Here is a 72,089-nt window from a genome sequence, read left to right as displayed (position 1 = left end):
GGGCAGAGAAAGGTATATAGGCATGAGGAAACAGGAACTCACTCTCTTTAGGCTGAGGATTTCATAGAAATAAGAACTAGTGGATGGATGTTCTGCTTCTCTGATCTTTCAGCTTTCACCCTGATATCTGTTTTTTTTTTTAATTAAAAGACCATCTAAGATTCAAACAACATGTGTGTACTTCCCAAATACTGGTAGCAAAGGCACAAGATCTCAAGTGCTGGGATTAAAAGTTTGTCACTCCCAAATAATGGAAACAAAAGTGTGTGCCACCACTGCTTGGCTCTGTTTCTTTCCTAGACTGAATCAATCTCATGTAGTCCAGGGTGACTTTGAATTCACAGAGATCCAGATGGATCTCTGCCTCCTAAGTGCTAGGATTAAAAGTGTATGCCACCACTGCCTGGCCTCTATGTTTAATCTAGTGGCTGGCTCTATCCTATGATCCTCAGGCAAGCTTTATTTGATAAATATATCACCACATTTCCCCCATTTTTGTCTAAAATACTAAAAGGTTATAACTAACATAAGAAAAACTATATACAATAAGTACAATAAGTATATACAATATATACAGTCAAGAGTTACATTAACCATGTCCAGTCCATTAACATTTGACAGATTCACTGAAAATACTCCATTATTTATCCTATTTTGGTGAGTACAAATCATGTACCTAATTTACATTTGATCCTAACTTGTATTACCAATCCCAAATTATCTTTTGATGTCTTTCAAACTTATACACTTTACACCTCTTTAGTGAGTTTTTTTTCTAAATTTGTTAACAAGGAAAACTATAACTATCTAGTCTTCTGTCATGGACTGGCCCATTGAGGGTACCACGGCCGTAGGAGAACCAGGGCTTGGGTAGTCAGGAAGGCAAGGATTCGGCGAATGACAGACAGACAACACACTCAGAAGTGGTTTGAATCTGTTGCAATTTTAGTTCTGCAAATTGGTAGTTTATATACAGAAAAGAAAACTATCAAGTCATACAAGGAACAACAAGAGCTTGGCAATAATTCAATTACATCATCTTTAAAAAACAGCAAGCACACAATTATTAATCGGCGCTAGACATATCCCTTCACCCACAAGAACTTTATAACCCAAAGAGCAGTCTGTGTTTTTTAAACTTAGTACAGTCCCTAGACTTGTGTAGACTTTTTGTGGTTGCAGCTGTGTCCCTTATCTTCTTCCAGCAGTTTTCTAGTTTATTATACATTTTTACTTTTTTGGTTCCCATGGCCCATTTAGCCAATTTGGATGTTGCAGACCCTCTCTAAGTCTTTTCTTAGTTCTTTCACCACATATCTCTTTTAATATAAAACCTTTTTACCTGTTGGAATATGGACTCTTGTACTTTTACACCTGTAAGGGTAAGGGGTTCTGTTGTAATCCTTAAGTTTCCCATGATGAACTTCCTCAATAGAGAGGCCCACCATCTGCTTCCTATGAGATAACGTCTTCTGCCATAAGTCACTTTAGTTGGGATTCCTAAAGGATTAGTAGTGGGTGAGTGTTCATTCCCTAGAAGTGCTTGAACCTTTATACTTTCTTTATCTAGTGGCTTGGGGTCTTTAAGAAATAGCTCATTCTGCTATATCTGAATAAGATCCATGTCCAGCTTCCCCTTTCCTCCACAGTTCACAACCCAAGCACTCCTTAATTTTGACTGTGCTTCATAGATTAATTAGGACATTATCAGAAAAGCAGTTATGCAGAACCCATAGCCCAGGGAGCTCATGATCTGTGAAGTACATCTTCTTTGAGAAGGAAACATAACGTGGGCACTCTGCCAGGGACTTCCGCATCTCCCGTCCGCTATTATTGACAGAATTGTGCGTGTCACATGGACGACACTGGAGTTGGTGTGGCAGTTTTCAACTCCCTCAGAGACTATAGAAGGAGATAATATTATCTAAGTAAGCAGGAAGTGCAAACAAGTGACTTCCAAAAATAGTTAGAAATGACAGAAACAGCTGGCTGCCTGGACAGTCACCCAAGGTTCCTCTGCAACATTGAGACATCCATCTTTGGCCCATAGGCCTAGCATATCTGACAGACTTATCTGTGAAGCAGGCTTTTCTGAAGGGCTGTCCTATTTTGTCATGGCAAAGTTTGGCAGTCCTTTATTTTGTGTCTTGCTTGCCTATTTTAGACATCATAGTGTCAGCAGTCAAGGTAAGGGCACTTTATTGCTCAGTGGCTAACTTTTGTCACAATGAAAGTTAACTCAATATGGAGTTTCTTTGATGTCCATCATCTTCTCTGAAGTAGATTAGTGCCTCCAGGAGCAGACATGTCTCATAGTCATAAAAAAAGTAAAAAAAAAAAAAAAAAAAGAACCTATGTTATTAGAACATTTAAATGCCATATTCGGTAGATCTCTGAAGTGTTTGAAGATGATCTGTTTATCTAAAATATATCTCTGCTAGACCGTGAAAACATACCTAATATGACTACAAGTTTGATTGTAATGTCTAACTACTAACTTTCATTTCTTTATATCCTAATAGTTGGTAATAATAGCATTCAAGGGTTAGCTAATTGCATTACATTTTTAAATGAACTATATAAGTACAATATCTTGAGCAAGATTAGAAATATATGTACAGCATTTTCTAACAACATCAATCTCAGTATATATAATTTGTATACAAGATATAAAAATCCAATCCAATGTAAAGTATTTAAAACTAGTAATTGTCTTTTAAAAGTAGTTTCAATAATCTACCTTATTATCTATATCATATCTATATCCTCTTTACTTTTCAGAGTAGATTAGATAATCTACTCTCTATTTTATCTTTTCTACTTATCTTTTTTTTCAAACAATCTAATCTCCTTTGTTTAGCCCTTTTCCTGACCATTAACAACAACAACTTATAACCAACCTCCTAAACAATGAAAATTATCCCAAACCCAAAACCCATTGAAAGACCAAACACCACCTTCCACACCGCACCTCTTGGGAATGTGGGTGTCGTGTTCTTAAAATTGTTTTCTGCTGGTTGTGGGTGAAAGCATCTTTAGGGAATTCTGAAAAGAAAAATTTTGGGTTAATTGTCAAGTTCTAGGAAAGGTAGGTATATCATTTGTTGTCTAGTTTCTGCATAATGCCAAAGTGCAGGGCTTATCTCAAGTACTTGTTTGAGTAGCCTGTGAAACTGGATCATCTCAGCTAGCCATCTCGAAATTGTTCTGAGCAGTTTGTAGTCCAAAGTTGATCTGTGGGGGATGTTTGTAGTTTAGTGGTATTATTATTGTCCATGTGGAATTGTTGTTGTGGGGATGCATCATCTTTCTGGAGACTTAAAGTTCGATTTTAGGCTTGATCGTGATTCCCTGCAGAAAATTGATAGAGACTCCAACACCAAAACATGTATAGGCAGCTAACTGAAGCCTTTTTTTTAGAATTAATTATTACTCTATATGACCATTAATATTATAACAAAAGCTTAATATATATATAAATCTTATAAATTTTGATATAAAATTCATACCTTAAGAAAAGTTTAAAGAATCAAAATAGAATCAAAGAATTGAGATGAGTAGCAATAGAATAGTCCTTTAATTTTTTCTTTTTCTTCTGTCCCATATCAGAAGATGGCTCTTTCTTCTGGCATGATACAGAGATTTTGCATTTTCCTTATAACAACATGCTTGGGTTTAGAGAAGGAGAGAGCCAGTCTCCAACTCCAAAGCCAGCTTTAATTTTTAATTGAAATGAGACTACAAAAAGATGATTTGTGTTAAGTGTCTGTAGAGAAGAGCAGAAACACATTTAGGAAGACTTATGAAATTTTGTAGGTGATATACCAATATGCCAATTTATTCTTTTTCTTGGGACATTTTTTTTTCTAGATGATTTGTCCTTTTTCTTCAGATGTACCATTTGTCCAGTGTTCTTCAGATTCCTTAGCCTTCATTCTCCCAAAAGATGAAAACAAAAACCTTTCCCCAAGAATAACTTTGGGGAGGTTCCCTTTTGGTAAGTTATACCTGATTAAATGAAGAGCATTTGTTAGTGGTATAAGTTAGTTTAAATTGGATGGTCATATTTGTCTCTCTTCTTTAAATTGAACCTTTATCAATTTTGATGGTATCCACAGCTAATCTTCTCCTGTAGAAGCAAAAGCAAAACCTCATCCCCAACATAACACATATCCTGGTTTCCATTCTGAGGTAAGCACATCCTTAAAGTATATTAGCTGTTTTAATTCTATATTTTTTTCTGTTGTACAATGTCTCTCTGCAGCTGTTGTTCCTTTCTCATTAGCACTGAGAAAATTCAAAGTTAATAGAGCATTTTGTAATCTATTACTGTTTTTTTTTGTTACCCCTTTCTCTTTATTTAGCATATCCTTTAGAGTTTGATTTGATCTTTCTATAACTGCTTTGCCTGAAGGATTATGTGGTGTACCTGTAATACGTTTTATATTGTAATAAGCAAAAAACTGTTTCATTTTACCAGAGACATATGCTGGAGCATTGTCAGTTTTAATTTGTTCAGGTATACCCATGATGGCCATAACTTCTAGCAAATGTATGATTACATAATTAGCTTTTTCAGAACTCAAAGCAGTTGCCCAATGAAATTCTGAATGAGTGTCAATGGTATGGTGTACATATTTCAGTTTTGCAAATTCTGCAAAGTGAAACACATCCATCTGCCAGATTTCATTCCTCTGAGTACACTTTGGGTTACATCCTGCTGGTAATGGCATTTGATTGAAAAAAGGAACAAGTAGGACATTTCCTTATAATTTCCTTGTTACCAGGTTATGGAAAAATCCTTTTTTAAACCTTTACTATTGACATGATGTTTTTTTTATGAAATTCTGAGGCCTCCAGCACATTTCCTATCAATAATTTATCAATCTCCTCATTACCTTGTGCTAGAGGGCCTAGCAGACCAGTATGGGATCAGATGTGAGTTATATATAAAGGATGACTCCTTTTCCTGATAGTATCTTGTAACTGGATAAAGAGTGAAGTTAATTCTGACTCATCAGGGATAAATTCTGCAGTCTCAATATGTAATACTACTCTTTCAGCATACTGAGAGTCAGTAACTACGTTGAAAGGTTCTGAAAAATCCATTAATACCAACAGAATAGCATACAATTCTGATTTTTGAAGTGAATTATAAGGATTTTAAACCACTTTACTTAAATTTTCGGATTTGTAACCTGACTTTCCTTTTTGTTGACATCTGTATAAAATGTATGAACTCCAGATATGGGTTTTTCCCATACAATTCAAGGCAAGATCCAATCAGCTCTCTTTATAAGATCAATTCTATCGCTTTTGGGATATTTGCTGTTAATCTCTCCCAAATAATTACTGCAAGCTCTTTGCCAAGGTTCACTTTCTGTCCATAATTTTTCAATGTCCTCCTTAGTTAAAGATATGACAATTTTTTGCTGGGTCTATTCCTGCTAATTGACGAAGTCTCAATTTTCCTTTCCAAATCAAGTCAGAGATTTTTTTTCCACATAAGTTTTTAATTTTTTATTTGGTTTATTTGGTAAAAATATCTATTCCAATATAATATCTTCCCTCTGCATTAATATTCCTGTAGGAGAATGCCTAGAAGGTAAAATAACCAAAATGCAATCCAGCTTTGGATCAATACGATCCACGTGCCCTTCATGTACATTCTTTTCTACCAAGGCCAATTCTTTCTCAGCTTCAGGTGATAATTCTCTTGGACTATTTAAGTCCTTGTCACCTTCTAAGTTTTTGAACAAATTATGCAGTTCATCATTTTTTACCCCAACAATAGTTCGTAGATGAGAAATATCTCCAAATAATCTTTGAAAGTCATTAAGAGTCTGTAGTCGATCTCTCCTAATTTGCACCTTTTGGGGTCTAATTTTTTGTAGCTCTATTTTATATCCTAAATAATTAATAGAATCTCCTCTTTGTATCTTTTCAGGAGCATTTTGTAATCCCCAGCAAGGCAAAATTTTCTTTACTTCTTCAAACATTCTTTCTAAAGGATCTGCATTTGAGTCAGCTAGTAAATTATCATCCATATAATGATAAATTATAGATTTAGGAAATTTTTTACATGCCACTTCCAATGGCTGTTGTACAAAATATTGGCACAGAGTTGGGCTATTCAACATTCCCTGTGGGAGGACCCTCCATTGAAATTTTTTAACCGGTTGAGAATTATTATAAGTAGGCACTGTGAAAGCAAATCTTTCTCTGTCTTTTTCTTGTAAGGGTATTGAAAAGAAACAGTCTTTTAAATCAATAACTATGAGAGGCCATCCTTTTGGTAACAGAGTAGGCAAAGGAATTCCAGATTGTAGAGAGCCCATTGGCTGAATTACTTTGTTAATTGCTCTAAGGTCTGTTACCATTCTCCATTTACCAGATTTCTTCTTAATAACAAATACAGGAGAATTCCAAGGGCTGGTTGATTCTTCAATATGCTGAGCATTTAACTGTTCTTCTACCAGCTCTTCTAAAGCCTGGAGTTTCTCTGTTGTTAAAGGCCATTGCTGAGCCCAAACAGACTTGTCTGTTAACCATTTTAAATGTAGAGCTGTTGGTGTTTTTGGAAGATCATCAGTTGTTGTGCCCTATTCTTGTAAAATATGGATGACTGGTGACCACTCATTGGAATAATATCTTCTAATATTTCTCTCAGAAACATGTGCTACTTTATGATTTGTTTCTGAGATTGGAGGGATGTTAGTCTGAGTATTCCATTATTGCAACAAGTCTTAACCCCATAGGTTCATAGCTATGTTAGCCATATATGGTTTTAATTTTCCTCTCTGTCCTTCTGGACCTATACATTCGAGCCATCTTGCACTCTGTTTCACTCGAGATAATGTCCCAGTTCCTAACAGTTGAACATTTACCTCCTGAAGAGGCCAAGTTGGATGCCAAAATTCTGGTGCAATTATGTTCACATCCGCACCTGTGTCTACCAGACCAGACAACAAAACACCATTTATTTTTGTCGTTAATTTTGGTCTTTGTTCATTAATAGAAGTTTGCCAAAAATTTTTCTTTATGTTTTCTCCTGGATTTTCTATTCTCCCTGTTTCATCATCCTGACCAGCATGATTTATTCCAATAGGCATTTGGTTATTTAATTGCTCTGAGTAGGGGTTTCCTCTACAACTGCAGCAAAGGTTTGAACTGGATTTGCTATGGGGGCCTGCATGAGGCCCCTCTGGGAGTTTCCTGAAGACTGAGGCAAAGGATTACCTTGCCTGTCCCTTGTTGATCTACATTTGTTGGTCCAGTGTTTTCCCTTACCACACCTTCTGCATACTCCAGAAGGAAGGGGCATTCTGTTGCCATTGTTCCTTGAAGAAACATTGTTTCTAGGAATGACCTGTTTACAGTCCCTTTTTAAATGTCCTTGCTTTCCACATCCAAAACATCTAACATTCCTCAAACCTTTTGAAATTGCTTCTCCTACCCATATATCATCATGATCATGAGCCTCAACATTAACCGTGTCTCTAATCCAATCTTCCAAAGGTGCAGATCTTGCCTTTACCAGCCTGATTATTCTTTTGCATGCTGCATTCGCATTCTCAAAGGCCAAAGATTCAATTATTATCTGACTAGCTTCTGAATCCAGGACCATTCTCTTTACTGCTGAAGGCAGTCTTTGTAAAAAATCCGTGAAAGATTCTTTTGGGCCTTGTATAACCTTTGTAAATGACTCAGATTTTTTTCCTGGTTCCTCAACTCTGTCCCAATGCATTCAAGGCTGCCGTTCAATATAGAATTAGGGTTTGGACATCATATAAACATTGTGTTTGTGCTGAAGCATGTTGGCCTTCTCCAACAAACTGGTCCTGGAAGACTTGTATTCCTTTATCCCTCCACGGTTTTACTTTGTTTTTAGCCTCATCCCTGAACCACATTTGCCACTGGAGCCTTTGACTGGGTTTAAGAACAGCCTGTGCCAGCTCCCGCCAGTCCTGTGGTATAATCCTATTATATGTTGACCAAGAGTTTAACATTTGCTTTACATATGGGGAATCCATGCCATATGACACTATTGCCTCCTTAAACCTTCATAAATCTAACATTTCAATTGGAGTTCAATTATTTCATGTAGTCATTTGATTAGGCAACTGCTGTACGGTTAGCGGATAAATTAAGAGTGACTGTGTGAAAACAGGCTTTCTTTCTGTAACCTTATGATCCAATCTTGAAATAACTTCATTGTTAATTACTTCTGTCTGAATTTGAATATCTCTATGATTCATTTTTACAGGTTTAACAAGTTTTTCTAAAACTGTTATCCTCGCACTTAAATTCACTATCTTTTTAAATAGTAAAATGAGGATAAGCATAGCAATAAACTGCATAATTCGATCAACATTAATCTTATCATATAGTTGTTCCATTGTCAGACTGCCTAAAATTTCAAACAAAGCCCAATTTTCTTCCAATGTACACATAAAACCCTTTTTTATGTGGAAATATTCTCTTTTAAATAGTTTTCTTTAAAATATTTGATATCTTATTCGACTTACCAAGTCTGCATAGAACGGTCTGAGGATTCATGGAGACAGGATCTTGCCCTTTTGCCTGAGGAGTTGGCAAGGTGAGAAGCGGCTGTGGCTTGTTTCTTCTGATCTTTCAGCATTTACCCTGATATCTGTCTCCAGGGTTTTATTATAAGACCTATTAAGATTTGTGCTACAAAAGAATATATTTATTACACATCTATAAATAAATAAAACCTCACAGCTCTCAAAAATTGAGACACTGCAATGCTGAGAGACCCTTGCACACCAATGTTCTATGCAGCACTGTTTATAATAGAGATATGGATAAAATTTAAGAGTTCATATGGATGAATCAAAAGAGAAAATGAAGCATATACACACAAAGGAATACTGTTTATCCTTAAAAGGGAAGAATTTCAACCGGGCATGATGACTTATGCCTAATAAGCCCAGCACTCTAATAGGCTGAGGCACGAGGTTCACCTCTAGTTTGAGGTCAGCCTAGGTTAAGCAGTGAATTCGAGGCCAGCTTTGGCTATATGGTGAGTTCCACATAGCCTGGGTTACAGAATGAAACCATTGTCACATCTAGCCTCCCAAAAGAGAAATCCTGACCTAAGTGTCCAGCTGTGTAGTAAGAGTCTCCCAGGTGACACCTGACTGCAGCTCACTGAGTGTCAGGACTAAGTGTTCTGTTAAGAACTGATTCATTACTAATGAGACAGCAGAGTCTTTGCAATAACTTCCCTTTCTCAGAAGTCTCCAATAAAGTCTGTCAGAGAAGCATGGATGAATTTGAAGATAGAGTACGAAGTGAAGCAAACTAGTGCCAGGACCACACTTTTTGATTTCACCCAGATGAGGTTTACAGCACAGCCCAGTTCTAAGAAGCAGAGGTTTGTAAGATCCCATGGGCTTGAGGGAGGGGAAATGAGCACTTGCTGCTCATAGGCAGTTACATGGATGATGCAAGGCTAGATCTGCAGTCATGCACCTTGCCCACAGTGGCCCAAATGCTATTGTACACATGCAGCTATGCTGTGGTTTATGTTAGATGCTCTTACCTTAATAGAAATAAGAGACAAACAAGGAAGTGTTTGATGGTGACTTCCTGTTCTCATGCTTTCAAGGGTACACCCACATGCCCAAAGTGTCAAATTTGAATACATTAAAATGTATGTCGTTTACATAACTACAACATCTCAATAAGATATATTTGCTTGATATGTGCTTGGGACCCCCTTTCTCTATTAATAAACCTTTATGTCGAACCCTTGTTTTTCTGAGAAGAGTTATCATCACTCTGGCTTGGAATTTGCTGGACACCTAGACTGTCCTCAAATTTGCCATCCTCCTGCCTCAGTGTTCTACTCGCAAGCATTGCTAATACATAGCAATGATAGTTATTTTATTCTAAAACAATTATATAAAACATTTTTGATGAATCTGGAATGCCTCAATGACTATTTTTGGACTTTATCTTTTTCTCTGTCACATATTTTAAAATTTACCAGTTTTAAAGATATTATTAGTCCTTGAATAATGAAGATCATCAACCCCTGCTATCAGGCACAGTGAGATCATATTTAAGAGTTCTTTGTGCACATAAACTTTTGAAAAAGTTCTTAATAATGAATGATAAACTGTGTCAATTAATGTTAACCAGTCACGATGCAAGGAAAGAAAGGTTCTTTGTAACACTTGATATTTTCATCTCTGTGTCATTCAGTGACAGAGATACACCAGTGTGGCCACCATGGTGAAGCTCCTGTGTGTGCTGCAGTGAGCTTCACTATGGTCACACACAGGCCAGATCTCTGATACCCAGGCAGAAGGAAAATACACACACACACACACACACACACACACACACACACACACACACACAGAGACAAACACAATTATTTTTATGATTGCATCCATGTAAATGCTTTAAGTCCATTTCACCCTAAGAATTGGGTAAATACTCTCTTACTGGAAACTTCCACATTCTGTCAACAAAAGAAATGGGGACTCAGATTTGACCTCTCATGAAAACAACCTGAATTCTCAGCTGTATTGATAGAGCTTCCATTCCCTGGGAGCAGTGGGAGACAGGATGGCCACTGAGTTCTAGAATATAAGATTTTCCTAATCCAAACAGGGACTTTCAGGGTTCTAGGCCCCTCCACCCATTCCTCAGGGATCACCAGGATTGTTAGCTGCTAACTGGATTTCAAATCTTCTGGAGAGGAATCAATACAGAATAATGCAATCTTTATTCAATACCGCCTCCTTACCTGTGTGCTACACATAATCAAAAACAACCTTAGTTCCCCCACAGCATCTGTTCTGTTTTCTATTGAGAGTGTCTGGTTCCTTCTGATGTTTGAAGTCATCACACCCTGTAGACTTATTTCTCAAAGTTTCACTTAAGCAGCTGTTATTCTGCATGGTGGTATTCCTTTGATCAGGGTTGTTTAGATTTTTCTGTAGTTCATGGATTTCTTGACTATATTGAAAAACTAAAATTAACAAAAGATATAACTCAAAAATGGTTACAAATACTAAATATTGAAATGTAAGATATAAGAAAAGCCCCCATGTTGACAACATATATTATTACTTCAATTGCTATTTTGACATTTAGAAAATAACACCTCAATGAACTCATTAAAGAAATGGAAACATTAATTTCCCTCTACCAGAAACTTCCATATAAAGTAAATGATAAAGCAGAATTAAATTATGGTGGAAGCACATTGCCTTCCAATTTCTTTGATTTTTTTGAGCATAAAACTTACAAATAAATATCTAACTGAAGAATTCAGTCAACCTTTAACTTTCACTGAAAATGTGAATTAAGGAACATGAAGAAATGGCACAATTCTCAAAAGACCAGATGGATAGCATAATATCCAGATACATAGGAATATTTTAGCACATCCTGGGAGTGATTTCTTCTAAAGATGTAAAGGGATCTAATAAGGCTGAAGTGTTAAGGTCTCTGTACATATCTAGTCTTTTTACACAACCATGTTCTCAATACAGCCTGAAGGCCATCATTTCTTTTGCACAGCTGTTTCTCACATACTGTTCACCTAAGATTCACAGTCTTTTCAGCTCAGAAGGCAGACTATCACCAAGTTCTCAGAATGAACCTGACCATGAATGAGAAAGTACAAAAGCTCTCAACAGCCCCAATGTTAATGAAATAGGTATGTAAGAGAAAGGGACACTGTACTGTGCCAGGATTAAAAATATCCTAAACCAGAGATATGTGGCACATCCCCTATTATAGGCAAGACAATGGACAGAGATTTATAACTGCATAATAAGTGATTGAAGTTATTACTTAGGCAGAAAGGTGAAGAATTTGTATAACAATTACTCATTGTGTGTCGCCAACACTGCAACTGTCACCAGCAGAATGGAACAAAGGATTCCAAGAGGTATTGCAATGAAGTGCCAAGGGACTGAAGATTCTTAAATTAAGAAAATAATCACCATTGAAAGAGCATGTCCCAATACTGATTATAATTTTATGTAGCATGGAGAGGATGGGATGTTGGTCTCTTAAAAATTTTTACAGAAGTCCACCATACAAACTAAATGAACAGTGCTTTCAAAATTATATTGCATCCATTATCGAAATCTTACATGTGTGAAGTTTCACAGGTTATCAAACTTTTTTCATCTTTGGCCTTGTATTTTTAATCCTCCCATTTCAGCCTAGAAGTAGCCTTATGACAGGCACCTGCCTCTTACCCAGTTCTACAGGATCAAAAGCACATCCTTCAGAAAGCACTGGAGGTGCAAACACAGTCCAGGTAGATGATACCAAATGGGAATGTGCAGTCCACCAAGGGAGAGTAACTGAGGATGAGGAGGAAGGGAGGAGGGATGGATGTTCTTGAGAACTGTAGGGAACCATGGCAGCTCTGGAGCTGACTTGTATACAGGCCCAACCTTAAAGGAGCTTAGAAGTCAACTCTTGATTTTTTTTTATATAAGTTCTATTTTTTTCTAGATAATACAAAACATCTCCATGTATCTGAGGTATTGGGAATCTGAAAGTCAAGCCTCTGATTATCAGTATGTCAGAGAAGTTAAAGATTAGGGTTCATTTGTAACATTATATGAAGAGTGAGCAGAAAAAGAATAAAATGTTTTCATTAGTAAACTTAATTATTCTGTGAATGCATAATGTGGATTAGTCATTCTCATTCTCACTACCCTCTGTCATCCCCTCTCTTCCTCTGCAGCTTCTTCCCAGGAAGAGACTCTGTCATCTGATAGATGACTCTTGCAGCTTTCATGCACTAGATGTTGAGAAATACTTAAGACAATAAAAATATCTTCTGTTAGAATAAATGTTTTATTTATAATGAATACTTTTCATTTCCTTAAGATTTTATTTCTCTAAGCACACACTTGGTGTTTCTTCAGATTCTAGTGTGTTACTTTTAAAAGATTCAGGATTCTTGACAAAACTAAAAAAAAAATCTTAATTGTTTCTCAAATTTGACTGAATATATTCACTTCTCCCTTCTTCAGTCTCAACAATTTTTTCTTACAGGCTCCCATCATTCTACTTTGCCCATCTGGCTTTTTTGTTTGTTTGTTTGTTTCTAGCTAACACCTAGAAATAGGATTATTGCTGAGTGTTCATGGCACACACCTTTAATCACCATACTAGGCAGGCAAAGGCAGGAGATCTCTGCATTTGAAGCCAGCCTGTTCTACACAGTATGTTTCAGGACAGCCAAGGCTACACAGAGAAACCTTGATTCGAAAAAAAAAAAAAAAAAAAAAAAAAAGAAAATGAAACAGTTTTTAGCCACACATGATGGTACATGCCTTTAATCCAAGCACTTGGGAGACAGAGGCAGGAGAATCACTTTGAGTTTAAGGCCAGCCTAGTCTGCAAAGGGAGTTCTGGGACAGCCAAAGCTATTAGAAGGAGAAATAATGTCTTAAAAAAAAAACCAAAAAAAACCCCAAAAGTAGAGATATTGTTTCTTTTTTTTTCTTTTTTAATTTATTTTAATTTATTTTGCAATACAATTCAGTTCTACATATCAGCCACGGATTCCCTTGTTCTCCCCCCTCCCGTCCCCCTCACCTACCCCCAACCCCCCCACCCCCCAATTCCCATCTCCTCCAGGGCAAAGCCTTCCCCACAGACTGAGGTCAACCTGGTAGACTCAGTCCAGGTAGGTCTAGTCCCCTCCTCCCAGGCCGAGCCAAACAATCCTGCATAGGCCCCAGGTTTCAAACAGCCAACTCATGCAATGAGCACAAGATCTGGTCCCACTGCCTGGATGACTCCCAAACAGATCAAGCCAATCAACTGTCTCACCCATTCGGAGGGCCTGATCCAGTGGGGACCCCTCAGCCATTGGTTCATAGTTCATGTGTTTCCATTCATTTGGCTATTTGTCCCTGTGCTTTATCCAACCTTGGTCTCAACAATTCTCGCTCATATAAACCCTCCTCATTCTCGCTAATTGGACTCCCAGAGATCCACCGGGGCCTAGTCATGGATCTCTGCATCCAGATCCCTCAGTAGTTGGATGAGGTTTCTAGCACAATTAGGGTGTTTGGCCATCCCATCACCAGAGTAGGTCAGTTCGGGCTGTCTCTCGACCATTGCCAGCAGTCTGTTGTGTGGGTATCTTTGTGGATTTCTGTGGGCCTCTCTAGCACTTTGCTTCTTCCTATTCTCATGTGGTCTTCATTTACCATGGTCTCCTATTCCTTGTTCTCCCTCTCTGTTGTTGATCCAGCTGGGATCTCCTGCTCCCCCAAGCTCTCTTTCCCTCAACCCTCACCTTTCATTACCCCCACTCATGTCCAGGCTGTTCATGTAGATCTCATTCCATTTCTCTGTCATTGGGCGATCCCTGTGTCTTTCTTGGGGTCCTGTTTTCCAGGTAGCCTCTATTGTTTCTAATGGCAGCCTGTAGGATATTGTTTTCAAAATTAGAAGTTTATGATGCATCAAAAATAGGTGAATTTAGATGTTTAAACACTTCCTTCTGTGGCCAGCTTCTCTGGGCCCTTGTGTCTCATCAGCCCTTCCTCGATTCTGCAAGTCTGAAGATTTATGGAATCTCACAGTTGTGTAAGTAATCTCCTCATCACCCATCTTGGGAGTAAGTGAAGTATGGTCTGTGTTAAAATCTGGCCTTGAGTTATTTCTAAAGAAAAAGTTAAAATGTCCACCTCTAAGAAGGTACCAGAATACAATGCTGCAATGGGGTGGGAAGGGGTGGTGTCTGATTCTTTCCCCTAATGATCCAAACACTCTAAATCACATGGACTAACCCTATTTTCTGCTGGAGGTGAGAAGTCTTTGAAGATTTTTTTCCATTTATACATCTAATGTCCTCAGAACTTATTATTAGGAGATACAGAAGGATTAAAAATTTACTAATAAATCAATGTAATATTGACAGAACACATATATAAAATGTTAGCCAAAACTGGTACTACCACAAACCATTGAAATACTTTTAAACTATCAATTGAAATAACAAAAAAATCAAAGCTTTCTGAATAAATAAAATTTTTTCTTATAATTATTTACATGTTTTGATAAACACATGAATGCAAAAATGTTCTTATAGTCTTTTCAATCATGCATGACTATCAGAGTTTCCCAGACAAAAACTTGAAACAATATATGAAATTTAATACTGCTGCTGATTAACATTTTTGGGCTGAAAATACAAAAATATCTCTCCTGAGATGTCCAACCTCTCCACTTAGTCACATCCTACACATTATTCTCCAGAGTCAAGCCTGATAAATGCATGAAACTAGAGAATATCCTACTGAGTGGGGTAGCCTAGACCCCAAAAGACAAATATTGCATGTTGTCTCACATCTGAGGCTCCTGACTCCAAGTCCTCAGACATGCTGCAGAACCTGGAGTAACTGCAGCAACCAGGAAAGTGGAAAGGGGATTGCAGGGGTGAGGTGTGGGAGCAACAGAGTGGGGCATAGCAGGGTACAACCTGAAGGTTTAATTTCAAATCATTCCATGTACATAATAATTTCACATATTATATTCTAGTATATGATGTTGCAAGAGGAACCTATATGAAAATAAATTCTGTAACTATGCAGCAATCACCAGTTAATGCCCATAAGGGATCCAACCTGATAATAGATATCAATGTATTCCTGAAGAGTAAATATTTGTAACTTACCTTATCCCTTACATTAGTAACTGAGATGACAGCCAGCAGATAGTATGGGTAGTATGGAAAACAAGCTTCACATGTGACAGCATCCTCTATTTTTTTAATTCATGAAGTTTTCTGAAATTACTTATATTTTGCCTTATTTCTTGAGAAAGAGGAACCTTTCTGTTACAGAATTCTTTTCCAAAATCATTACTTATTATTATTGCTGTTGACGGTGAGGGTACCTGAGCCATGGTGCATGTGTCTCGAGGATAACTTTACCGAGTGAGTCCTCTCATTCCACTTTATGAGGGTCCAATGGATCAAACTCAGGTGGTCAGTCCGGCTTGTGTAGCAAGTACATTGAGCCACCTTACCTGGCTCCTGTTATGACTTCTTCAAGATAGATAATATATAAACATTTGATCCAGTTAAAGAGTAATGAAATCTATAGAACCCTTTACTTCATTTTTTAGCACACAGCAGAAGTCACAGAACACTCAGAAAGAAAACCAGTGCTGAACTCCAGTTTTCACATGCTACCAGAGTCAACCAGATCAAACCCAACAAAAAGGCTTCCCCATTTATCCTGCTCTCAGGTCACACCATCTGAAATCCTCTAGAGAACATAAAATCATGTGATAGAAAGACAATAAAAGCAGCTATTACCTGTGTTTTGACCCAAAATGATTATTGCTGAAGGAATTGATCCCCAATTGGGGGACAAGTTGGTGTTTTCTGTTCTGTATCCTCTCAAAGGCTCCAAGAGAAAAGGCAGAACTGAATCGCCTCTGAGTGATGTTCAAGCTCATGATTTTCTGCCCCTCCTCTTGACCATAAAGAAAAGAGGAAATTGCATGATGAAAGCTGATGCTGACGGATAGGAAAGAGCCAAGCTACCATGTCAGATGCTGCAAATCATGTCCATAATCGATATTTGAAGACCGAGAAGATAAATGTATCTCCTAGAAAGAAAAAACCAGTAAGTATCCTTTTCAAAAACACTAGTAAAAGGAGTTGACTGAAGTCCTTCCACTCCTAATTTTGTAGTAGGTTGATTGAAATTTTTCTTGCATTACTATTTGAAAAAAAATTAAAATTACTTTCTGTTTTTTGAATTATGTTTATTACAGCTAAATGTGTCTTAGGAATTGCTTTTAAGCACTGATATTTCTGCTATCAAAGTCTTACTGTATGCTCTCCTACCTTTTTATTCATAGAGAATGTTTACAGTGGTCATTGATGTCTTTCCATTTGGAGTGGTCTTATGGCTGATGTTTTCATGGTGATGGCATATCATACCTAAGATATTATGCATGTTCAGAAAATACTCTACCACTGAGTAACAGACTCAGGCTTGTGGTTGTTTTGTTTTGAGTTTTTTTTGTGTTTTTTCTTTTGTTTGATATAGCAATTGTTATATCATACCTATTATGTAGCCCAGACTGGCTCAAACTCTGAGTCCTATTGACTCAGTCTCTTCAGTGCTGGGAGTTTAGCTGTATACCACCACACCAATTTAACACCATGTTTCTAATTTAACTTTTCTAATAAATAATAAGCATTTTTTCATTTTATAAATATTGATCTATAAGATTTTTTAAGATATATAATTATTAATAAATTCTATACAGTACAAATTAAGTAATTAGATAATCACTTACTGTTGAATATTTAAACTATTTATACTATTTTGTTGTTAATTTAAAAACTATATGGGCTATACTTTAGAACATACTTAGACATTTTATGCATGAAGTCATGTGATCAAAGGAGATAGACATTTAAGGAACTCTAATATTGATTACCATACACCCTCTAGTTCATTTATAGTCTACCAGTTCTATGTGAAAATAATCACAACTGCTTATGTTTTGAAGCTGAGACAAGGTGAATTTTTCTTCCAAGATTTTTCCCCATGAATTTGTGATGAGAATTCCTGCAAACAGGCTTTGTCAGCAAAGAGTGATTTACTAATCACTGATTGAAAACTACAGTGAAGTGGAAAGGTTGGAATGTTGTAGATCCAGAGGCTAATTACTTTGCTATGTGATAGCTTTAGCCCCCTTAACAGCCATTCCTTGCGCACCTGTGTCAGAATTAACATTCTGTAACTAATAGATAAAAACTTGGTGAAATCTATTAACTTAGCAGACCACTAACTTCTACTGGAAGCTAAGAATGTCATCTCATGACCTACAAAAATGCTTCCCCCATCTTTCTGTAACCAACTCTCTGATGTACTCATGAATATACATTTTATTTTCCTTGATTTATAACTTTTTCAGCTCTGTAAAACTACAAAAATTCGTGAAAATGCTTCCACATTGAAACATGGTCACTCAAAATGGCTTCAGATAAAACTATCTTTTCAAATCTGATGGTTTGTTTTTGATGAAATCAATTTAAATTGTTCTTCAAATCAAATGACAGGGGTTAATGGAGCACTGGTGTTGGGAAATGGGGAAGGGGCTGGAGAACAGAAGAGAAACTAACAATACAATGACAAACCTAATCCCACTTGACTATAGCAGAGGTGAACTTTCTGCTTCTCTCTTCCTTTACTAACTTCTAGCCAGCCTTTAATCACCACTCTCTTAGCTCCCACCTCCAATGTTTCCTCCTAACTGTTTCACAATTTGCTCCTGTCCTCACCACTAGGTTATCCTGCCTCTGTCTTACATGGCCAGTTTTCATTTTTTTTTATATTTTTGATTATTCCTTTTGTAGACTTAAAAAACTTTTAAATTTATTATTATTGTGTCTAGTGAGTGTGTGTGAGATTGAATGCATGCCATGGCTTGCAAGTGGGGATAAGAGGACAACTTTGGGAATTAGTTAGTTCTTTTCTTCCACTTTGGGTTCCATGGATCAAATTTGGGGAGGTCATCAGGCTTGTGTGGCCAGTGCTTTTACCAATGGAGACACCTAACAGGTTCACTTCATGGTTCTTAAACCCTGATATCTCTGAGTCACTAATCAAGTCTACCATTATTGTATACAAGACGTCTCTTGAAACAGTTCACAGACATTATTTCATCTCAACAGTGTGAGACAATTTTAATGGGTTCAATGTGGATGCTTCAGAATACCTCTAGTTAGTCACTTTTTTCTCCATTCCCACATCCTGGGGCATCCTTCTATCTCTTGTCTACACACACACACACACACACACACACACACACACACACACACACACACACACACACACACACCTTAAGACTAAATAAATATAGCCTGGGTTTTAGCTTGCCACAAAGCATGCATCTGGGAACTAGAGAGACTTGAGTGGAAATACCAAGAAGCTCCTGTGACTTCAGGTAAGTCAGATCATTCACAGTCTTTGACCACAGCAAAACAGAAACGCCCTTTCTCTCCAGGATTGCTGTGAAGATTTAACAAGATATACAGATACACAAATAGCTTTTTGTTTTGTTTTATGTTTTCCTTGTTTGTTTGTTTAAGAGAGGTCTCACTACATTGCCCTGCCTGGACTCACAAGTGATTGGATTAAAGTGTGAGCCCAAGTTTCACAAAGGTTTTAATCACAACCTGGCCAATAGGATGGTAAACATGCATTCAACATTAAACATTATTATTTGTAGTCCACGACTCCAATCTTTCCTTACTACATAAATTTGAGCAAAACACTGAATCTTCAAACTTTTTATTTCCCACATGGTCATTAAGTGTGTCAGATCCTCCCTAGGGATGGAATAATTGCAATCAGGAAGATAGAGAGGAGCTCTTACGTTTCAAAATACCTATTTTTTGAGCTTTCTAGAATGCAGAAGCTTCTCTCAGCCACAGGATGAGCTAGGTTTTCTACCTGACCCTGTCAAAGTGTGCAGATGTTTGGAAGACAGAATAGGGATGGTCCATGAACCAAAATGAGGAACTGAGAGATCTTCAGCAGTGAGCCAGTGCTGCTCCTGAAAATTCACAGTCACCCTAGATGAGAGTTGGGGGTTGTATCACAGTGCTCATGGAAACACTATTGGTTCTTTTTACATCCTTATCTTTGCTGAGAGGAAGTCATCTTTACTGTGGGGCCTAAGAAAGTACAGGACATGCTTCTTTGTACTTACTACATACTGTTGGCCTCCTCTAACATCGTGCAAAGTCTGTGAGCAAGAACTCCAGACCTGTTTTGTTCATTACTGGGACCAAAGCATGAACAGGAGATGAGGTGATTACCAGTTAACTTGATGAAGAAATGGAATAGCTAACAAAAACTGACCACACATTGGTCAATTTTTTTGGTTTTGGACAGAGATGACGGATGTCAATTACTTTAAAGCCAAAAAGCAGCAGCTTCCTCTAAGTTCTGTACAACCAAGCTCTGAAATCTAGAAAAATGTAAACTATTAATGAACATAAATAGCATGAGAAAATAGAGCCACTTCAGACTAAATTGACTGACAATTTCACTGTGATTCTTTGACCAAACTGCAACACAAAACAGAAATACCAAAATTCATTTCAACCTACTAACGAAACAGAAATGTTAGAAGCTTGAAGAAAGTTTCTGCTTTCTTGAATTTCATCTTGTAAATTTATTGTTTTTGTGGAAAAAACCCACATATACCCACCCAAATATATATTTATTTCTCTGACTTGTTTGCTATAAAAGCTTTTGTTTGTGAAACCACAACTACCTGTTCCTTTATGTTCAGACACACATGTCTGGTCACACATTCAAACCTTCCAGTGGGACCTTCAGACCTTGGTGGCTTCATCACTTCACAGAGCAAATCGTTCTTCCTGTCTGAGGCTAAGATGAGGGACACATTTAGTAGCCACCAGCCCACAGGGAAGGATGGGCTGACTCACTGCTTTCACTGGGAAGACTGACTGCTCCTGGCCAGCTTCACACCTCTTGGTACTTCTTTCTTAAGGTGAAGCTTTCACAAAACTGAAATATGGTAAACTTCACAGCTCTTACGAAAACTGAAAAGAACTCTATTTTGAGATTTCTTGTGACCATAGCCACCCCATGTGTCCTGGCATTTATAATCACAGCTTTTCTAATACTCATTTGTGAACAGCATAAGGAATCAGATAGTATTTTGTGACAAACAGACTACCAAGCCAGGACCTCTAGGTATACTGAATAAAACCATAAACCATCTGTATAGCTGAATTAATCAACATTAAACAATGCAATAAATAAATAAATAAATAAATAAATAAATAAATAAATAAATAAATAAATAAATAAATAAACAAACTCTGCTAATACCAGATAAGTGAAAAATCAGCAGCACAGAATTTTTGGATGGATTGGATATCAATGCCCACAATTGTTTTGAATTTTCAGTTTCTCAATTAAAATGCAAGAAAAAATAGCATTTTAAATTCAGTTACACTAGATACAGATGATGTGATCAGTAGCCATCACACAAATGGCAGTGGCTCCCCATGGGCCTGTACCTATCCAGAACTATTCTGTTATTGCAAAATATTTAATGAACAGAGCTACTTTGCTCCTATCTGCTTACCAAAGTTCTTAACTTTCTAAATCTTCCATCCTGAAATCAGTTTTAACTGATCGCTTCACCAAGTAGATTATAAATACCAAAACAGCATAAGCTTACACTGTAAATTCATAGAGAGACTTATACAGGACACCATCAGCAGAATTAATAATAATAATGGAAGATGAATTCAATTGGAAAGAAATTCAAAGAACTGGGAAACATGAGTAGGACTTGTTTTCATTAGAAGTAAAAAATATGTGTAGGCACTGTACTAGTCTGCTTTCGATACTGTTATAAAACACTGAACCAAATAAAGTTGAGAGGGAGGGGTTTATTTCATTTTACATGTTACTACTCAGTATTGGAAGAATACAATACAAAAATTTAGGTGAGGTCTCAGATCAGAAACCACAGATCAACTCTCTCATTGGCTTGATCCACAGCTCAGGTTTAGCTATTTTTCTTATATAGCCCACAAACTGTTACCCAGGGTTGGTACCATCCACAACTGGATGGATCTCCTACAACAATTAGTAATTAAGAACCTGCCCCCACAGACACGTGCACAGGCCAATGTGATAGAATAACTTCTTCTAGGTGTGTCAAGCTGACAACCAGATTACCCATTACAAGTCCCACACATTTACAACTTGGGATATCACTGCTGATCCATATCCTTTCCTTTCTTTTCCCCAACATTTCAGGTTAGTATAATAGAATACACTTTATCACTTAAGAGTTAACAGTCCTTACAAATATTTCCAATGATTTAAAAGTCCAAGTGTTTTTTAAAATTCAAAGTTCTTAATTGTGGCTGATATTTAACAAAAAATGTGTTACACACCTCTTATTAAAGAAATGAAGATTCATTAAAGGAAAAAATAGATCTAAGAAAAATCAAAATTCAGTTATGTCAATCCATGTTCTACAGCTCAGTGTCTGGCTACTGAAATTTACTCATGATCTTGTGGCTTCAGACGGCCTGGGCATAAGACTTCTCTATATCTCTGCATAGCAAGTATCAAGCCAGCCAGTGCCACACAGTGATACCCTGTCTCCAAAACCAAAATAAGCAAACAAAGGGAAAAAAATAAATTTAAGCTGCACGAACCATGTAGAAAAAAAACCTGTACCACAGGTAACTCCTAGGCAGGTTACTCAGGAGTCTTTTGCAAAGCCTGTTGTTTACTTATTACTAGAGAGGGGGATCTCTAAAAGGTTTCTTTTCTTTGGGGCTCCTGGGTCCTGTGAGCATTCTTGAGCATCCTTAATATCTCTCCACAAAGGAAAGCTAACGGGCAAGACTCATGAGAGTCTTCTGTGGGTGATCACAGCTCTCTGATTCAAGTGATGGCAATGGTCATGTCAAACCAGATGGTACACATCTGGGTTACCAGGTGGAGCTTGGTTACACACATGTAATCTCAACACTGAGGAAGTCAGGGAAGGAGGATCAACAACTCAAAGCTATTCTCCTCTGTAGAGTGAGTTTGAAGCTAGGCTGGGATATGAAATCCTAACACCACAAAATCAAATATAAATGAGCAAACCAAAATCTGGACTCCACACAGTAAGAGAATAAACATTGTTTTTTCTTAAGCCACAAGTGTGTGCTGTTCATTAGTACAACCCTAAGACACTAACACAGTTAGAAAAATAATAGAAATTTAATAATTTTAACAAAAGTCACAAATACATTAAAAGATGAATTTTACCCAAATTAACAGATAGAAAACCTAAACTGTGTTACATCCATTAAATAAATTATGTTCTTAATCTAGTAAATACCTTACCCCAAAGATATCTTCAGGCCCAGCTTATAACTTGGTGACCAAATATTTAAGAAAAGAAAAAACATATCCTTCCAAAAATTAAACTTTCAAATATACAAGAATGACTTCTGAAAACTCCAAAGAAACTTTTAAGGCCAGTGTTTTCTCCATATCCTAAACAGAAAAGGGCCAACTGTGATGGGTCACACCTTTAATCCCAGCATTTGAGAGGCAGAGGCAGGCAGATTTCTGTGAATTCAATATCAGTCTGGTCAATATAGTGAATTTAAGGCCAGTCAAGGCTACAGTGTAAAAACTTTTCTCAAACAAACAAGCAAGCAAACAAACAATTAAATATGTTTTTAAAGAGAATTATATGACTCACATTCAGAATTGTAACACTTAAAGAGACTTGAACAGGAATACTGCCAAGAGATCAAGGCCATCCTGAGCTACATCCTGAGTTCTATGCCAATGAAAGGAACAGTGTGAGACCCTGTCTCAGAAAATAAAACAAATGAAACGGGGGAAGAAAGAAAAGGAGAGAAAGCTGCAGGCTAATCTGTTACAAATAGAAACATAAGCACTGGTGAAAAATATTACCCAAAAAGATAAACAATGGGGAGGAATGCCATGATAGATTTATGGGGATCACATGGCTATGGCAATCATGAAGTCACAACTTCTTTGTTTGCTTGCTTAGTGTCTGTACAAGATCGACCCATAAACAATCAGTCATAGATTGGGAGGGGCTCATGAGGCTCAATCCTCCAAAGGAAACTATGGGCTCTCTATGGCTTTTGGAGGAGATTAAATTACTAACTTCAGTGATGTAGACACAGCTGAGTAGCTCTGGCTCCAGTGGCTAGTTTCATACCCATGTGCCTGTGCATGTCCCAGGTTAAAGTCTGTGTGTTGCAAAACAAATACAAAACCACAAAAAAGACATGAATGCGGGATGAAGAATTTACAGGCATAGTGTTGATGGTGATGGGCAGGCATCGAAGGCCACAGGGACTGAGTGTGACCAGAATGTGTTAGATTCATATATGAAATTGTCAAAGACTAAATTAACTTGTATAAACACACATATTCCAAGCAGGCAAAGCTATATAAAATGGAGGAGGAAAGGTTTATTTGACTTACACTTCAGCATTGCTGTTCATCATCACAGGAAGTCAGGACAAGAACTCAAACCTGGCAGGAACCAGGAGGTCGAATCTAATGTACAGGCCATGGAGGGGTTCTGCTTACTGGAAGCTTCCCTTTGCTTGCTCAGCCTGTTTTCTTATAGAACCCAGGACTGTGAGCCCAGGGGTTGCAACATCTACAAATCACTAGTTAAGAAAATGCGCTAAAGACTTGCCTACAGTCAGATCTTAGTGAGGCACATTGTCAATTGAGATTCCATCCTTTCAGATGTATCTAGCTTATGTCAAGTTGACATAAAACTAGCCTCCACAATGGTTCTTGAAGAGATGTACATATTTTTAACTCATATTTCTCATGACTTACAGTGGGGACATTTTGATTACATACACACTCCAAAGTCAAATTTGATATTTTTAATGTCAGAGTCAAAAACATAAAGACATCATAAGTCAATAACCATTTTAGAACTAAAGGACATTACAAGGGAAAGCACTGATGATAGTGAATGTGAAGAAATATCAACAGTGATATAACTCAGAAAACTGACATTTATTAATATGGATTATGGAAGAGATCATATGACTAGATCGATACTAAATTTATTGTCATATCTTTTCCTATGATGCTATAACAGGAATGGCTTTGAAAATATTTATGGACAGTTTACTATTATTATTGTGATCATCATTATTAATATGCTTCATGAGACATTGTCTCTTCTGTAGCCCATGATGGCTTCAAACACACAATGCAGCCTAGACTGTATTCAAGTTCAAGTACTTATGAGATAATAAGTCTGAGTCATGACATCCAGATGGCCTCAGTGAATATTACTGTATCCATGGGTTTTCAATTTGCCAGCAAATAGGTCAGAGAAACAGAGAGAGGAGAGATAGAGAAAAAAAGAGAAAGAGAAAGAGAGAGCCAGAGCCAGAGAGAGAGAATGAGAACACATATGTACTATGTATGGTTGTATGAGTCTCTTGAACTAGCCTAGAAACTATTCATCAATAGAGAAAATAAATCCTTTCTAAACATAAGTTCTTCTACCTGCAAAAAATAACACATACTAACTAACCAACCAAATATAGAACCCCAAAACTGCATCACAGTTCTTAATTGTGATGTCAAAGCAATGGAATATTGGAAAGGTTTATCCTAGGGATGATGAGTCAGTTATGTGAGTTATTATCAGCATTCTGGATTTGGTTCTTGTGTCATTCAGGAAACAAAGGATGATTCCTCAGGGCTTGGAACAAAGGGCATCCATTCTCCAGACATGAGCTGCTGTGTTTAGCAGGAAGGGAGAAAGCTTCTGGTGTGTTAAGTTAGATTTCAGTAGAACATTTCTTCTCTTTCCAGCTCATTGCCATGTTTGCTCAGCTGACTGAGTCCTTCGGTCAATGCATTCAGTCATCAAGTAGTCACAAATCATCACAGGATACCAACAAATGACAAAATGTCCATTTTTTTTTTAAAGATTTATTTATTAATTATGTATACAATGTTCTGCCTGCATTACGCCTGCAGGCCAGAAGAGGGCACCAGATCTCATTACAGATGGTTGTGAGCCACCATGTGGTTGCTGGGAATTGAACTCAGGACCTCTGGAAGAACAGTCAGTGCTCTTAACCGCTGAGCCATCTCTCCAGCCCCAAAATGTCCATTTTTACTTTCCCTTCACACTATACATGGAACCAGGGAATTTATCCATTCTCCTTTCACAGATACAGGGGCGGTTTATAGCACAGTCACCATCATGTATACCTCCAAAACTGAGATATGCACAGTTTCCATCTTTCTGTAATAGTTTCACCATTGTCAAATTACTGTAAAACAAAACATACAATGGGCAGTTATTAAAATTTGAAACTTGTATTGATGTGATGCAGGTCATGATTTTAAAAACAATTTTTATTGACCAAAATATACAGAATATAGAATTAATTGTGTTTTACTAAAGGTTTTTTGTTTTCCCTAAACTCATTTTAAAAAGGTCTTGGGCCAGTGACACAGATCAGTGGCTAGAAGACATTGCCACCAAACTTGACAGTCTGAGTTCAGACTTTGGATATCACAGAGTAGAAGAGGAAAAGTGACTCCTTCAACTGCCTCTAACTACAGATGTGCTGTGACATGGGAACACACATGCATACATTCACCCAAAAATAAATAAATGTAATAAAAATAAAAAATAAAAATATTCCCTTGATCACAATTGAATTCAATATCTATTCCACATTGTTTATTTTTCATCTACAAGTAAATTTAACTTTTAGTATCACCAAAAGATCATTTTACACTAAAGTTTATTTCCTATGATGCTTTTTGGAATAAAGACATTTTAAAAACTAGAAAAATATAAATGTATGTGACACACAGGACAGGGTTTCTTGGCTTGGGCAACACATTGAGATTTATCCAGGTAAGGCTGATAAGAATATGTATAAAAGAGGATAAAACAGGGAATGAAATCCACCAAACTCCATGGGTTGTGATGTGAAAGGGATAAAGCTTCAACAAAAGATCATCATTTGTGTTCCCTGGATTCATGCCAGGTAGAAATAGTGTGTTTAGATTTACCATAGGAACAGCAAAAGAAGATAAATGAAACTAACTGGCCTTTGGGGTATAGACAGAACAGGTGAGGTACAATAGGAGTGAGTATACACATTAGAGAGCCATGAGACACCGTTATGAGTACAATCAATAAAGCATGTGTTTTAAACATGAGTGAAGAGGAAAGACCCAGTAGACACTGACTATTCACAAGATCCACATGGAGCACACATTCTGCATCATGACCTCTTTATTTTACCTCTATGGAGATGCCCATTTGGAGCTCTCCACAAGGAAGACAAGTTAATCTAATAGCTGTTCACTTGGTCTACTAGAACTGGACATTGAAACAGATGTCCAAGCTACTGTCTCTTCCCACTAGAGAAAATGCTTCTCATGGTGAAATAAATCTTCTCAACACCAGGCTTTTATACAGAATCCTCAGTTCCAGCCCTAGTAATCATACCATCATCAGGGTCAGTTTTGTAGCATAGTAAAGGTCTACAATGATATTACCACCTAGATGCAGTCATTTTCTCAGCCACTGGCACCTCATTCCAAATGCTACCATTTGCCCATCTCTGACTCTGTATGGTGCTGTAGGCTGTAAATAAATTCATTAACTCTGTGGTCAGTCATGGTAGAAGACAGCATCCATCCTGGTGCTTGGGAGGTAGATGCACAAGTGGGGCTAGCTTGTATGAAATGATACTCCAATAGAAAAACAAAACTAATATACCAACAATAATAATCTGTGTGCTTGATTATATTAAAACATCTTGTAAGACTGTCTGTTTCTGTCCTCTGGCCACCTCTGTGACAGCCTGCATGAGAGTATCTTTAGAGGAGAGAGAGGAAATTATTTTCCTGCTGATGTGGAACCGAGCTGTCTGCACTGGCTGGACCACATTCAAAAAGAAGTGACCAGACCTGTCATGTTCCCAGGCACTGAGTAAAAGCTTCCTGAGACAGTTACTACTATGAATAACATGCTTCAGATAATTTCTTCAGCCAATGAAGAAGAAATTCAGTAAATGCCTCAAAGAAAATGACATCATGAAAAAAAATTCAGCAGAAACAGTACATTGAGTGCATAAAATTTTAGACATTAGTGCTGTGGGATGTTCTGTATGTCAAGTGTGTTGCTGATTGGTCAATAAAAAATCACTGATTGGCCAGTGGCGAGGCAGGAAGTATAGGCGGGACAAGGAGAGAGGAGAATTCTGGGAAGCGGAAGGCTGGGAGAGACACTGCCAGCCGCCACGATGAGAAACAGCATGTGAAGATGCTGGTAAGCCACGAGCCACGTGCCAAGGTATAGATTTATAGAAATGGATTAATTTAAGCTGTAAGAAAAGTTAGCAAGAAGCCTGCCATGGCCATACAGTTTGTAACCAATATAAGACTCTGTGTTTACTTGGTTGGGTCTGAGCGGCTGTAGGACTGGCAGGTGAGAGAGATTTGTCCTGACTGTGGGCCAGGCAGGAAAACTCTAGCTACACATTAGGATTTCCATCTAACACTTATAAAATAAGGATACTTATTATCTTTCAAGAGACAAAGTACAGGACAGGCACAGTCACACCTGCCAGCTGTCCCAGCACCTACAAGTTGGAAACACAAGGATCAGGTGTTCAAAGTCAGCCTGGGACACATGAATTGCTACCTAAAAACAACAAAATTAAAATTAAAATGATTATTTAATGATATAAAAGATATTTAAAAATTATAATTAACTTCTCCATTTCTGGTGAGAGTGAAAACTTATGTGCCACTTTGGAAAGTGACATGGTTGTTTCTCAGAAAATTGGTAATCAATCTACCTCAAGACCAGCTATGCCAGTATTGGGCATATATCTAAAGGATGCTCCATCCTACCACAAAGACATTTGCTCAACTATGTTCGTAGCAGCTTTATTTATAATAGTCATTGTCATGAATTACTGCATGTGAGGGTCTCCCAAGGGCATTCCAAGAGTGCAGATAAACATAGTGGGCAGATACAGTGGTGAGCTGGGCAGATGCATGCCATGTGGCATCGCGGCTATGGCAGTGGTGGTGGAAATAATTCACAACCGAGACACTGCGTTCATGTGGAGAGTTTATTATAATAAAGAGATGAAGAGAAAGATAGGAAAGAGAGAGAGAGAGAGATATGGAGAGAGAGAGAGAGAGAGAGAGAGAGAGAGAGAGAGAGAGAGAGGTCAAGGGTGCACATCTCATGGAGGAAACAGGTGGAAGAGAGAGAGGAAGGGGGAGGAGTTTTTCCTTAGAATGAGGTTTTTACATCAGGACCACATCAATACCATCAGGTGGGTCAGAATACTAACATTGGTTTCCAAGGGGCAGATCAGAATAGTAACAGCCATAAACTGGAAACAACCTAGACATCCATCAAAAGCAGAATGGATAAAGAAAATATGGTCCATTTACACAATGGAGTATTATGGACCAGTTAAAACAATGGCTAATCTCTGTCAGTTGCAAGCCAGCCTGGTCTACAAAGTGAGTTCGAGGAAAGGCACACAGCTACACAGAGAAACCCTGTCTCAAACAAAGAAACAAAGAAACAAAGAAACAAACAAAAAAAACAATGGCACCATGAAACTTGCCACCAAGTGGAAGGAACTAGAAAAGATCATCTGAGTGAGGTAACCCAGACCCAGAAAGACAAACATGGTATGTACTCACTTATAGGTGGATATTAGCTATAAACTAAAGGATAGCCATGCTACAATCCCAAGACCCAGTTAATCTAAGTAACAAGGAGGGCTCAAGGGGGGCAGAGTCAATGGATCTCATTGTGAAGGGGAAATAGAATAGACATTGCTGATGGAAGGGAGGGGTGTTCTGGATTGGGGTGGATGGACATGAGAACCAGAGGGATCATGTGGGGAAGATGAAGAAAGAGAGTCCAGAGAAAGACAACTGGAATGAGGGTCATCTCTGGGATGAGCTAGATTTCTAATGCAATGGAAACTCCCAAGAATCTATGAGGGTGACCTTAGCTAACAGTCCTAACAATGGGGGAAACAGAGTCTGAACAGGCCATATCCAATAACCAGGTAAGACATCCAATGGAGGGATTCAGACCCCCAACTGAGCTGCAAAACCTTCAATGTACAGTTTGCCCTACCTACAAAGAGATACTAGGGTAAAGGTGGTGTAGAAATTATGGGGATAGACAACCAATGACTGTCAAGCTTGAAACCCATACCATGAGAAGGAGCCCACCCATGACACTGCCTGGAGGACCAGGACCCAGAGGCCAGGTAGTCCAGAGACCTAGGATAGAGCTGAACACTACTGGAAAAAAAGTGAATGAAATGATTCATAATCGTCTTCTATACTCATAGATTGTTGCCTAGCCTAATTGCCACCAGAGAGGTCTCACCCAGCAACAGATGGAAACATGAAGAGACACACAGTCAAACCTCAGGAAGACCTTGGGGAATCCTGTAGAAGAGGGGAGGAATGATTGTGAGAGCCAGAGTGGCACAAGAAAACCATGGAATCAATTAACCTGAGCTCACAGGGACTCATAGAGACTGAACCAAATACCAGGGAGCCTGCATAGGACTGACCTAAGCCCACTGTGTATATGTGACAGGTGTGGGGCTTGGTTTTTTATTTTTTTTCTTTTGTGGATCTCCTAACAGTGAGAGTAGGGGCTTTCTCTGACTCTGTTACCTGCTTTGGGGACCTGTGTATGGACTTTTCTTTTGGGCTACCAGCTCTCAAACAATGACACAGAGACTTATTATCAATTACAAAAGCCCAGCTGATAGGTTAGGTTTGTTTCTAACTAGCTCTTATAACTTAAATTAACCCATTTATATTCATGTACCTGTTGCCACATGACTCATGGCTTTACTTCTCATCCTCCATGTCTGTTCCCTCTCTGTCTGCTGGTGACTCATTATGTCTCCTCCCTTCTTCCTAGCAACCTTTGTGCCTGGGAATCCTGCCTAGCTATTGAGTGTTCAGCTTCGTATTAAACTAGTAACAGTGACACATCTTCACAGTGTACAAAAAGAGGACCCCTCTTCGTACTGGGTTGCCTTATCCTTCCTCAATAAGAGGAGGTGCCTAGTCTTACCACAAGTTGATATACCATGCCTGGCTGGTATGTCATTGGAGACCTGACCTTTCTGAACAGAAAAAAGAGTGGATTAGAGTGTGGGAAGAAAAGGGAGGAGAGGAAGAAAGGAGGGAAGACTGTGACTGGACTGGAAAAAATTAATTAACTAATTATGTTTTGTTTTTCAAGACAGGTTTCTGTGTTAACAGTGCTAGCTGTCCTGGAATTCACATTGTGTACAATGTTTGCCTTGAACTCACAGAGAGCTGCCTGCTTCTGCCACCAAGTGCTGAGACTAAAAGCCTGCACTACCACCCCCCAGGAATAAATTTTAAAAATTGTAAAAAAAGACAACCCCCCAAAAGAGAACAGTATTTTTCGGTATTTTGTTCATTTGTTTTGATTGGTTATGTTCTAGGAGTTGGATAATAAACATTGTTTTTAAATACATACATATACATATACAAACCTGCACACACACACACACACACACACACACACACACACACACACACACACACGCCAAAGGTATTTTTGGATAAAAACAGAATTTCTAGGAGAGAAATTTTAATAATAGTATTACTAAAAACATCAGTAATCAGGAGGAATGGTAATGTGTGATATGAAAATGGAGGGAGGATTTCTGAGAATTAAAACATCAAATGTCAATAGTACTGGGCATAGAGAACAGGAGAGGATCAAAGGTGGATTAACCAAAACTAAGGGTTTAAAAAGGCCTTATGGACACCCACTAGTTAATATGCTTGCAGATGACCAACACAACGTTGACTCTTTGTTCCTTTGGTGGTTTGGGGTTTGTGTGTGTGTGTGTGTGTGTGTGTGTGTGTGTGTGTGTTTTAATATTTTTATATGATTGGGTGTTTTTTACTTTATCTTCACTTTTGTTTTTGTTATGCGGAGAGAAAAAGAAAGAACTTGAGATTTTAAAGGGTGGGAGTGCTGATCAAAATATATTCAAATGAAAAATGAAATTGAAAAGAAAAATATAACCATAAAAAGAGTTAGAACCACTGCGGTGGGATGTTCTCGATGCTGTGAATGTGTTGTTCTGATTGGTTAATAAATAAAGTGCTGATTGGCCAGACAGGAAGTATAGATGGGACAATCAGAGAATTCTGGGAACAGGAAGGCTGAGTCAGAGAGACACAGCCAGCCATCGCTATGAGAAGATGTTAAGATATCCGTAAGCCAGGAGCCACGTGGCAACTTATAGATTAAGAGAAATCGGTTAATTTAAGACGTAAGAACAGCTAGCTAGAAGCCTGCCATGGTCATACAGTTTACAGATAATATAGTTCTCTGTGTGTTTACTTGGTTGGGTCTGAGTGACTGTGGAAATGGTGGGTGAGAGAGATTTGTCCTGACCGTGGGCCAGGCAGGACCAGAAAACTCGGGCTACAAACCACAGAAAACATGAGTTATTAAATGAAAATCAAAGTATAAAGCAGGAGATACATCCAGAGGAATTATTGGTCAGAGAGACTACAGAGGTCTCCACACCAGCACAGCATATTGCCATTACCTTTGGTTACCAACCATAACTACATGGTAAGACCTGATTGCTAAGACACCACACACTGTGATGTCAGGACACAGAGTAATCAATTTCAAATGGATCAGGAAACTTCTTTCCTTGAGCTATTTTTCAAAGGATGAGAAGGTGATTTGCAGGCTGCTGGGGAGAAGAGATATGAATGGTCTTACCCAGCACTGAAGCCTGCGTTCTTCAATACTGACCTGCTAGGCAAGATGTTCCCAATGGTACCATTGTTATAGGATAACTAACTGTTTTCTTATTAGAGTTGAGATCTTTAATATATAAGTGATATCGTGTTTGCTATTGTAATCCAAATCAAAAGCCCATGAATGTGGAGGTCAAGGGCCCTAGGGTGGAAACTGCTACAATCATGTTGATAAGTGGGCATGTAGTCAAACTGTACTCTTAGTACAAGTGTTTATGGCCTAGACCTGGGCTGTTCTCGACCTTGGTCAGAGAAGCTTCTTTTGCAGTAGGCAGTAATCAGTACAGAGCAGCAGAACTAGTCAAAGTTCAGAAGAGAAGAGAAAATGTGTTTAGCTAGCCCTATGAAGACAACTTCAACTCCCTTCCCTTCAACACCATCCCAAAACTCAGGGAACAGCAGGAGAGAGAAAGTGGGAAAAAATATAAGAGCCTGATGATAAGAAAAGCTCTATGAAATCCTGCAATCTGGACATGACAAGGCTTTCCTACTCACAAACTCACAGCAGCTGTGGTAATCTATATGAGACCTGAACAAGATCAGGCCAGCCAAAATTCCAGTATAGTTGGAGAGGGGCCCTCTATCTCTTAAGGAGATAGTATTATTAGTTGACTGCTATTGGAAACGGGAGACACATTCTTATTAAGTTTGTGGCCAATGGGAGGTGTCCTTGCTCCAGTGGATGGTCTACAAACTTCCACCTGTGGACAGTATCAACTAAGAAAACATGAGTTAGATGGGAACACCTTAGGTACAGTCAGGGGAAGGTTGAGAGGGCAAGTAGTGGATGATATGATCATATTTCATTCTGTATATGTATGATAATTTTAAGAAATGGTATTAATAAAGAAAATCAAAGAAAATCAGAACGAACTTAGAGCTTATAGACTACGGCAACCTTGAAAAGAAAAGTAGATTATTTCATCATGATTGCATATATATTGTGTTTTTATATTTATAAATTAATAATTATATAAGCTAACTACAGAAACAAGTCAAGTGTATGTTTAAGATACACTCATAATATCATTCATGATGATCAAGTTATTTCACATGATCCTAATCTTTGGTTTTTTGTGTCCTCTGCATCTTAGAACACATAACCCAGAGCTGTGTTCAGTATGACATCACTAGCAGTCAGCTTCTAAACTATTCCTCTTCCCTGTCTAACACTTGCTCAAACACTGTCTTATGCATCTTATCCTGACCTGTGAACTCCATAGAAAATGAGGAAAGCCATGGGAAATGAGAGAAAAGCCTTTGCAACCCTCCTTCCAACTCTGCACCACTGTTAGAGTGTGAGGGTTCAGGAAACTCACAATTTAGATGGGCCATCGACAGTCCATTGCCATTCCCCTTTGCTTGTATTATATTTTAATCCAATCCAGTATCTGTGTGCAGTAACATGGGACTGTAAGAACTTCTGTAAGAGAAATAACACATATTGTGATAAAATGTCTGCCTGGTAAGAAAAGAACAGGGTAACAGTCCCCAGCTATTCTTGTATCATTTCTCTGCTGTCCTGTCCTCCAGCACTTCAGTCCCTCCAAGTTCATTTTTAAAGTGGTTTCCCACTAGTAGCTCATTTATGTAAAAACCTATGACAGTTACATAAGTTATTTAAAATGAAAACTTCAGGTGTCTAGAGATACTGGATTCAGGAAATGATTTGTGACCGTGTTTCTCAGAGAAAATATCACTGTGTAGACAAGGCTAACACTGAACTCACAGTCTCCCAGCTTCAGACCCTGGCTCCTTAAGTAAGCCCAACACTTTATTAAATTATTCAAATACACATTTTAGAAGAACACAGAAGCATGTGGGAAGTGTTCAACTTAAGTGACCCCCCCTTTCTAAAAAAACTAATTAATCCAGATGATAAGTCCAAGTCCTCTGTGAAAAGCTGTGTGCTATCCTCCATGTTCCAGCAATGAAGCCATGCTGTTACTTAGATCCCAAAGTGACAGAACTTGAGGAAGTGTGAGATACTTGGAAGTAAATAGTGTGTCTTATATGTGACACATGAGTGGAATGATACCTAATAAAATTACTGAATATATTTTATGATATAAGTTTAAATTTACCCATGTTTACTGTATCAAATGAAAAATTATATTATTACTTGACATAAAAATTTATTTTATGATGTAATTATTCAGACATGTATTAAATTGGTGAAAAAATTGTGCATCATATTCTAAATGACAAAGTTTTCAAGCTGATTATTCAACCATTTCTCTAGAAAAATACCCTCTATGTATTTGAAGAAACTTTTTTAGTAACAAAAGTAAACAGTTAATGTCAGGATCCTGGCCACTTGTTTTCCTTTAAATGTTCATTTCCAAAGATAGTTTTTTTTATGAAATATAAGAATATTAGGAAGTAAATATTATGGGCAGATTCAGTGAAATTCAACTAACAGGAAAAACTGTTTAATTCCTGGTTCTCATATAATTTCCATTTGGCAGATTGTCACAGATCTCAGTTACTTTCTCTATTGTCATCCAGTTACCCATCTCAGACAATCTCACTTCTGGATTGCAAAGAGCAAACTCTGGACCATGGTCTCTCTGGGTGTAGGTGGCACTCTATGGAGATAAATAACTGTCAGTCACAAGATGTGCTATACCAAAGGGCTAAACTTATTCAGGGAAAACATGCTTCTCTGCAGGATTAGTTCACAGATTCCTGGCAAAGGGAGGAGATTGCAAAGACAGGACTGTCTCCTTAGAAATGAGTCTCCTCATAACACCCTGTGTCCTGACACTAAATAGGAAGTAGGAAGGATGGACTGGAAAACTCTTACTGTATGATTTTTGCTTGAATTACAGGAAAACCACATACAACTGCTGAAGGACTCTTTTTTTTTTAAAAAATATCTGTGCTCAATATTTCACTCTCAAGTGTTCGAGAAGGAGTCTAAGAATAAAGAAGCCTGTAAGAGTCTATGGTACCGGTTCATCATCATCATCTATCTTCAAAAGGGATAAGCTGCAATCCTGGCAGGTCTGTTTACATCCACTCCAGCGTTTATTGTCCATGATGAAATAATAACATTTTATGCCACAGCAGAACAAGTGTCCATCAACAGGTTTCCCTACAACAGAGAAGGGAATGGTGAAAATTCTTATTTTCTGGTATTCTGTTATTAGGACTGTGGTGATATTTTGTATATGCTTGACTGAAGATCTAGGGCAGAGCTAGTCATAGAGTTAGCCATGGAGGTCAGGCAGTGGTGGCACACACCCTTAATCCTAGCACTATAGGCGGAGGCAGATGGATCTCTGTGACTTCAAGGCCACCCTGGACTACATAAGATTAATCCAGCCAAAAAGAGAAACAGAGCCAGGCAGTGATGGCTTTCACGCTTAATCCCAGTACCTGGGAGTCACACACCTTTAATTCCAGCACTAGGAAGGTTGAGACAGGGAGAGATATATATGGCTGGGCAGAGAAAAGAATATAAGGCAAGTGGACATCAGACTCAGGGGCATTCAGTCTGAGGATTCATGGAGACAGGATCTTCTCTTTTTGGCCGAGGAGTTGGTGAGATGAGAAGTGGCTGTGGCTTGTTTCCTCTGATCTTTCAGCTTTTACCTCAATATATGTCTCCAGGTTTCTATTATAAGACCTATTAGGATTTGTGCTACAGAAGAATATATTTATTACAAATCTATAACTAAGTAAAACCTCACAGCTCTCAAAAAGTGAGACACTAGAATGCTGAGACCCCTGCACACCCATGTTCTATGCAGTACTGTTCATAATAGAGATATGGATAAATTTTAAGTGTTCATTATGGATGAATCAATAGAGAAAATGTATCATATACACACAAAGGAATACTATTTATCCTTGACAGGGAAGAAATCCAAGTGGGCATGATGACTTATGCCTGCCTACAAATACAGCACTGCATAGGCTGAGGCATGAGGTTCACCTCCAGTTTGAAGTCAGCCTAGGTTAAGCAGTGAATTCCAGGCCAGCCTTGAATATATATGGTGAGTTCCAAGGCAGCCTGGGCTATAGAATGAAAACATTTTCACATCTAACGCCCTAAAGAGAAATCCTGACCTAAGTGACCAACTGTGTAGTAAGAGTCTCTCAGGTGACTCCTGACTGCTGCTCACTGAGTGTCAGGTCTAAGTGTCCTGTTATGAGCCGATTTATTACTAATGAGACAGCAGGCCTTTGTAAAAACCTCCCTTTCTTAGAAGTCTACAATTAAGTTGGAAGCATGCATGAACTTGAAGACAGAATGCAAAGTGAGACAAACTAGGGCCAGGACCATACTTTTTGATTTCACTCAGATGAGGTTTACAGCACAGCCCAGCTCTAAGAAGCAGAGGTTTGTAAGATCCCGGGGCTGGAGGGAGGGGAAATGAACACTTGCTGCTCAGAGGCAGTAACATGGATGAGGCAATGCTAGGTCTGCAGTGATACACTGTGCCCACAGTGGCCCACATGCTACTGTACACATACAGCTGTGCTGTGGTCTGTTAGATGCTCTTACCTTAATAGAAATAAGAGACAAACAAGGAAGCTTTTGATGGTGATTTCCTTTTTTCCTGCCTTCAAGGGTACACCCACATGCCCAAAGTATCAAATTTGAATGCTTTAAAACATGTGTAGTTTACATTGCTACAACCTCTAGATAATTTATTTCTTTGGTCTGTGCTAGGGACCCCCATTCTCTATTAATAAAGCTTTATGTCGAACCCTTGTTTTTCTGAGAAGAGGTATCAACACTCTGTAGTTCAATCTGGCTTGGAATTTGCTGAACACCTAGACTGTCCTCAAATTTGCAATCTTCCTGCCTCAGTGTTTTAATCACAAGCATTGCAGATTCATGCTGCCACTTAGAGATGGTAGTTATGTTATTATAAAATAATAATATAAAACATTTTGATGAGTCTGAGATGCCTCAATGACTATTTGGGGACTTCCTCTTTTTCTCTGTCACACATTCTAAAATTTACCAGTTTTAAAGCTATTATTAGTCCTTGAATAATGAAGATCATCAACCCCTGCTATCATGCACAGTGAGATCATATTCAAGAGTACTTCGTGAACATTAACTTTTGAAAAAAAATACTTAATAATGAATGATAAACTGTGTCAATTAATGTTATCCAGTCATGATGCAAGGAAAGAAAGGTTCCTTGTAATGATTGATATTTTCATCTCTGTATCATTCAGTGACAGTGATACACCAGTGTGGGCACCATGGAGAAGCTCCATGTGTGCTGCAGTGAGCTTCACTATGGTCACACACAGGCCAGATCTCTGATACCCAGGCAGAAGGAGAACACACACACACACACACACACACACACACACACACACACACACACACACACACAATTATTTTTATGACTGTATCCATGTAAATGCTTTAAGTCCATTTCACCCTAAGAATTTGGCAAATACTCTCTTACTGGAAACTTCCACATTCTGTCAACAAACGAAATGGGGACTCAGATTTGACCTCTCATGAAAACGACCTGAATTCTCAGCTGTGCTGACTGAGCTTTCATCCCCTGGGAGCAGTGGGAGACAGGATCGCCACTGAGTTCTAGAAACTAATATTTTCCTAATCCAAACAGGGATTTCCAGGGTTTTAGGTGCCTCCATGAGACAAGGAAACACCACCCATTAGCTGAGGGATCACCAGCATTATTAGCTGCTAACTGGACTTCAAATCTTCTGGAGAAGAATCAATACAGAATAATGCAATTCTATATTCAATATCCCCTCCTTACCTCTGTGCTGTTCACAATCAAAAACGACCTTAGTTTTCCCAGAGCATCTATTCTGTTTTCTATTGAGAGTGTCTGGTTCCTTCTGATGTTTGAAGTCATCACACCCTGTAGACTTTCTTCTCAATGTTTCATTTAAGCAGTTGTTATTTTGCATGGTGGTATTCCTTTGATTGGGGTTGTTTAGATTTTTCTGTAGTTCATGGTTTTCTTGCGTATACTGAAAAACTAAAATTAACAAAAGATATATCTAAAAATGGTTATAAATAATAAATATTGAAGTTTATGATATAAAAAGGCCTCATGTTGACAACATATATCATTACTTTGATTGCTATTTAGAAAATAACACCTCAACTAACTTATTAAAGAAATGGAAACATCAATTTCCCTCTACCAACAACTTCAGTATAAAGTAAAAATGAAGCAGAATTAAATTACTGTGGAAGCACATTGCCTTCCAATTTCTTCATTTTTTCTTTGCATAAAACTTACAAATAAAAATCTAACAAAAAAATTCAGTCAACCTTTAACATCTGCTGAAAATGTGAATTAAGAAACATGAAGAAATGGCACAATTCTCAAAGGACCAGATAGAAAGCATAATATCTAGATAAGTAGCTGTATTTTAGCACATCTTGGGAGTGATTTCCTCTAAAGATGTAAAGGAATCTAATAAGGCTGAAGTGTTAAGGTCTCTGTATGTATCTAGTCTTTTTACACAACCATGTCCTCATTACAGACTGAGGAAAATGAAAAGAAGTTCATCATTTCTTTAGCACAGCTGTTTCTCACAGAATGTTTACCTAAGATTCCCAGTCTCTTCAGCTCAGAAGGCAGACTATCACCAAGTTCTCAGAATGAACATGACCAGGAATGAGAAAGTATGAAAGCTCTCAACAGCCCCAAAGTGAATGAAGTAGGTATGTAAGGAAAGGGACACTGTAGTGTAGCAGGAGTACAAATATCTTAAGAACTGGGCAGTGATGGCGTACGCCTTTGATTCCCAGAATGCGAAGTAAAACAAACTTGAACCAGGACCACACTTTTTGGTTTCACTCAGATGGGGCTTACAGCACAGCCCAGTTCTAAGAAGCAGAGGTTTGTAAGATCCCAGGGGCTGGAGGGAGGGGAAATGAGCACTGGCTGCTCAGAGGCAGTTACATGGATGATGCAATGCTAGGTCTGCAGTCATGCACTGTGCCCACAGAGGCCCACATGCTACTGTACACATACAGCTGTGCCGTGCTCTGTTAGATGCTCTTACCTTAATAGAAATAAGAGACAAACAAGGAAGCTTTTGATGGTGATTTCCTGCCTTCAAGGGTACACTCACATGCCCAAAGTATCAAATTTGAATACATTAAAACATGTGTAGTTTACACAGCTAGAACATCTCAATAAGATGTATTTGTTTGGTCTGTGCTATGGACCCTCCACCCCATTGTTTATTAATAAAACTTTATGTCAAACCCTTGTTTTTCTGAGAAGAATTATCATCACTCTGTAGTTCAGGCTGGCTTGGAATTTGCTGGACACCTAGACTGTCCTCAAATTTGCAATCTTCCTGCCTCAGTGTTTTAATCACAAGCATTGCAGATTCATAAGGCCACTTAGAGATGGTAGTTATGTTATTATAAAATAATAATATAAAACATTTTTGATGAGTCTGAAATGCCTCAATGACTATTTGGGGACTTCCTCTTTTTCTCTGTCACATATTTTAAAATTTACCAGTTTTAAAGCTATTACTAGTCCTTGAATAATGAAGATCATCAACCCCTGCTATCATGCACAGTGAGATCATATTCAAGAGTTCTTTGTGAACATTAACTTTTGAAAAAAAATATTTAATAATGAATGATAAACTGTGTCAATTAATATCAACCAGTCATGATGCAAGGAAAGAAAGGTTCCTTGTAACGATTGATATTTTCATCTCTGTGTCATTCAGTGACAGAGATACACCAGTGTGGTCACCATGGAGAAGCTCCTGTGTGTGCTGCAGTGAGCTTCACTATGGTCACAAACAGGCCAACTCTCTGATACCCAGGCAGAAGGAAAAAACACACACACACACACACACACACACACACACACACACACACACACACACACACATTTATTTTTATTACTGCATCTATGTAAATGCTTTAAGTCCATTTCACCCTAAGAATTTGGTAAATACTCTCTTACTGGAAACTTCCACATTTTGTCAACAAAAAAAGTGGCGAGCCGGCGGTGGTGGCACTCGCATTTAATCCCAGCACTTGGGAGGCAGAGCCAGGCAGATCTCTGTGAGTTCGAGGCCAGCCTGGGCTACCAAGTGAGTTCCAGGAAACGCACAAAGCTATACAGGGAGACCCTGTCTCAAACAACCAAAAAAAAAAAAAAAAAAATAGAAGTGGGGACTCAGATTTGCCCACACAAGAAAACGACCTGAATTCTGAGCTCTGCTGACTGAGCTTCCTTGCCCTGGGAGCAGTGGGAGACAGGATAGCTAATGAGTTCTAGAAACTTAGATTTTCTGAATCCAAATGGGGATTTTCAGGTTTGTAGGCTCCTCCAGAAAACAAGGCAACCCCACCCATTAACTCAGGGATCACCAGCATTGTTAGCTGCTAACTGGACTTCAAATCTTCTGGAGAAGAATCAATACAGAATAATGCAACTCTTTATTCAAGATTCCTTCCTTACCTGTGTGCTGTACGCAATATAAAACCTTACTTTTCCCATAGCATCTGTTCTATTTTCTGTTGAGGGAGGCCAATCTCACTTGATGTTTGAGGTCATCACACTCTCTAGATTTATTTCTCAGTATTTCTTCCTTTAAGTAGTTGTCATTTAGCAGTATGCGATAATTTTGAGTGAGGTTTTATAGGGTTTTTTGCAGTTCATATTTTTCTTGACTATACTACAAAACTAAAATTAGTAGCAGACATAACTTTAAAAATGCCCATAAGGAGTAAATATCAAATTCACAATTTGAGAAAAAGCTTTACATTGACACCCAACATATATCATCATTTTAATTGTTATTTCAACACTAAAAGAGTAATTCTTCAATTAACTCACTATAAAAATGGAAACATGAATTTCTATTGTCAACTTCAATGTAAAGTAGGTGAAACAGCTAAATAATATTACAGTGGAAGCTCCATATGTTCTGATTAATTCATTGTTTTCATAGCACAAAACTATCAAATAAATACATAAGTAAAATGTTCAGAGAAACCTAACACGACATGAAAATTTGAACCAAGAAGTAATAGCACAGTTATCACTGGAGCAGATGGACCACCCACAGGAGGACAGACAACAATGCGCAGATATACAGCTGTGGTGGAGCCTGGCCCATGAGCGGTTTTCTCTAAGGATGTGATGGCATCAAATGAAAGATAAAGCTGAAGCTCCAGAACTTCTACTTCTGTGTACAGATTCAGTCTTTTCACTTAATCATGTTCTCAATATGAGCTGGGGGAAAGTCCACAAAATGACATAATTCATTTTGTATAGCTGTTTCTTACAGCATGCATATATGAGATTCATAATAACCTGAGTTCCAAAACCAGAATATCACCAACACATCTATTATCAGAAGGAACATGATCACGAGTAAGACAGAATAATGCAGTCCAAGGCAGTCCCAGTCACTGTAATGTCCAAGAGTTCAGGGGTCCAGAGGAAAATAAAAAACTTACAAATACCATGCCACCTGAAATGTCACCTGGTGACAGTAAATGATGGACAAAGTATGATCTTTGTGGCATAACTAGTGTCTGTTGGCATTACCTAGGCAAATGATGTATTTGAATTACTCACTGTATATCAGCCACACCGAGATTGCCATCATCAGAAGTAAGCAAAGGATCCCGAGAGCCACTGCAATGAGATGTAAGGAGATTGAGCACTCCTAAAGACATCAAAATCATCACCAGGACCATCCCATGGTCCACCACTAGCCATAACCTGGGGCACCATATGAAACAAAGAAATGATACCTCTAATGTTTTAAGTAAAATTTCAGAATACAAACCAACTTCTACACTTAAGGTTTGGGGAACATCTCTAAACAGAGGAAAAACGATTGTAAAATACAGAGACTTGAGGTTTGGGGAACATCTCTAAACAGAGGAAAAACGATTGTAAAATACAGAGACTTGAGACATCTTCTACAAGACAAGGAAGCTGCACCCAGACAATTACAAGAATATCATAGCCTAAGCAAGACATGCGCAACCACAACACCAGAGGACATGCCAATATGGACAGGGAAATCTACACACGACTCCACTCCTAGATGATGAACTACAGGCTGTGGTGGTACTGTGTTTCCCAACATATTGTGTACCTTAATAAACTTATCTGGGGTCAGAGAACAGAAAAGCCACTAGATACTTAGGATAGGCAGTGGTAGCACATGCCTTTAATCCTAGCATTCCAGATGCAGAAATCCATGTGTTCAAGGATACAGCCAAGCATGGTGACTCACGCCTTTAATCCCAGAAAGTGAGCCTATAATCTATACCAGGGAGTGATGGCAGATAGCAGAAAGGTATATAAGGCGTGAAGACCAGGAAGTAGCAGCATTTGGCTGGCTAAGCATTTGGCTGCTTAAGCTTTTAGGTTTTGAGCAGCATAGTTCAGCTGAGAGCCATTTGGATATGAGGACACAGAGGCTTCCAGTCTGAGGAAACAAGATCAGCTGAGAAGTTGGCCAGGTGAGGTTAGCTGTGGCTTGTTCTGTCTCTCTGATCTTCCAGCATTCACCGAAATAACTGGCCACAGGTTTGATTTTATTAATAAGACTCTTAAAGATTCCTGCTACAACAGGCAATTGATGACAGCTGAGAGAGAAAACAAATCTCTCCTCAGGATGTGCCCATAAATGTGTTTCTAATACCAAGTGGTCAGCTCTAAAACATATGTATGAGCACAATGCTAAATGGAATCACAGATTGCATATGTATACACATGCAAACATGTAACGAATAGTTAAAGGAAAAAGGAAACAATACAGATAATACAACAAAGTAGGACGTTTAGGAAGTACTGGACAGGTAACAGAAGGAAGGGATGACAGGATATTTTAATAATGGATTAAAGATGATCAGTAAATTATATGCATATACAAATGTCCTAATGAAACCTATTATTTTATATAATTGATAAATTCTAATGCACTGTTAAAAGAAACGTTTAAGTCTTAGATTTCTGGATGACACACACCCATTCTGTTTATAATTGATGCACAGAAACAGTTCTTTAGGATATCGGATAATTTTTGCCCATTCAGCCGTGAACTTGCAGTCTTCCGGACTCAGCCCCACAGGCAGTTGGAATGACAGGCTCAAGTTGTCTCATCCAGGTGCACACAGTTTCAAAAGTTCATCTTAGAAATCACTGAGGGCATAAGCAAGATACAGGTAGGAAACTCTAAACTGTAATTAGCAGCCCACCAAGAGATATCAGCTAAGCATGAAGAGGAAGGAAAGATCAACCAATGGGCTTAAGAAACTGGGAGCCAGTAGGAATATTCTGAACTCTATAAGGAAGTCAGCTCTCTTCTTGTCCATCAGTTCTGTTTTTCAGCAAAATAAGATATTTATCCTTGTGATTTGAAGTCTTGGGTTCTAGGGTCCCACATCTCATTATCACCACACTAATTTAGCAAAAGTGATCAGTTTAGAGTTTAAATATAACAACATTTGAAGGGTAAGAGAAATAGAGAGTGGAGAATTAGATCTCCCCTTCTGACGTGACTGCTGTTTCTAATGCTTGGCATAGAAGTTTGAGGAAACATTTGGCATACCTTGTTTTGGTAAGAGCTGTGTTTTTACCACATACTATTCATTTCTTTTTTTTTTTTTTTTTTTTTTTTTTTTTTTTGGTTTTTCGAGACAGGGTTTCTCTGTGTAGCTTTGCGCCTTTCCTGGAACTCACTTGGTAGCCCAGGCTGGCCTTGAACTCACAGAGATCCGCCTGGCTCTGCCTCCCGAGTGCTGGGATTAAAGGCGTGCGCCACCACCGCCCGGCTTTACTATTCATTTCTTTAAGATGGTATTCCGTTAGAAAATTCAGTGTTTCTTCAGACTGCAGTTTCTCCTTTCTAGAGCCCTCACATTTTTAACCATATTTTGATAAAAACAACTGAAACTTGATGGTTTCTAAAATTTATAAAAATGTATTCAAGGCAGGCAAGGTGGCCCACAACTGTAATCCTAGAATATGAGAGGCTGAGCAGGAAGAATCAAGGACTCTGAGCCACTGTTTAGTACATAGCACAGTCAAGATTGGTCCTGGCTACTTGAGACCCTGGCTCAAAAAACAAACAATTTAAAAAAACTAACACAAAGCAAAAAAAAAAAAAAAGCAAGATAAATGATTAACATTTCCAAGTCTCATAGGTTATTTTTTAGAAAGCTGTTAACTCTTCACTTCTTTCCCCTGTGACCACCAATTACCAGCTGACCATCAGCAGTAAGGCTAGGACAGTTTTCAATGTCTGGCGTGTACAGTGAGTTGGAGGAGAGCATTCACCTTTTTGTCCAACCTCTCTGGGACCTTGAGTCTCATCAGGCCTCATTGGATTCTGTGACTCTGAGGAAGATTCAAAAACTCTTGAGTTTAAATAAGTCATCTCCTGACTGCTCATCTTGGAAGGAAGCAGTGAAGATTTAAATTAAAACCTGGTCTTGGGATGATGTCTAGGTAAAGAAAGAAATTAAAATGTCCAAGTTTAGAATATTCTAGAATTTGATGCTGCGGCAGAGTAGAAGTTTATTAACTCCTTTAAAGAGTACGGACAGTAGCTGACTTCCACAAGATATGAAAATCCTTTTTTTTTTTCCAGAGCTGAGGACCAAACCCAGGGCCTTGCACTTGCTGGGCAAGCACTCTACCGCTGAGCTAAATCCCCAACCCCCGAAAAACCTTTTTAACTGTTGGTCACATCAATGATTGTTGAGGGGTATGGGAAAACAGTTTGAATAGCCGAATAAAGAATTGGGTAGTGACATGGCCATAAGAATACTTGACAAAATTGGTGCAGTCGTAGTAACTGACATGATTTAAAACTATTATTATTATATCAAAATTCAAAACTTGCTTAAAACTAAATCTCTTTGCTTTTCAAGTATTTGTAAAAGTTGTGATACACACATAGATATAAAAAGATCTTGTAGTCTTTTGACCACATTTACAAAGTGTATGCCAGAAATAATGTCCAAAGGATTATATGAAAGGAATACTACAGGAAATTAAAATTTCAGATTCTAGATGTGATAACAAAAGTCTCCTGAGTAAAAGCCAAAACATCTGTATTCATAATCGCAAATGATCCCATGGACATGAACATTCCACACAGAACAGTATAGTGTATGATGTTACTCAAGGACCCTATATAAAAATAAAATTTCTACAGTGATACATGCCTTTTGTCCCAGCACTCAGGAGTAAGAAGTAGGAAGATCTTTAAGGCCAGAACATCTAGATATCAAATTTCCAAATATCCAGGACTATAGAGAGGGAATTTGTCTCATAAAAAATGAATGAAAATTTGTCAGTAGGTATCATAAATACTCATAAATTATTTATTCTTAGGACATAAATTATTAAATCATAAGTACTTATGCTTACCTTGCTTATTCCATTAGACATTATTTAAAGGGGCAACAAATAAGCAGGTAATATTAAAAAATTGTTGATGGACTCAATTCATTTCTGGTACATCTAACACATTTTAATTGATGAAATTTTCTAAACTCATTTACAATTTCCCTAATTCTTTAAAACTGAAATGATTTTCTAATATATAATTCTACAAAGTGCATAAAAAACTATGTAAACTTCTTGAATTAATTACAAAGTAATTAATTTACTGATCAATTTTTTTAATTCACAGACAACAAAAATCGTAACACATAAGAGAAGATACCTTTCTTGAAGCTTAACTCCAATGTTCACAGGCAGACTTAATACAGTTATAATATGATCAAATGTTCTTCCTATTCATGTCACTGTCGTGCAGGCCATTTGTACCTGAATGGCACTTTTCTAGAATAAATATGATCCTGTGTTAGAGCTATCTGAAGGAATCGAAGTAGCTGTTACCTATACCGCGGTCAGGTGGTGATGCAGGTGGAGGGAACTGAGGTTGAGGAACAAGTTGTCCTTTCCAGCTCTGTATCCCCTCAGAGGCTCCAAATGAAACACAGAAGAGTGTGTCTTCTGCATGATACTTTCAGCTCTTAAAGTTCTGCCCCTCCGCTTTACCCAAGTGAAAAGAGGAAATTGTATGTTGAGAGCTGATACTGAAAGATAGGAAACGTGAGCTATGCGTTCCTGCATATGAAATGATCCCCACTTCACATGCAGCAGAATCATGTTTTTAATCAGTATTTGATGACTGAAAAGATGAAGGAAAATACATTTTGAGAAAACCCTGCCAGGATCTTCAGCTAAAACGTAATGTAATTGAAAGAAGCCATTGGTAAGAAGAGATGACTGCAACAGCTCTATATAAGTAGGAGGGTGTATGGAACAAATGGGATGACTAAGTTCTTCAGGTCCAAGTTTTAATAAGTTTCAGGAACTTTGTCTTACATTACTATTGTCTTAAGATAATAAGACTGTTTTTTTAATTGTGTCTATTGAAAGTAAATTTATATTAGGAATGCTGTAAGACAACCACATTTCCATTGTGATTTTCTTGGTGTGTATTGAGCTACTTTTTTAATCCACACAACGTTTACAATGAAAGTTGATGTCTTTCCACATTAGGTGGTTTCATTGCTGTCCTTTCTATAAGGCTGGGCAATCAAACCCAAGGTCTTGTGCACGCTCTTTAAGAAGAGATGGACTATGAGCTACCTGCTCATCCTTTGAGGGTTCATTTGTTTGTTTGTTTGGTTAGTTTGGCTTTTTCGTTTTGTTTCAGACAGGGTCATGTTTTATAACTAATAGTGACTTGAAACTCACTATGTAGCCAAGGCTGAATTCAAACTCACTGTTCTCCTGTCTCATCATCCTCAGTTCTATGTTACAGATATACATTATTGAAACATTTTACACTCTGTGCGTGTGTGTGTGTGTGTGTGTGTGTGTGTGTGTGTGTGTGTGTGTGTGTGTGTGTGATGTGTACAATGGCTTCAAAATGGCCTATATTAGCAAAAACTTACATGCAGCAAAGCATGGAAACATACTGCTGTATTCTCAGAAAACAGGGCAGGAGAATACTCAGAAGTTCAACGACAGCTTTGTCTACTACATATTGAGTTCCAGGCCACCGAAAGCTATTAGACAAAGTGAGACCTTGTCTCTAAAACACTCCTCCTCTCTGACAGCAGGTGTCAAAAAGCAAGTTCATCCATTCCTGTTCATTCTTACACACATGCCTGTCTGCACTATCCTCTTTCACTTTGTGTCTTGAGTTGACAAATGTTAGGCCTCAGCCCAAATGATGACACCTGACCATGACACTTCCAACCTTAATTTTTAACCTTAGTCTGAACCCAAACAAGCCTCTTTTTGTTATAAGTTACCCAGCCTATTGCTCTGTTATAGCAACTGAAATGAACCAGCCTGCAGAGTGAGCTAGGATCTCCATCCCACCATGTCACTGGGTGTGATGGTTGATGTTACTGACTTGACAGGAACAAGCACAGACAAGCCTTGGACATACCTGTCAGAGATTATCTCGGTTAGATTTGCCTCTGAACAAGACAGTGAGGGATTGATTATCTTTGTTAGGTCCACTGAGTTGGGAAGATCCGTCCTTTGTAGCTGGTGCCATTTTTCTAAGCTGGGATCCCAGAGCATATAAAGGAAGAGAATAACATGAGCACAAACGCTCATCAATGTCTCTCTGTTTCTTGTTATTGATAAAATTCGACCAGCTACCTCAAGTTCTGGTTATAATGACTTCCCTTCTATGAAGGACTATGAACTAAAATAAACACTTCATTCCCTATGCTTCTTTGTCTATGTTTTATCATTACAAAAACTTAAGACACTGGGAGGCAGGTGTTCTGTTTTGTTTTGTTTTAGAATAGAGACTATAAGTGAAATGGAGAACCTGGGAAATCCACAGCAGTGAGAAACTGCTGTTTCAAAAAACACCACTGGTGACCTCAGGTCTGGGGAGTCATATCAAACTGTTCACAGGAGGCTTAACACAATTTTTCTGAATTCCATCCTTGATGGGAGGCTGTTGTCCTCACATTGAGCAAGTGCAGAGCATGTTCACATGTGTGAGTGTTGTTTGTCTCCTCTCTCTCAAAGTCTTAGTACATGCTCCAAATCCTTTCCTTCCTGTCTGGGACAGCAGAGTGGACGACAGATATGGTGCCAACAGTGTGCACGACAGACAAGGACAACAAAGTGAACACAAACTACATAGAAGGTGGAGACAGAATCGTAACAATTTTTCAGCTTTAGAGATAGAATCATATCAGTAACTGGAGCGCCAAATAAAGCAACAGCTGCAGGTTTTGTCTTCTGTTGATTACAAAGCTCCAAACTTTTGATAAAGAAAAGTCTTCAAGTGAAGATGATTAGATTAGAAGACAGAGTGTCTTCATAACTAATTGATTGACATACTGCAGTTCTTTGCACAAAGGGCAGAAAAACAAAACAAAATAAAACAAACAACAACAACAAAAGGAAGTATGAAACTGCATCACAACTAGCTAAAAAAACAGAAAGGTGAGAAATTTGAAAAATGTTTTTCATTTTCTTTAATCTTTTCTTCTAATTTCACTTTTGTGCAAAACCGCACACAGATAAACATAAATATGCATTCCAATATATACTGATGTCCCTGGCTCATTACTGTGTGAACCGATTTTATTTGGGAAATCACATCATGTGCCCACTCACATGTGGTAAGACAGCTACCAGGAAGCTGTGTACATCAGTGCAGTCACACCTCCAGACCTCTGGTCACACCCTCAGTCCTCAGCAGTGGCTTTATCATTTCACATCTGCAAGCTGCTCTTCCTGCCCAAGGTGAGGAAGAGCTAACAGCCCATGGAGAAGCTTGGTTTGAACCACATCACTGGGAGGAACTGCCATTCTTGACCAGCTTCTGATCTCATGGTAATTCTCTGCAGATGTCAAACTTTGACAACACTAAACATCACAGTTCTTAAAGCAAGAAAAACAAAAAGAAAAAAAAAAAAAACCTCTGTTTTGAAATTTCCTGTACTAATTACCAACCCACATGCCCTGGCATTTATAACCACAGTTGTGCTAATACTCTGCATTATCATGACTATCAATGTACTGCTTGCGGGGCCAGAAGCACTGAGAGAGCAAAAAGAAATGTGAAAGATGTTTTGGGAACTCAGGAAGAGTAATAAAAGGGCCCCCAAAAGTTTCAGATGGATTCTAGGCTCTTCCATATTGGGAAATGAAATCCATAGCTAAGCTTTTTGCCTCTCCAGTCCCTGTCCACTCGCTATGTCATAGATCAGAGAAGAGACTCTAAGTAGCTCTCCAACTCCACCACATCCTCTGTGGAGTCTACAAGATCAGATCATTCTTCTCAAAGCATCCTTTATTTTAAATGTATGGCCCAGAACTGACTGTGTAGCTGAGGCAGGCCTGGACTCCTGCTACTCCTCCCCCCATTTGTGAGTTCTGGGATTACAGAGTAAGCCACTTGTTCCAGCCCTCACATCATTCTTTTAATTTGTGTATTTTTTTACATTTTGATTAGATGTTTTATCCTAGCTTGTTATCCAGTAAGCCTAGGAATACAGCTATTTAAATAATCAAAGGTATCTGTGGCTCAACTTACTTACACCTTAGCCCTTTATAACAACTCTCATACTTTTAAAGTAAAGACACACATTTCTAAGTGTTGGATATGTAAATAAGGTTAGCTATTGTTCATATTCCTGATAAAAATGTTCACATAGTGGACTGGCAAGTTGCCTAAGCAGGTAAGAGCACTGGCTGCTCTACCTGAGAACCCAATTTTGGTTCCAAGCACCCACATGGGGCCTAAGAATTATCTGTACATCCAGTTCCAGGGTTTCTGACCTTGGTCTTCAGGAGTACCAGGCTCATATATGGTACACAAACCTGCATGCAGGCAAAACATCCATACATCCAAAACAATTTTTTTTGGTTTTGAATTCAAGACAGGGTTTGTCTGTGTAGCTTTGGCACCATTCCTGGAACTCACTGTGTAGCCCAGGCTGGCCTCAAAGTCACAGAGATACTCCTGACTCTGCTTCCTGAGTGCTGGAATTAAAGGCATGCACCACCACTGCACAGCTAAAACAAAATATTAAAAAAAAAACTATTCACACACAGCCCAGCTTGGCACTGATGAAATACTTCCCTGCCCTCTTTACTGTCCACAGAGGACAGAACCTGGAACGTTAGAAGAAAACCATGTGAATAAGAGATTATGGAAAAACATTTATTTGCTTAAAATATAATTTCATACATGATGAATTTGCCAGTATAGTTTGAGAAACTCATACAATTATCCACATCTCATATGTGTTCATTCCCTTTCTCCCTCTCCTCCTCCCTGATTCATTTTATGGGAAGTTGGCACCCCATACATGGAGTAATATTTATTGAGGCTAGCTGGATATGATGACTCAGACTTATAATCTTATAGGCACATGAGTTTGAGGGCAGCTTATGTTACATAGTAAGTTTTTGACCATTGTGGGCTACAGAGTGAGATACTGTCTCATGAAAACTAATAATAATGATGTTGATAACAATAATACTAAACCATCCATAAATATCTTAGGAACAAGCAATTTCTTATATATGTCATCATACATAATGGTAAAACTCAAGCAAGACATTCAGTGTTAATATAGGAATATATCCTATCCATAATCATATTCACATTTGTCAGTTTTGGGATCATATCATTATTAATATTTCCTAATGTTGCTTTCATACTGAACATTTATTTGAGATTTCTTTGATTGTTTTACCTTGACATTAAAGAAAAAAAAACAAGTTTTGAAGTTGGAGTATGCATGTACAATAATGTACCCAAAGAACATCATGAGAATTATGAGTTTAACAATTATGTGCACCTCTTCAAGCACCACTATGCAGGCTAGTTTCATGTCAACATAATATAACTAGAGTCATCTGAGAGGAAGGAACATTATATGAGAAAGTGTGCCATTAGCCTTGTACCTGGTCTCTGGGGTTCAGGATGCTGGTGGAAGAGGAGACTTCTGCCAGAAGTGTGTGTCAGCATGTGGGGGCAATGAAAGCAGAGGCAGGTGGGGTTATGTTGAGTAGGTATGGGTGGGGTGTGGGAGCAGTCTTACATGGGGTTCAGGTTGCTGGCCTGGCCTCTGGTAGAGTGGGAGGCTTCCATCAGATGTATGGGCTTGGATAAGGCACCAAGGAGAAGAGGGGCACTTGGGAGTTTGCTGGCAAGGCACAGACTAGGGGTGGGTGGGATAGTTGTAGGGTGGCTTACCTGTTTTTTAGGAAGCTGGCTTGGCCTCTGATGGGGTAGAAGGTTTCAACCAGAGGTGTGGGCATGGATATAGTGATGAGGAGAGGAAGGGCAGTTGGAATTATGCTGGGCAAGAAAAGGCAGTGTTGGAGGTCAGTCTTACCTGGACTCTAGGATGCTGGTAAGAGGCTTCCATCAGAGTTGTGAGCTAGGATGTGGTGACAAGCAGAGGAGGGGTAGTTGGGATTATGTTGGGTAGGTACAGGTGAGGTGTGGGGACAGTCTTACCTGGGATTCAGGATGCTGGCCTAGCTTCTGGTGGAGAGGAAGGCTTCTGAAAGATTCTCCACATGCTACCAAAGAAGAAAAGTTAAAAACCAGCTACAAACCTTTAGTTCTACAAGATTTACCTGCCTGCAAGATCAGCTGGTTCAATAGTGGCACAAAACTTGTAGCAGTAACCAGCAAATATGATTTGTGGAAGCCATGCTCAACACAGCTTGGGTAGCCAAGCACCTGAAACTAGACAGGCCATGGACCCAGGGAAAACCAAATACTACTGTTCTACTAAAGGAACATAACTATAAAACGACTCTTAATGACATTCTGCTCTGCTCATAGATCTGTGCCTTGCTCAGTCATCACCAGAGAAGCTTCTTCCTGCAGCAGATGGGAACAAATACAGAGACCCACAAGCAGATATTATACAGAAAGTGAGAGATTTTGAAATGCTCAGTTCTAAATGGATGTCTAAATCAATTCCTTTCCCTAAGGCTCAGGGAACCCTGAGGAAGAAGAAACAGAAAGAGTGTAAGAACAAGAGAGGATAGAGGACACCAGAAAACCAAGGTCTTCTAGGTACAACATGTCTGACATACATATGAACTCACAGAAATGTGGCATCATGCACAGGGCCTGCACATGTCTGGGCCTGATGTGGTCCTGTTGTCAAGAGAGAAAGTGGACACAGCGCACAGCCCTAACCAGAGGCTCTCTAAATTGATAACCACTTGAAAATATATAATGAATGTTCTAGAGTCTCATTGGGTATACAAACCACTCTCAAGGCCAGGCCCCCTGCCCTGCAATAGAAGGCCAACACGAAATGGATTCAGTGGTATTTTTGGAGTCTCTTTGTCTCCTACTTTGTCAGGATTTTTTGTTTCCTTTAGGTCCTTTGGTTATATATTATGATTTCCAGTTTTGTGTGTACAGGGCTTCTGTGTGTGCAAATGTGTCTGTCTCTGTGCATATTTATATTTCTTGATCTTCTTCTTTGTTTCTCTTTTCTTCTGTTTGTTTTGTGTTATTCTGACTTTCTAAAACTTGATCTAATTTTGTTTCATTTTTATTTTTTAAGATGTCTGTTTGCATCCTAAATAGAGAGAAAATGAAAGGAGGTGGATTTGTGTGGGAGAGAGAAGTGGGAAGGATCTTAGAAAAAATGTTGATGGGATATCATAAGAATGTACAGTATTCAACTTCCATTTTCAATTGAAATATATTCAAAATAAAATAAAACTGCTCTGAAAGGCAAAGTCTGTTTTAAATGTGCAGTACATTGATGAACACACCAGAAGTATCAAATGAGTGTGTGTTATGATTTTTAAAAGAGAGGAGGGAGCATGCTCCTCATACAGAAGACCTGAGCTCAGTTCCCAGCACCTGAGCGGCTCACCACCTCCTGAATCTCCAGCTCCAGGGGATCCAATGCCGTCTTCTGGCCTCTGAAGTACTGATGCACATGGCATATGATCACACAGTCACACAGACAGAGAAACATAAATAAAAATAATCAAAATAAAAAAATTACCTTGAAGTAAATGTGTAAGTTGAAACTATATACTATCTAGGAAAAATGACACAGTTAAAACCTCTGCAATTTTATGTAAACAAAGACTTATGTTAAATTTTATATTATTGAATGATTTATTTCAAAAGATGCAGACTAGACAGTAAGAAAATATTACATTACACAACTATATCAAAGGCTATGTATCCAAATTTTATATATATATATTTATATATATAAATTTTGTATATATATATATACAAAAAACCCTCTTACAATATTATAACTAGGAGGTGAGCAGATATGAACAGATATTTGACAAAGGAAACATGACTGACCAATAAGTACTTGAAAAAGATGATTGGTATCATTACTTCTTAGAGAAATGAGAATTCCTCAGTTAATCAAGATGGTAAAGTTTCAAAGTATTGATAATATAAAGTGTTGGCAAAGATGAAAGGCAAAGAAAACTCTCCCAAGTTGCAGAGAAAGTAAGATGACATAAGCCATTCAAAACATGCTATAACTTTCTTGTGAAATGAAAGTGCACTTAATAATGGAACATATATATTAAAGCTCTAGATGTTTACCAAAATAAAAATAAAATACAATGTATTTCACACAGTGACTTACACACAAATTGACATGAGAACTTTATTCAAAATTGTTAAAACTTTGAAACATATCCTATGTTCACATGTGAATGGAGAAATATCATGGTATATTTGTGTAATACAAAAGTGCTTTGTAACAAGAAAAATGAACCACTTATATGCTGTGAGATGTTCTGTATGACAAATATGTTAATAAATAAAACACTGATTGGCCAGTAGCCAGACAGGAAGTATAGGAGGGTCTAACAGAGAGGAAAATGAAGGGAACAGGAAGGGAAGGTGGAGACTGCTGCAGCTTCCGCCAGGACAAGGAAGATGTCAGGTACCAGTAAGCCATGAGCCACGTGGCAAAGTACAGATTAATAAAAATGGGCTGAATATAAGAGTAAGAACTAGACAATGTTAGGCCAGGCCTGAGCTAATGGCCAAGCAGTTTAAATAATATCAGCGTCTGATTGTTTATTTTATAAGTGGGCTACAGGACTGCCAGGGCTTGGAGGAACCCAGAGAGAAAACTCCAGCTACACTTATCTGAGAAAAAAGCTTGAGTTTTCTAAAAAATAATAATGATAAAAATAATAGTAAAAGATGCCGAGGAAAATCGGGCCAAATACAAATCTGTACTTAGTATATGATGTTATGGATTATGCCTTCCTAATTTACAGTACAAGAGAGCATATGTCTGCTTTCCAGGGCCCAGGTAGGGAAAGGAGTAGAAAAGAAATTTGGGTGGCAAAAAATGCCCTGCTAAGGTTTGATTGTTTTCTTAGGTGGAGTTTCTATTGTTGTGATGAAACATTATGACCAAAAAGCAAGTTGAGGAGAAAAAGGTTTATTTGACTTACACAACAGCATTGCTGTTCCTCACCAGAGGAAGTGAGGACAGGAACTCAAACCTGGCAGATATCAGGAGGTAGCAGCTGATTCGGAGACCATAGAGGGGTGCTGCTTACTGGAAACTTCCCATGGCTTGCTTAGCCTGTTTTCTTATAGAACCCAGGACCATCACCCCAAGGGTCTCACCACCTACAAAGGGCTGAGCCTTCCTAATCAATCACTAATTAAGAAATTCCCTATAGGCTTGCCTACAGCTAGATGTTATTGAGGCACATTCTCAATTGAGGTTCCCATCTCTCACATGTATCTAGTTTGTGTCAAGTTGACATAGAACTAGCTTGTACAATGGTTCTTGAAGAGATGTACATATTTTTTAACTCATATTTCTTATGACTTATAGTGGGGACATTTCAATTACATACACACTCCAAGGTCAAATTTAATATTTTTAATGTCAGAGTCAAAAACATAAAGACATCATAAGTCAATAACCATTTTAGAACTAAAGGACATTACAAGTCAAAGCACTGATGATAGTGAATGTGAAGAAATATCAAAAGTGATATAACTCAGAAAACTAATAATTATTAATATGGATTATGGAATAGAGCATGTTACTAAATCAATACTAAATTTCTTACATCTTATCATTTTAGTATGATGCTATAATAGAAATTTCTTGGAAAATATTTATGGACAGTTTAGTACTGTTATTATGGTCATCATTATTAATATGCTTCATGAGACAGAGTCTCTTTCGGTAGCCTATGATAGCCTCAAATATACTATGCAGCCTAAACTGCATTCAAACTCAAGTACTTATAAGATTATAAGTCTGAGTCATGACATTCAGCTGGCCTCAGTGAATATTACTGTATCCATGGGTTTTCAATTTGCCAACAAATAGTTCAGACAGACAGAGAGAGGCGTGATAGAAACAGAGAGACAGAGAGAGATAGAGAATGAGAACACATATGAATTATGAATGTATGAGTTTCTTAAACTAGTCTAACAACTATTCACCAAATCTGAATTTGTATTTTATAGAAAATAAATCTTTTCTAAACATAAATTCTTCTACCTGCAACAAAACAAAACAAAGAAAACAAAAAATAAAAACAAAAACAAAAACCCTAAACACTAACCAATGAAATTAAAATAGAACTCCAAAACTGCGTTGTAGTTCTTTTTTTTTTTTTTTTTTCTGAGACAGGGTTTCTCTGTGTAGCTTTGCGCCTTTCCTGGAACTCACTTGGTAGCCCAGGCTGGCCTCGAACTCACAGAGATCCGCCTGGCTCTGCCTCCCGAGTGCTGGGATTAAAGGCGTGCGCCACCACCGCCCGGCCCTGCGTTGTAGTTCTTAATTGTGATGTTAAAGCAATGGAACATTGAAATGGTTTGTCATAGGGATGATGAGTCAGTTATGTGAGCTAGTTATCAGCATTCTGGATTTGGTTCTTGTGTCATTCAGGAAACAAAGGATGATTCCTCAGGGCTTGGAACAAAGGGCATCCATTCTCCAGACAGGAGCTGCTGTGTTTAGCAGGAAGGGAGAAAGCTTCTGGGGTGTTAAGTTAGATTTCAGTAGAACATTTCTTCTCTTTCCAGCTCATTGTCATGTTTGCTTAGCTGACTGAGTCCTTTGGTGTGACTTAGGCCATGATTTTAAAAACAACTTTTATTGACCAAAATATACAGAATAGAGAATTAATTGTGTTTTACTAACGGTTTTTTGTTTTCTCTAAACTCATTAAAAAAAGGTCTTGGGCCAGTGACACAGATCAGTGGATAGAAGTCATTGCCACCAAACTTGACAGTCTGAGTTCACACTTCAGATATACAGAATAGAAGAAGAAAAGTGACTCCAGGAGTTTCGAGCTGGAACAAGAACAGAGTGGGAGAGCAAAAAAGAGATACCGTGATAAATGAAGACATCATGGGAATAGGGAGAAACAGAGTGCTAGGGAAGTTCCCAGGAATCCACAAGGATGACCCCACCTTAGGCTACTTGCAATAGTCAAGAGGGTGACTGAACTGGCCTAATCTGGTGATCAGATGGTTGAATACCCTAACTGTCATCATAGAGCCCTCATCCAGTGACTGATGGAAACAGAGGCAGAGATCCATGGCCATGTCCCTGGCAGAGCTCCAGGAATCCAGTCGACGAGAGAGAGGAGGGATTTGATGAGCAAGTGACATCAAGACCATGATGGGAAAAAGTATACACACAACTAGCCAAACTAGTGGAAACACATGTACTGTGGACCAATAGCTAAGGAGCCCCATGGTACTGGACTAGGCCCTCTGGATAAGTGAGACAGTTGTTTAGCAACTGTTTAAGGGGTTCCCAGGCAGTGGGATTGGAACCTGTCCCTAGTGCATGAGCCAGCTTTTTGAAACTTATTGCCTATGGTGAGACACTTTGTGCAGCCTTGGTACAGGGAGAAGGGGCTTGAACCTGCCTCAACTGAATGTATCAGGCTCTGCTGACTCCCTATGGGAGACCTTGCCTTGAAGGAGGTGGGAATGAGGGGTGGGTTTGCGGGGGAGGATGGGTGGTGGGAGGAGGGAGGACAGGCGAATCTGTGGTTGGTATGTAAAATGAATAGAAAATCTCTTAATAATAATAATAAAAAGAAAGTGACTTCTTCAGCTGCTTCTAACTACAGATGTGCTGAGACATGGGAACACACATGCATATATTCACACAAAATAAATAAATGTAATAAAAATAAAAATAAAATTTTTCTCTTGATCACAATTTAATGCCATATCTATTCCACATTGTTAATTTTTCATCTTTAAATATATTTAATTTTCAGTATCACCAAAAGATCATTTCACACTAAAGTTTATTTTTTATGATGCTTTTTGGAATAAAGACATTTTAAAAACAAGAAAAAAATGTATATGGCACAGAGGACAGGGTCTCATGGCTTGGGCAATACAGTGAGATTTAACCAGGCTAGGCTAATGAGAATCTATACAAAGGAAGATAAAACAGGGAATGAAATCCACCAAACTCCATGGACTGTGATGTCAAAGGGATAAAGCTTCAACAAAAGATCATCATTTGTTGAGTCCTGGATTCAAGCCAGGTAGAAATAGTATATCTAGATTTACCATAGGAACAGCAAAAGAAGTTAAATGAAACTAATTGGCCTTTGGGGTATAGACAGAACAGGTAAGGTACAATAGGAGTGAATATACACATTAGACAGCCATGAGACACGATTATGTGTACAATAAATAAAGCATGTTTGTTGAACATGGGAAAAAAAAAAAAGACCCAGTAGACAGTAACTATTCACAAGATCCACATGGAGAACACATTCTGCATCATGAGCTCTTTACTTGACCTCCATGCTGATACCCATTTGGAGCTCTACACAAGAAAGACAGGTTAATCTCATAGCTGCTCACAAGGTCCACTAGAACCTGACATTGAAACAGATGCCCAAGATACTGCCTCTTCCCACTAGAGGAAATGCTCTGGTGGTGAAATAAATCTTCGCAACACCAGGCTTTTATACTTAATCTTCAGTTCTGGCCCTAGTAATCATACCATCATCAGGGGACAGTTCTGTAGTGAAGTGAAGGTCTACAAAGACATTTTAACCTGGATGCAGGCATCCTCTCAGCCACTGGCACCTCACTTCAAATGTTACCACTTGCCCATCTCTGACTCTGTATGGTGCTGTAGAATGTAAATAAATTCACAAACTCTGTGGTCAGTCATAGTGGAAAACAGCATCCATCCTGGTGCTTTGGAGATAGATGCAGAAGTGGGGATAGACTGTATGAAATAATACTTCAAATAGAAAAAGTAAAACTAATCGCAACAATAATTTTCTGTGTGCTTTGAATATATTAAAACAGCTTGTAATGCTGTCTGTCCTCTGGCCACCTATGTGACAGCTTGCTTAAGAAAGTCTTTAGAGGAGAGAGAGGAAATTATTTTCCTGCAGATTTAGAACCTAGCTGTCTGCACTGGCATGGCCAGATTCAAACAGAAGTGACCAGACCTATCTTATTCCCAGGCACTGAAGAAAAGATTCCTGAGACAGTTCCCACTCTGAATACTATGCTTCAGATAGTTTCTGCAGCCAACGAAGAAGAAATTTAGTAAATGCCTCAAAGAAAATGACATCATGAAAAAAATCCAGCAGAAACAGTACATTCAATGCATATGACTTCAGACATTAGGATTACCATCTAACCCTTGTAAAATAAGAATAGTTGGTATCTTTCAAGAGGCAAAGGACAGGACAGGCACAGTCACACCTTCCCAGTAGTCCCAGCATCTGCAAGTTGGAAACATAAGGATCAGGTGTTCAAAGCCAGCCTGGGAAACATGAATCTCTATCTAAAAAATAAAAAAAATTAAAATGATTCTTAAATGATATAAAAGGTAACTAAAATTATAATTAACTCCTCCATTTCTGGTGAGAGTGAAAACTTATGCAGCCATTTTGAGAAGTGACATGGTTGTTTCTAAGAAAATTAGATATCCTACCTCAAGAGAGGCTATTCCACTCTTGGGCACATATCTAAAGGATGCTCCATCCTACCACAAGGACATTTGCTCAACTACATTCGTAGCAGCATTATTTATAATAGCCATTGTTATGTGTTATTACATGTGGGGGGACCCTCAAGAGTATCCCAAGTGCACAGGGAAACAAACAGTGGAAATGCAGTGGTCGTCTGGGCAGATGCAGCAGCGGGGGTGGGGGGGGGGACAAATAATTTGCAACCCAGACACTGCATCTTTGTGGAGAGTTTATTATAATAAAGAGATGAAGAGAAATATAGGAAAGAGAGTGAATAAAAGAGAGAGACAAAGAAGAAGAAGAAGAAGAAGAAGAAGAAGAAGAAGAAGAAGAAGAAGAAGAAGAAGAAAGAGAGAGAGAGAGAGAGAGAGAGAGAGAGAGAGAGAGAGAGAGAGAGAGGGGGAGGGGGAGAGGGGGAGGGGGGAGGGGGAGGGGGGAGGGGGAGAGGGAGAGGGAGAGGGTGCACACACATCTCATGGAGGAAAAAGGTGGAAGAGAGAGGGAAAGTGGGAAGAGTTTTTCCTTAGAATGACGTTTTTTTCCATCAGGACCCAGTGTGGTGTGAGAGGTAGGTCAGAATACTAACACTGATTTCCAAGGGAGCAGATCAGAATATTAACAGCCATAAACTAGAAACATTCTAGACATCCATCAAAAGTAGAATGGATAAAGAAAATGTGGTCCATTTACACAATGGAATATTAAGGAGCTGTTAAAAACAATGGCACCATGAAAGTTGCCACCAATTGAAGGAACTAGAAAAGATCATCCTGAGTGAGGTAACCCAGACTCAGAAAGACAAACATGGTATGTACTCACTTATAGGTGGATATAAGCTTTAAACTAAAGGAAAACCATGCTACAATCCCAAGATCCAGTGAAGCTAAGTAACAAGGAGGGCTCAAGGGGGGCTGGGTTAATGAGTCTAATTGTGAAGGGGAAAGAGAATAGACATTGCTGGTGTAATGAGGAGGGTTCTGGACTGGGGAGGCTGGGCGTGGGAACAGGAGAGGTCAGGTGGGTGAATATGGAAGAAGAGAGTCCAGGGAAAGACTACTGGAAGGAGTGTCATTTCTGGGATGAGCTAGAAACTTAGTGCAATGGAAACTCCCAGGAATCTAGGAGGGTGACCCTAGCTAACATTCCTAACAATGGGAGAAACAGAGTCTGAACAGGCCATGTCCTGTAACCAGGGAAGACATCCAGTGGATCGATTGCCACCCTCAATCCAGATGCAAAATCTTCAATCTACATTTTGCCCTGCTAACAAAGAGATACTAGGGTAAAGGTGGTGCAGAAATTATGGGAATGGACAACCAATGACTGGTCAAGTTTGAGACCCATACCATGAGAAGGAGCCCACCCCAGTCACTGCCTGGAGGACCAGGACCCAGAGGCCAGACAGCCCAGAGATCTAGGATAGACTGTACATTTGTGGTAAAAAAAAGTCAATGCAATGATTCATAATAATATTCTGCTATACTCAAAGATTGTTGTCTAGCCTAATTGCCACCAGAGAGGTCTCACCTAGCAACAGATGGAAACATGAAGAGACACACAGTTAAACCGCAGGAAGACCTTGGGGAATCCTGTAGAAGAGGGGAGGGATGATTGTGAGAGCCAGAGTGGCACAAGGAAACCACAGAATCAATTAACCTGAGCTCAAAAGGGACTCAAAGAATGAACCAAAATCCAGGGAGCCTGCATGGGGGTGACCTAAGCCCACTGCATATATGTGACAGTTGCATAGCTTAGCTTTTTTTTTTTTTTTTTTGTCAATCTCCTAACAGTGAGAGTAGGGGCTTTGTTTAACTCTGTTACCTGCTTTTGGGACCTGTAAATGGACTTTTCTTTTTGGCTACCAGCTCCCCAACAATGACACAGAGACTTATTATCTATTATGAAAGCTCTGCTGATAGTTTAGGTTTGTTTCTTACTAGCTCTTATAAGTTAAATTAACCCATTTGTATTCATTACATGTTGCCACATGACTCATGGCTTTACCTCTCCTCCTGAATGTCTGTTCACTCTCTGTTTGCTGGTGCCTCATTGTGTCTCTTCCCTTCTTCCCAGTGTCCTTTGTGTCTGGGAATCCTGCCTAGCTATTGACTGTTCAGCTTCTTATTAAACCAGTAACAGTGACTCATCTTCACAGTGTACAGAAAGAGGGACCCTTTCTTCATACTGGATTGCCTCCTCCAGCCTCAATAGTAGAGAAGGTGCCAGTCTTACTGCAACTTAATATACCATGGCTGGCTGGTATGTAATGAGAGACCTGCTCTTTTCTGAAGAGAAAAGAGGAGGAGTGGATTAGAGTGTGGGAAGAAAAGGGAGCAGAGGAAGGAAGGAGGGAAGACTGTGACTGGACTGGAAAAAATTAATTAATTAATTAATTACTTTTCGTTTTTTGAGACAGGTTTCTCTGTATAAGAACTCTGCTTGTCCTGGAACTCACATTGTGGACAATGTTTGCTTTGAATTCACAGAGAGATGCCTGCTTCTGCCACCAAGTGCTGGAACTAAAGGCCTGTACAACCAACCCTCAGCAATAAATTTTAAAATTAGAAAAAAAGACAACCCCCCAAAAGAGAACAGTATTGTTGGTTTTTGTTTGTTTTTGAATGGTCATGTTCTAGGAGTTGGATAACAAACATTGTTTTTAAATACACACACACACACACACACACACACACACACACACACACACACATGCCAATGTTATTTTTTGACAAATACAGAATTCCTAGGAGAAAAATTTCAATATTAGTATTTTTAAAATCATCAGTAAGCAGGAGGAATGGTAATGTGTGATATGAAAATAGAGGGAGGAATCATGAGAATTAAAACATCAAATGTCGATAGTGCTGGGGATAAAGAACAGGAGAGGATCATAGGTGGATTAACCAAAACTAAGGGTTTACAAAAGGCCTTATGGACACCCACTAGCTAATATGCTTGCAGATGACTAACACAAAGCAGACTCTTTGTTCCTTTGGTGGTTTGGGGTTCGTGTGTATGTGTGTGTGTGTGTGTGTGTGTGTGTGTGTGTGTGTGTGTGTGTGTGTGTGTGTTTTAATATATTTTATCTGATTGGGTGTTTTTTATTCTATTTTCATTTTTGTTCTGTTTATGGAGAAAGAAAAAACTTGACTTTAGGTGGGTAGGGAGGTGAGGAGGATGCGGGAGGTGTGAGAGGGTGGGAAAGATGATCAAAATATATTCAATTGAAAAACAAAATTGAAAATGAAAATATAACCATAAAAAGAGTTAGAACCACAGAAGACATGAATTATTAAATGAAAATCAAAGTATAAAGCAGGGGATACATCCAGAGGAATTATTGGTCAGAGAGACTACAGAGGTCTCCACACCAGCATAGCATATTGCCATTACCTTTGGTTACCCACCATAACTACATGGTAAGACCTGATTGCTAAGACACCACACACTGTGATATCAGGACACAGAGAAATCAATTTCAAATGGATCAGGAAACTTCTTTCCTTGAGCTATTTTTCAAAGGATGAGAAGGTGGTTTAAAGGCTGCTGGGGAGAAGAGAAATGAATGGTCTTACCCAGCACTGAAGTCTGCATTCTTCAATACTGACCTGCTAGGCAAGATGTGCCCAGTGGTACCATTGTTGTAGGATAACTAACTGTTCTCTTATTACAGTTGAGATCTTTACTATATAAGTGATATCGTGTTTGCTACTGTAATCCAAATGAAAAGCCCATGAACGTGGAGGTCAAGGGCCCTAGGGTGGAAACTGCTACAATCATGTTGATAAGTGGGCATGTAGTCAAACTGTACTCTCAGTACATGTGTTTATGGCCTAGACGTGGACTGCTCTCGACCTTGGTCAGAGAAGCTTCTTTTGCAGTAGTCTGTAATCAGTGCAGAGCAGCAGAACTAGTCAAAGTTCAGAAGAGAAGAGAAAATGTGTTTAGCCCTAAGGGGACATTTTCATCAATTCCATCAACCTCAACATCATCCTAAGACTCAGGGAACAGCAGGGAAGAGAAAGTGGGAAAAAATATAAGAGCCTGATGATAAGAAAAGCTCTATGAAATCCTGCAATCTGGACATGACAAGGCTTTCCTACTCACAAACTCACAGCAGCTGTGGTCACCTATATGAGACCTGAACAAGAACAAGCCAACCAAATTATAGCATAGTTGGGGAGGGGCCCTCTAGCTCTTAAGGAGATAGTATTGTTAGGTGACTGCTACTGGAAATGGGAGACACGTTCTTTATTAAGGTTGTGGCCACTGGGAGGTATTCTTGCTCCAGGGGATGGCCTACAAACATGTACCCGTGGACAGTATCAACTAAGAAAACATGAGTTAGATGGGAACTCCTTAGGTACAGTCAGGGGAAGGTTGGAAGGGCAAGTAGGAGAGGATATGATCATATTTCATTCTGTACATGTATGAGAATTTGAAGAAATGGTATTAATAAAGAAAACCAATGAACAGTTTTCAATCAAGTCAGAAATGAACAAACTTAGACCTTATAGAATACAGCAACCTTGAAATGAAAAGTAGTTAGCCAAGGCTAACTTTGAACTCACAATCTCGCTGCTTCAGACCCCGGTTCCTTTAGTAAGCCAAATACTTTATGAAATTAATCAAACACATATTTCAGAAGACCACAGAGGCATGGAGGAAGTGTTCAACTTAAGTGACTTCCTGTCTAAAAAAACAAATTAATCCAGATGAAAAGTCCAAGTCCTCTGTGAAAAGCTGTGTGTTATCCTCCATGTTCCAGCAATGAAGCCATGCTGTTACTCAGACCTGAAAGTGACAGAACTTGAGGAAGTGTGAGATACTTGGAAGTAAATAGTGTGTCTTACATGTGACATTTGAATTGAATGATACCTAATAAAATTACTGAATATATTTTATAAGTTTACAATTACCTATGTTTACTGTATCAAATAGAAAATTATATCATTACTTGACATTAAAATTTATTTGATGCTGTAATTATCAGACATGTATTAAATTGGTGAAGAAATTGTGCATCATACTCTAAATGACAAAGTTTTCAAGCTGATTATTCAACCATTTCTCTAGAAAAATACCCTCCATGCATTTGAATAAACTTTTTTTAGTAACAAAAGTAAACAGTTAATGTCAGGATCCTGGCCTCTTGTTTTCCTATAAATGTTCATTTCCAAAGATAGAATTTTCTGAAATATAAGAATATTAGGAAGTAAATATTATGGGCAGATTCAGTGAAAATCAACTAACAGGAAAAACTGTTTAATTCCCGGTTCTCATATAATTTCCATTTTGTAGATTGGCCCAGAGCTCAGTTACTTTCTCTATTGTCATCCAGTTACCCATCTCAGGCAATCTCACTTCTGGATTGCAAAGAGCAAACTCTGGACCGTGGTCTCTCTGGGTGTAGGTGGCACTCTATGGAGATAAATAACTGTCAGTCACAAGATGTGCTATACCAAAGGGCTAAACTTATTCAGGGAAAACATGCTTTTCTGCAGGATTAGTTCACAGATTCCTGGCAAAGGGAGGAGATTGCAAAGACAGGACTGTCTCCTTAGAAATGAGTCTCCTCATAACACCCTGTGTCCTGACACTAAATAGGAAGTAGGAAGGATGGACTGGAAAACTCTTACTGTATGATTTTTGCTTGAATTACAGGAAAACCACATACAACTGATGAAGGACTCTTTTTTTTTTAAAAAAAAAATATATCTGTGCTCAATATTTCACTCTCAAGGGTTCGAGAAGGAGTCTAAGAATAAAGAAGCCTGTAAGAGTCTATGGTACCGGTTCATCATCACCATCTATCTTCAAAAGGGATAAGCTGCAGTCCTGGCAGGTCTGTTCACATCCACTCCAGAGTTTATCAATCACGATGAATAATAACATTTTATGCCACAGCAGAACAAGTGTCCTTCAACAGGTTTCCCTACAACAGAGAAGGAAATGGTAAAAATTCTTACTTTCTGCTATTCTGTTATTAGGACTGTGGTGATATTTTGTATATGTTTGTCCGAAGATCAGAGGGCAGACCTACTCATAGTTAGTCATAGAGGCCAGGTAGTGGTGGCACACACCTTTAATCCTAGCACTATAGGCAGAGGTAGATGGATTTCTGTGAGTTCAAGGCCACCCTGGACTACAAGAGATTAATCCAGTCTAAAAGAGAAACAGAGTCAGGCAGTGATGGCTCACACCTTTATTTCCAGTACTTAGGATTCACAAGCCTTTGATCTTAGCACTAGGAAGGTTGAGACAGGAAGACATATGGCTGGGCAGAGAAAAGAATATAAGGCAGGTGGAGTAGGACTCAGGGGCATTCAGTCTGAGGATTCATGGAGACAGGATCTTGCCCTTGTGGCTGAGGAGTTGGCAAGGTGAGAAGTGGCTGTGGCTTGTTTCTTCTGATCTTTCAGCATTTACCCTGATATCTGTCTCCGGGATTTTATTATAAGATCTATTAAGATTTGTACTACAAAAGAATGTATTTATTACACATCTATAACTAAATAAAACCTCACAGCTCTCAAAAATTGAGACACTACAATGCTGAGAGACCCTTGCACACCAATGTTCTATACAGCACTATTCATAACAGATATATGGATAAAATTTAAGAGTTCATATGGATGAATCAATAGAGAAAATGTAGCATATACACACAAAGGAATACTATTTATCCTTGAAAGGGAAGAAAAGCAACTGGGCATGATGACTTATGTCTAATAAGCCCAGCACTCTAATAGGCTGAGGCACGAGGTTCACCTCTAGTTTGAGGTCAGCCCAGGTTAAGCAGTGAATTTGAGACCAGCTTTAGCTATATGGTGAGTTCCACACAGCCTGTGCTACAGAATGAAACCATTGTCACATCTAGCCTCGCAAAAGAGAAATCCTGACCTAAGTGTCCAACTGTGTAGTAAGAGTCTCCCAGGTGACTCCTGACTGCTGCTCACTGAGTGTCAGGACTAAGTGTCCTGTTATGAGCTGATTCATTACTAATGAGACAGCAGAGCTTTGAAATAACTTCCTTTCTCAGAAGTCTCCAAGAAAGTCTGTCAGAGAAGCATGGATGAATTTGAAGATAGAGTGCGAAGTGAAGCAAACAAATGCCAGAACCATACTTTTTTATTTCACCCAGATGAGGTTTACAGCACAGCCCAGTTCTAAGAAGCAGAGGTTTGTAAGATCCCAGGGGCTTGAGGGAGGGGAAATGAGCACTTGCTGCTCAGAGGCAATTGCATGGATGATGCAAGGCTAGATCTGCCGTGATACACTGTGCCCACCATGGCCCACATGCTACTGTACACATACAGCTATGCTGTGGTCTATGTTAGATGCTCTTACCTTAATAGAAATAAGAGACAAACAAGGAAGCATTTGATGGTGATTTCCTTTTTTCCTTCCTTCAAGGGTACACACACATGGCCAAAGTGTCAAATTTGAATACATTAAAATGTGTGTAATTTACAAAGCTACAACATGTCAATAAGATGTATTTGTTTGGTCTGCGCCGGGGAGCCCCTTTCTCTATTAATAAACCTTTATGTCCAACCCTTGTTTTTCTGAGAAGAGGTATCATCATTCTGTAGTTCATGCTGGCTTGGAATTTGCTGGACACCTAGACTGTCCTCAAATTTGCCATCCTCCTGCCTCAGTATTCTAATCACAAGGATTACTGCCACTTAGCGATGATAGTTATTTTATTCTAAAACAATTATATAAAACATTTTTGATGAATCTGGCATGCCTCAATGACTATTTTTAGACTTTATATTTTTCTCTGTCACATATTTTAAAATTTACCAGTTTTAAAGATATTATTAGTCCTTGAATAATAAAGATTGTCAACCCCTGATATCATGCACAGTGAGATCATATTAAAGAGTTCTTTGGGAACATTAACTTTTGAAAAATTTCTTAATAATGAATGGTAAACTGTGTCAATTAATGTTAACCAGTCACGATGCAAGGAAAGAAAGTTTCCTTGTAACACTTGATATTTTATATCTGTGTCATTCAGTGACAGAGATACACCAGTGTGGGCACAATGGTGAAGCTCCCATGTGTGCTGCAGTGAGCTTCACTATGGTCACACATAGGCCAGCTCTCTGATACCAAGGCAGAAGGAAAACACACACACACACACACACACACACACACACACACACACACACACACAATTATTTTTATGACGGCATCCATGTAAATGCTTTAAGTCCATTTCACCCTAAGAATTTGGCAAATACTCTCTTACTGGAAACTTCCACATTCTGTCAACAAAAGAAATGGGGACTTAGATTTGACCTCTCATGAAAACAACCTGAATTTTTAGCTGTGCTGACTGAGCTTCCATCCCCTGGAGCAGTGGGAGACAGGATGGCCACTAAGTTCTAGAAACTAAGATTTTCCTAATCCAAACAGGGATTTCCAGGGTTCCAGGCCCTCCATGAGACAAGGAAACACCACCCATTAGCTCAGAGATCACCAGAATTGTTAGCTGCTAACTGGACTTCAAATCTTCTAGAGAAGAATCAATACAGAATAGTGCAATTCTTTATTCAATATCCCCTCCTTACCTGTGTGCTGTACACAATCAAAAGCAACCTTAGTTTTCCCACAGCATCTGTTCTGTTTTTTATTGAGAGTGTCTGGGTCCTTCTGATGTTTGAAGTCATCACACCCTGTAGACTTATTTCTCAAAGTTCCATTCAAGCAGCTGTTATTTTGCATGGTGGTATTCCTTTGATTGGGGTTGTTTAGATTTTTCTGTAGTTCATGGTTTTCTTGACTATATTGGAAAACTAAAATTAACAAAAGATATAACTCAAAAATGGTTACAAATACTAAATATTGAAATTTAAGATATAAGAAAAGTCCCCATGTTGACAACATATATTATTACTTCAATTACTATTTTGACATTTAGAAAATAACACCTCAATTAACTTATTAAAGAAATGGAAATATTAATTTCTCTCTACCAGAAACTTCCATATAAAGTAAATGATTAAGCAGAATTAAATTATGGTGGAAGTACATTGCCTTCTAATTCCTTTGATTTTTTTTCAGCATAAAACTTAGAAATAAATATCTAACTAAAGAATTCAGTCAACTTTAACATCCACTGAAAATGTGAATTAAGGAACATAAAGAAATGGCACAATTCTCAAAAGACCAGATGGAAAGCATAATATCCTGATACATGGGTATATTTTAGCACATCCTGGGAGTGATTTCTTCTAAAGATGTAAAGGGATCTAAGAAGGCTGAAGTGTTAAGGTCTCTGTACATATCTAGTCTTTTTACACAACCATGTTCTCAATACAGCCTGAAGGCCATCATTTCTTTTGCACAGCTGTTTCTCACATACTGTTCACCTAAGATTCACAGTCTCTTCAGCTCAGTAGGCAGACTATCACCAAGTTCTCAGTATGAACCTGACCATGAATGAGAAAGTACAAAAGCTCTCAACAGCCCCAATGTTAATGAAATAGGTATGTAAGAGAAAGGGACACTGTACTGTGCCAGGATTAAAAATATCCTAAACCAGAGCTATGTGGCACATCCCCTATTATAGGCAAGACAATGGACAGAGATTTATAACTGCATAATAAGTGATTGAAGATATTACTTAGGCAGAAAGGTGAAGAATTTGTATAACAATTACTCACTGTGTGTCGCCAACACTGCAACTGTCACCAGCAGAATGGAACAAAGGATTCCAAGAGGTATTGCAATGAAGTGCCAAGGGACTGAAGATTCTTAAATTAAGAAAATAATCACCATTGAAAGAGCATGTCCCAATACTGATTATAATTTTATGTAGCATGGAGAGGATGAGATGTTGGTCTCTTAAAAATTTTACAGAAGTCCACCATACAAACTAAATGAACAGTGCTTTCAAAATTATATTGCATCCATGATCGAAATCTTACATGTGTGAAGTTTCACAGGATATCAAACTTTTTTCATCTTTGGCCTTGTATTTTTAATCCTCCCATTTCAGCCTAGAAGTAGCCTTATGACAGGCACCTGCCTCTTACCCAGTTCTACAGGATCAAAAGCACATCCTTCAGAAAGCACTGGAGGTGCAAACACAGTCCAGGTAGATGATACCAAACTGGAGTGTGCAGTCCACCAAGGGAGAGTAACTGAGGATGAGGAGGAAGGGAGGAGGGATGGATGTTCTTGAGAACTGTAGGGAACCATGGCAGTTCTGGAGCTGACTTGTATACAGGCCCACCCTTAAAGGAGCTTGGAAGTCAACTCTTGATTTTTTTTTTATATAAGTTCTATTTTTTTCTAGATAATACAAAACATCTCCATGTATCTGAGGTATTGGGAATCTGAAAGTCAAGCCTCTGATTATCAGTATGTCAAAGAAGTTAAAGATTAGGGTTCATTTGTAACCTTATATGAAGAGTGAGCAGAAAAAGAATAAAAAGTTTTCATTAGTAAACTTAATTATTCTGTGAATGCATAATGTGGGTTAGTCATTCTCATTCTCACTACCCTCTGTCATCCTCTCTCTTCCTCTGCAGCTTCTTCCCAGGAAAAGACTCTGTCATCTGATAGATGACTCTTGCAGCTTTCATGCACTAGATGTTGAGAAATACTTAAGACAATCAAAACACCTTCTGTTAGAATAAATGTTTTATTTATAATGAATACTTTTCATTTCCTTAAGATTTTATTTCTCTAAACACACTTGGTGTTTCTTCAGATTCTAGTGTGTTACTTTTAAAAGATTCAGGATTCTTGACAAAACTAAAAAAAAATCTTAATTGTTTCTCAAATTTGACTGAATATATTCACTTCTCCCTTCTTCAGTCTCAATAATTTTTTTCCTTAGGCTCCCATCATTCTACTCTGACCATACAGCTTTTTTGTTTGTTCGTTTGTTTCTAGCTAACACCTAGAAATAGGATTATTGCTGAGTGTTCATGGCACACACCTTTAATCACCATACTAGGCAGGCAAAGGCAGGAGATCTCTGCGTTTGAAGCCAGCCTGTTCTACAGAGTATGTTTCAGGACAGCCAAGGCTACACAGAGAAACCTTGATTCGAAACCTTCCCATTCCTCCGCCAAAAAAAGAAAATGAAACAGATTTTAGCCACACATGATGGTACATGCCTTTAATCCAAGCACTTGGGAGACAGAGGCAGGAGAATCACTTTGAGTTTAAGGCCAGCCTAGTCTTCAAAGGGAGTTCTGGGACAGCCAAAGCTATTAGAAGGAGAAACAATGTAGCCTGTAGGATATTGTTTTCAAAATTAGAAGTTTATGATGCATCAAAAATCGGTGAATTTAGATGTTTAAACACTTACCTCTGTGGCCAGCTTCTCTGGGCCCTTGTGTCTCATCAGCCCTTCCTCAATTCTGTAAGTCTGAAGATGTATGGAATCTCACAGTTGTGTAAGTAATCTCCTCATCACCCATCTTGGGAGTAAGTGAAGTATGGTCTGTGTTAAAATCTGGCCTTGAGTTATTTCTAAAGAAAAAGTTAAAATGTCCACCTCTACGAAGGTACCAGAATACAATGCTGCAATGGGGTGGGAAGGGGTGGGGTCTGATTCATTCCCCTAATGATCCAAACACTCTAAATCACATGGACTAACCCTATTTTCTGCTAGAGGTGAGAAGTCTTTGAAGATTTTTTTCCATTTATACATCTAATGTCCTCAGAACTTATTGTTAGGAGATACAGAAAGGATTAAAAATTTACTAATAAGTCAATGTAATATTGACAGAACACATATATAAAATGTTAGCCAAAACTGGTACTACCACAAACCATTGAAATACTTTTAAACTATCAATTGAAATAACAAAAAATCAAAGCTTTCTGAATAAATAAAATTTTTTCTTATAATTATTTACATGTTTTGATAAACACATGAATGCAAAAATGTTCTTATAGTCTTTTCAATCATGCATGATTATCAGAGTTTCCCAGACAAAGCCTTGAAACAATATATGAAATTTAATACTGCTGCTGATTAACATTTTGGGCTGAAAATACAAAAATGTCTCTCCTGAGATGTCCAACCTCTCCACTTAGTCACATCCTACACATTATTCTCCAGAGTCAAGCCTGATAAATGCATGAAACTAGAGAATATCCTACTGAGTGGGGTAACCTAGACCCCAAAAGACAAATATTGCATGTTGCCTCACATCTGAGGCGCCTGACTCCAAGTCCTCAGACATGCTACAGAACCTGGAGTAACTGCAGCAACCAGGAAAGTGGAAAGGGGATTGCAAGGGTGAGGTGTGGGAGCAACAGAGTGGGGCATAGCAGGGTACAACCTGAAGGTTTAATTTCAAATCATTCCATGTACATAATAATTTCACGTATTATATTCTAGTATATGATGTTGCAAGAGACACCTATATGAAAATAAATTCTGTCACTATGCAGCAATCATTAGTTAATGCCCATAAGGGATCCAATCTGATAATAGATATCAATGTATTACTGAATAGTAAGTATTTGTAACTTACCTTATTCCTGACATTAGTAACTGAGATGACAGCCAGCAGATAGTATGGATAGTATGGAAAACAAGCTTCACATGTGACAGCATCCTCTA

At 38.5% G+C, this 72,089-nt stretch overlaps 1 pseudogene; it reads right to left on the bottom strand.

Moving 5' to 3' along the window:
- Window positions 1-25,749: 25,749 nt before the first annotated feature.
- On the bottom strand, window positions 25,750-70,935 carry LOC128099785 (killer cell lectin-like receptor 2; annotated as a pseudogene).
- Between the last annotated feature and the right edge of the window lie 1,154 nt (window positions 70,936-72,089).

The sequence above is a fragment of the Peromyscus californicus genome, unplaced genomic scaffold, assembly GCF_007827085.1.
Source record: "Peromyscus californicus insignis strain IS unplaced genomic scaffold, ASM782708v3 Scaffold_6__1_contigs__length_162567912, whole genome shotgun sequence".
In the NCBI taxonomy this organism is placed as follows: Eukaryota; Metazoa; Chordata; class Mammalia; order Rodentia; family Cricetidae; genus Peromyscus; species Peromyscus californicus.
The sequence above is the reverse complement of the archived record's forward strand: the minus strand, read 5'-3'. Positions and strand labels throughout refer to the sequence as shown.